The following is a 72,089-nucleotide window of genomic DNA, read 5'->3' as shown; positions in this document are numbered from 1 at the left end:
TTTGCAGGGTACTACAATAGAGTCTGTATCTGAATATAAATATCTTGGTTTCATACTTGATGAATTTTCATTATCTTTTAAGTCTCATGTAAATCAGTTAGGGACAAAACTCAAGGTAGAGCTGGTACGATTCATCGACGTAATCGACGTCATCGATTACAGAAATACGTCTGTGGCAGCGGGGGCGTGGTCAAGCATCTCTCCGGAGAGAGAAAGCGGTAAGGGCGCTTACACCTGAGCTAAATTATGTCTAACACCTGTCTCTAATTTCAGTGAGCACGGGGAGAACGGCATAAATAGAGCGACACAACACTCAGTCGGGAGAGAGACTGGATACGACAGAGCCGAACCAGAGCAAGGATTTTCTAGTAGTGAAAGTTTACTTATGAAAGCAGTGTGTGTTAGTGTCAGTTTAGTGTGCAAAGGTAAACTGTAAAGTGGTGTCGCCAAGAGGGGAAAATAAAGCCTCACCTTAAGAAGGAAAAACTGCTCCTCGCCTCATCTTTTACACTGGTGCCGAAACCCGGGATTGAAGTTTGGGTCGAAGATGGATGGAGGTCATCCCGTAGAGTCCTCCCAGTTGGCGGAGATCCTCCAAGCCCTCGCCAGCCTACATCAGAACCACCAACAAACGCTGCTTGAGCTCCGACAAGATCAAGACCGCCGGTTTGTCGAGCTCATGCATGCTCAAGCCAAGGACCGGCAGGCGATCCGGAGCCTCCTCGGCCAGGGGGCATCCTCAGCCGCGACCCCGGACACACCCACGCCGTTACCCCCGCCAGCATTACAGAAAATGGGGGCGGCGGACGACCCCGAGGCCTTCCTGGATTTGTTTGATTGATCCCACTATTGTCCAGGGAAGCCCAGCTCGCGGCTCAACAACTGCCAGCGTCGAGCCTCCTGGCCTACAGAGATCTAAAAAGAGCCATCTTGCAACGGGTTGGTCGCACTCCGGAGGAAAGTCGTCAACTCTTCCGGAGCTTGAAGTTGGAAAGCTCCGACCGCCCGTTTGCCTTTGCCCAGCGGCTCCGTGACGCCTGCCGAAGATGGCTGCTAGCGGGGGATCGCGACGTCCAGGGAATTATCGACCAGGTGGTACTGGAACAGTTTATAGTTCGACTGCCAAAAGGGACGGCGGAGTGGGTCCAGTGCTACCGCCCAGCGTTGTTGGAGGAAGCCATCCGACTTGCGGAGGACCACATGGCGGCGATCCCGAGGGTGGAAGATCCCTCCTACGTTTTCTCTCCTCCCTCTGTTTCTTCCCCCTCCCCTCTCTCTTTCTCGTCTGCTCTCTCTCCAGGTCCCGTTCCTGCCCCACGCAGACGAGGAGGAACTCAGCCCCTGAGACCAGTTCCCCGGGTGTGGGAGGCGACACCTTCCCCTACTCCAATGCCCCACCGCTCTTCCCCTCAGGCGGGGCGCCCGCCGACGCAAGTGCGGGCGTAGCGCCTGGGCCGGCCTGCTGGAGGTGCGGAGACCCGAGCCACTTCCGAGATCAGTGCCCTCTAATGGAGCTGGGGATGGTGGTGCGGGTCTCTGACCTCCCACAGGCTGCCCCCGACCGGGCCGGAGCATACCGGATACCGGTAAGTGTCAAGGGGGGTACTCACCATGCGTTGGTGGATACCAGGTGTAATCAAACCACTATCCACCAACGCCTGGTTCAACCCGAGGCATTGGTCACATCCAAAACGGTGAAGGTGAAGTGTGTACAAGGGGATATTCACAAGTATCCGGTGGTGACCCTGACAATTACATTTCGGGGGAAAAGCATAGAGTGGAGGCTGCGGTTAGTTCCCACCTCACCCATCCGCTGATTTTGGGGACTGATTGGCCTGATTTTAGAGTTTTATTAAAGGGAATTTGTCCGGATGGGTCCTGTGTGAAAATAGGGAGATGTGTGATGTGCGATGCTCTGGCAGGGGAGGTGGAGCCGGGGCCGTCCTCGACAGCTCCACGTCATGATGACGAGAGAGGGGGAGAGGCTGCAGCCCCTCCCCTTCTCAGGGAATTCCCTGACAGGGATTTCCCTTTGGAGCAGTCGCGAGACAAAACCCTCAAACACGCCTTTGACCAAGTGAGAGTCATCGATGGTCAACGACTCCAGCCTGACATCGCACTTTCATACCCCTATTTTGCAATTATAAATGAGCGGTTGTATCGAGTGACACAGGACACTCAGACCAAAGAGGATACAACCCAACTTTTGATTCCAAGGAGCCGTCGGGAAATGGTATTCCAGGCGGCTCATTATAATCCCATGGCAGGTCATCTAGGAGAAAGGAAAACACTGAACCGTCTAATAGCCCGTTTCTATTGGCCGGGCATTGGCGGCGATGTCCGCAGGTGGTGTGCGGCATGCCGCGAATGCCAGCTGGTTAACCCACCGGCCACCCCAAAAGCGCCATTGCGCCCTCTCCCTCTGATCGAGGTCCCCTTTGAGAGAATTGGAATGGACCTCGTCGGGCCATTAGAACGGTCAGCACGTGGACATCACTTTGTATTGGTCCTAGTGGACTATGCAACACGATATCCAGAAGCAGTACCTCTTCGCAACATCTCAGCACACAGTGTTGCGGAGGCACTCTTCAAAATAATCTCCCGGATGGGGATTCCGAAAGAAATCCTCACCGATCAAGGCACAACATTTATGTCACGAACACTACGCGAACTGTACGAGTTATAAAATATTAAATCGATTCGCAGCAGTGTATATCATCCTCAAACGGATGGCCTGTTGGAACGATTTAATAAAACCCTCAAAAACATGATTCGTAAGTTCGTGCACGATGATTCTAGAAATTGGGATAAATGGCTCGACCCCCTGTTATTTGCAGTACGAGAGGTCCCGCAAGCCTCCACTGGCTTCTCCCCATTCAAGCTGCTGTATGGGCGACGCCCACGCGGCGTGCTTGATGTAATGCGAGAGGCCTGGGAGGAAGGACCTTCAAACAGTAAAAATGAAATTCAATACGTTCTTGATCTTAGAGCAAAACTCCACACCTTGGGGCAACTAACACAGGAGAATTTGCTCCAAGCTCAAGAACGACAGCGCCGACTGTATGACAGGGGAACTCAGCTAAGGGAATTTGCACCGGGAGATAAAGTGCTTGTATTGCTTCCCACATCGAGCTCTAAATTACTCGCCAAGTGGCAAGGACCCTTTGAGGTCACACGACGAGTGGGAGATCTCGATTATGAGGTTAAACGAACTGATAGAGGGGACGCACGTCAAATATACCACCTCAATCTCCTGAAATTGTGGAGGGAGGTGGTTCCCGTGACGTTGGCTACGGTGGTTCCCGAGAAGGCGGGGCTCGGACCGGAGGTGAGTTCAAAACATAAACAGTTCACCCCGGTCACTTGCGGAGACCACCTCTCACCGAGCCAACTCGCGGAGGTTGCTAAGTTGCAACAGGAGTTTGCAGATGTGTTCTCCCCTCTACTGGGACGTACAAACCTCATCCATCACCACATCGAGACCGAGCCAGGGGTGGTGGTACATAGCCGCCCCTATCGACTACCCGAACACAAAAAGAGAATTGTTCGGGAAGAATTGGATGTGATGCTTGATATGGGGGTAATAGAAGAATCCCGCAGCGATTGGTCCAGTCCAGTTGTTCTAGTGCCTAAGAGCGATGGGTCTGTGCGATTCTGTGTGGATTACAGGAAAGTCAACGCGGTGTCTAAATTTGATGCATATCCAATGCCTCGCGTTGATAAGTTGCTCGATCGGTTGGGCACTGCTCGTTTTTATTCGACATTGGATTTGACGAAGGGTTATTGGCAGATCCCCTTGACACCAATTTCCCGTGAGAAAACCGCCTTCTCCACACCGTTTGGATTACACCAATTTGTGACACTTCCATTCGGTTTGTTTGGAGCCCCAGCTACGTTTCAGCGTCTTATGGACCGAATCCTCAGGCCGCATTCAGCTTACGCCGCTGCTTATTTAGATGACATCATCATTTATAGCAATGATTGGCAGCGGCATATGCAACATCTGAGGGCGGTTCTGAGATCGCTGCGCCGAGCGGGACTCACAGCGAACCCGAAGAAGTGCGCGATTGGACGGGTGGAGGTACGGTATCTGGGGTTCCACTTGGGCCACGGGCAGGTGCGTCCCCAAATTGACAAGACAGCGGCGATTGCGACCTGCCCAAGACAAAAAATTCCCAAAAAATTCCCATGCTGTCGTCCAGGTCGAGATCCGTGGGAAGCAGAATGTATGACATGTAAAGCTGGCACTTATGTATCAGTTGCTAATAAAGGTGCAAGTGATTTAGAAGCACACAGTAGCTCTGGGAAGCATAAAGGGTCAGCAACAGGTGAAAGTTCATCAGGTAAATTAACGGACTACTTTTTGCGACCAGGTAAAATTGTTATCACATTGCTTCATTTTCCATGGCCATTCAAAATAATAGTAATAGTAAATGAAGGTACACTCATGGCATCAAATATTTTATTTTAGTACATGGACATTCAAAAGAATGTTGGAAATGTTTATATATATATATATATATATATATATATATATATATATATATATATATATATATATATATATATGTTATGCTAATGAGTGTCTTTTTCACTGTATTAAAGTTTGAATTCATAGTAACACTGTTTTTTGTTGCAGAATAATGCCCTGCAGTGCACACTTTGTTTCTTGTACATTTGTTTGTGTTTAAGAGAAGATGATTTAATAAAATATTGAAATATTAATGAGACAAGTTTTTTATATTTATTTTGGGTTAATTAATTGTTATGTTAATCAAGTAATAATTATAAAAAATCGTTAGAATAATCGGCAAATTAGTCGTTAGATGAATCGACTAATCGGAAAAATAATCGTTAGATTAATCGATAAAAAAATTATCGTTAGGTGTAGCCCTAACTCAAGGTAAAGCTAGGTTTTTTTCTTCAGAAATAAGTCTTGTTTTTCATTTGATGCAAAAAAGAAACTAGTCTCAGCTACTTTTCTGCCTGTGCTTGATTATGGAGATGTTTTGTATAAATCTGCACCATCCTCTCTTCTACGTTCATTAGACACTATTTATCACGGTGCACTTAGATTTATAACAAATTGTAACTTTACTACTCATCATTGTGAGTTGTATAATAGGCTCACTTGGCACTCATTGTCCACACGTAGACTAAAGCATTGGTATCTGTTCATTTATAAATACATTTTGGGCTTATTGCCATCATATCTCTGTTCTCTTACCCAGCAGAAAATTGCTGTGAAGTATTCCTTATGTTCTCAGAATTTCTATACCCTTTTGGTTCCATTTGTTCTAACAGAATTAGGGAAACAAGCTTTTCAGTATGCTGTCCCCTGTGATTGGAACACTCTACAAAATGATTTAAAGATAAAAAGGCTGGTGTCAATGTATACTTTTTAAATATCTTATTCGAGAATTTGAGAAAGACATATCAATTTGCAAATGTTTTTAAATATTCTTTTCTCTTTTATTTTCTTTGAGAATGTATTTTTTATTTGTATTTGTAACATTATATCTTATTTAAGACTGTAAACATCTGCAGCTGCCTGTCTTGGCCAGGACACTTCTATCTCAGTGAGTTTTATTTCCTGGTTAAATAAAGGAGAAATAAATAAAATAAATAAAATGCCACAGTCCAAATCACTGAGATAATTATTTTCCCCATTCTGATGGTTGATGTGAACATTAACTGAAGCTCCTGACCTGTATCTGCATGATTTTATGCACTGCACTGCTGCCACACAATTGGCTGATTAGATAAACGCATGGATGATTGTTGGTGCCAGATGGGCTGGTTTGAGTATTTCTGTAACTGCTGATCTCCTAGGATATTCACACAAAACAGTCTCTAGAATTTACTCAGAATGGTGCCAAAATACAAAAACATCCAGTGAGCGGCAGTTCTGTGGACAGAAATGCCTTGTTGATGAGAGAGGTCAACAGAGAATGGCCAGACAGTTTAGAACTGACAAAGTCTACGGTAATTCAGATAACCGCTATGTACAATTGTGGTGAGAAGAACAGCATTTCAGAATGCTTGGGTTGGCGCTGTTTTGGCGGCACAAGGGGGGCCTACACAATATTTGGCAGGTGGTTTTAATGTTGTGGCTGATCGGTGTATATGCTGCTTCCACTCAGTAAGCAGCATAAATGAGTACACCCCCCTGTGAAACCTAACAAATTCAGCTCTTTCTCTTTACAAATAAGAGTCAAATCACAGTATCAAAAGTGGCACAGAAATACAAAAAGAATGGACTTGTGGCAAGATTTCTTAAATGTTCAGACCATCGCTGTAAGCTTTCACCTCATGATGAGCGATTTTTGATAACAATTGCCAAGCACATGCCTCAGAGCTGGCAAAAGCTGTGGGAAGCCAAACTGGAGTGACTGTTTCATCTCACACAGTAGGACACACTCTGCAATGAAGTGGAATGCATGTCATCCACGCATGAAGGCACTGCTGAACCCAAAGCATAAAAAAGCTTGTTTAGGCCCATACTGATAAAGGTGCAGACCTTTGAGAATCTATAAGCTGGTCTCATGAGCACAAAGTCCTTTTTATTTTATTTTTTTTTTTATCTGATGGCATCATGAATTCACATATGTTATGCAAAATCTTAAAAGAGAAGATGCCACCCTCTCTCCCCACCCTGGAATGTCAGGCATTTTTTAACCATGACAATGACCCTAAATATTATTCCAAAGCTACTGCTGCATTCCTATGGATAAACAATGTCACCCAACCTCAACCCTATTTGAGCACCTGTGGGGTGCAAATCGAACATCACTCCCCCTTAAACATCAGAGTACTCAAGGAGGTCATCGTCCAGGAGTGGAAGAAGATAGACGTGACAATATGTCATGAACTTGTATTCTTGGTGTCAAGAAGGGTCAGAGCAGTTTTTAAAAGTTATGGAGGACTTTCTAAGTTCTACAATATTGCACACAATTTGAATTTATTCAAGTGTGCACACATTTTTGCAACCCTTTACTTAAGCAAAGCTGCTTAATTTTATTATTTTACAGATATTGATAACATATCTTTTGATTTTGTTATTAAGTATATTTTTCATACATTTAAACTTTGAATTGTAATTGTAATCATTTAGAAATAGAAATATATCTTTATGTTCAGAGGGGGTGTACTCATTTATGCTGCATACTAAATATATATGTATGTATACACTGGTGGCCAAATGTTTGGAATAATATACAGATTTTGCTGTTTCGGAAGGAAATTAGTACTTTAATTCACCAAAGTGGCATTCAGCTGATCACAAAGTATAGTCAGGACATTACTGATGTAAAAAAACAGCACCATCACTATTTTAAAAAAATCATTTTTGATCAAATCTAGACAGGCCCCATTTCCAACAGCCATCACTCAAACACCTTATCCTTGAGTAATCATGCTAAATTGCTAATTTGGTACTAGAAAATCACTTGCCATTATATCAAACACAGCTGAAAGCTATTTGATTCGTTAAATTAAGCTTAACATTGTCTTTGTGTTTGTTTTTGAGTTGCCACAGTATGCAGTAGACTGGCATATCTTAAGGTCAATATTAGATAAAAATGGCAAAAAAAACTCATCAGTCAATCATTGTTTTGAGGGCTATACAGTACTTGAAATTGCCAAAAAAAATGAAGATTTCATACAAAGGTGTACACTACAGTCTTCAAAGACAAAGGACAACAGGCTCTAACAAGGACAGAAAGAGATGTGGAAGGCCAGATGTACAACTAAACATGAGGATATGTACATCAGAGTCTCTAGTTTGAGAAATAGACACCTCATATGTCCTCAGCTGACAGCTTCATTGAATTCTACCTGCTCAACACCAGTTTCATGTACAACAGTAAAGAGAAGACTCGGGGGTGCAGGCCTTATGGGAAGAATTGCAAAGAAAAAAGCCACTTTTGAAACAGAAAAACAAAAAGAAAAGGTTAGAGCGGGCAAAGAAACACAGACATTGGATAACAGATAATTGGAAAAGAGTGTTATGGATCTTAAACCCATTGAGCTTTTGTGGGATCAGCTAGACTGTAAGGTGTTGAGAAGTGCCCAATAAGACAGCCACATCTATGGCAAGTGCTACAGGAAGTGTGGGGTGAAATGTCACCTGAGTATCTTGACAAACTGACAGCTAGAATGCCAAGGATCTGCAAAGCTGTCACTGCTGCACGTGGAGGATTTTTTTATGAGAACTCTTTGAAGTACTTTAAGAAATTCTGAAAAATACATTTCAAATTGTAATAGTAATTTTTCGCATTATTAATGTCCTGACTATACATTGTGATCAGCTGAATGCCACTTTGGTGAATAAAAGTACAGATTTCTTTTCATAAGAGCAAAATCTGTACATTATTTGAAACTTTTGGCCACCAGTGTATATGTAATATATATACAGTTTAAATAATTAATTATAATAATTTAAATAATAAAAGAATGCCTTATATAGTGTAAGAATTTGGACAACACTTCAAAAGTGGTGGTGGCATAGTGGGCTAAAGCACATAACTGGTAATTAGAAGGTTGCTGGTTCGATCCCCATAGCCACCACCATTGTGTCCTTGAGCAAGGCACTTAACTCCAGGTTGCTCTGGGTGTATTGTCCCTGTAATAATACACTGTAAGTCACTTTGGATAAAAGTGTCTGCCAAATGTAAAATGGCTCACAAAATTTGTGCACTTTATAGGCAATAGGGGGTGATTTCAAATACAGCTAGTGTTTTCTGAGTCATAATCCCAAATTATTATTGTTATGGCAACCACAGGAGTTCAATATTTTTCATCAAAATCACATTAAGCTTACAAGATTATTTTAAAGACAACAGATGCTAACAATATACTACAGAAACTCCAAAAGAAGGCAAACAGCAGAAGGGTGCAGAGTGAAGGGGAAGACTGTTGACATGTTGCTAACTCTCATCCATAATTTGCACAAATTCTACCATGTTTGAGGTGTTTGAGTGTGAGCATCAAACTGCATTATTATATAAATTAACAAACTGTCGTGTCAGATGTGTAAATGTTATGGTTTTGCAATATACTTTCAGACAGCTGGCACACAAGCCATCCAGATTCTGAGCTCCCTATTGACCTTAAATGGATGACTGGTGGAAAAAACTTCCATCTGATACCTACAACTGCAATTTTGTCAATTAGATTTGGCCTCTTTTTGGATTAAGTCAAGAAGTTTGAATACCTGTAAGACTACCATTTAAAACATTTTGACTACTCAGCTTTTTTATGGCATTGAAAACAAAAAGAAGTGATAGATGTCAAACCAGAAATCTATGCCGAGGGCTGTCATCTGTGATTTGATTGTCAGCCAAAGATCACACTCATGGGCACATGTACTACTATCCACAGGTACAGTATATAATGAGTAGGTATACTTTTCCAAATCTAAGACCACCAGAATGTTTTTATCATCTTGGGTAACTGAGATAATATTTTGTGATCCATAATGGTCAAGTGACTGGAAAAACCTTCTTTAACACACTGTTGTATGAAGTTCAAATGTATTGCTTTCTGTACATAATGAAAACTCCCATATTTAATGAGGCAGGAGAAAAAGAGACAAACAGAAAGGGAATGGGAAGAAAGAGTGAAACTGGAGACAGACAGACAGAATAAGCAAGAAAAGGAAGAGACAAACATGTGCATTGTGCAGCTGGAGTGTTGGGATGCAGACAAAGACAACAGGCTGTGCAAATATTTGAGGCACAGAATGCAAACAGCTGGCATTGCATGGGTTTCTGTTTGTGAGAGGGTCTGAGAGATTCAGAGGAACAGAGGGACAGAGAAAGAGAGTTAGACAGAAAGAGAGGATGAGATCATGGCCCTGTCTGTCACACGCTAACAGTAAGCATAGGAAAGCTGGCATTTTACACCTGCTGTAACTATCGGGACACTCTTTTAAAGCATCTAATTATAAAAAAAACTTTTAAAGAGCCTATAAACTATTCATATAAATATGAAGTGCAAGTACATTAATAATAGGCCTATGTTCCACTCTCAAATAACAGGTAAAATTTATTATTTTATTGAATAATTACTAATGATAGAATAACAGCTCTACATGAACATCCTTGACTTTAAAGCTGTGGTGTGTAATTTCTGCGCCACAAGTGACACAGAATGGAATTGAAAAAATAATGACTGTTTCTAAACAGGTTTTCCATTTTCCATTGTTCACACAAATGAATAGTCAAGTTCACTGGATGAGCCAGAAGTTCACATGTCATACTAATCATGTCAGAGCAATGTTCTGGAAGCAAGAGTCACAGTCAGTGGCGGATTTAGGCATGGGCGACATGGGCAGCCACCTATGGCGGCACGAGGCGCCCACACAGACTTGGGGCCGTGCTGAAGCGGGTTTCGCCCAGGGCACCATACAAGCTATAACCATTACTGGTCACAGTGCAAACAATTTTCATGGAAATAAACCAATAAATGGTCTACTTAACCCTTGTGTTGTGTTCATTTTGTGCTAACACATTTTGTTTTCCTGGTCAAAAATGACCAGCCCACTAAGATTATTTATAAATCTCTCAAATTGCATATATTATCACAAGTTATTGCATTAGATCTTTTTATAAACTTTTTTTTTTTTGTAATTATGACAGGTTTTGTTCTCCTTTTTTGAACATATTTTTTTAAATATATTTGTATTGATAGAAGGATTAATTGAACTGAGCTTATAGGAAAACAAAAAAAATAAATAATAATAACATAATAAATTAATAACCACTTGCTTGATCTGAACAAAATAGGTGGCATTTTAAAGCTTAGAATCTGGACTTTACAATGTATATACAGTAGCTGACCCTACCAATTCTTAAATAATGCTTTTTAATTTGCTGACAAATAAGAACTGTTTCGTTCTCATAATTTGCAATTTTGTTATCTCAACAATTATATTCAGAGTTGGTAAAACCATAAAAATGCCATGTGTTATGTATCGTTGGAAAGGTCTCATTAGTAGAATGCCAAGAGCAAATTTGTTCCACTCAGAAGCCAAACTACAGTGAGTATTAGTGTATGAAATTCCCACTGACACACATAAATATAATAAACAGGAATGGCTTTTTGTCTGTTTTTCCTTATTACTTCCTGGAAAATTGCATATAACATAGATAATGACATATCGTTACTTATAGCAGACTATCCCGATTCAAACAAGCCCAAACACAGCATCTTATGATAAGAAAATCTTGAAAAATTCTTCAAAGATGCACAAAAGGGTGCTTAACACACATTTTGTGTCTCTGTGTGTGTGTGTGTGTGTGTGTGTGTGTGTGTGGTAGGTTTAAGTGGTTTACGAGGACTTTTTTTAGGTTACAAACTGGTAATTACAAGGGTATTATGCTATAAATGTGGCTTATGAGGACATTTCTAGTGTCCCCATAATTCAAATCGCTTAAAAAAAACATACTAAACGATGTTTTATTGAAAATGTAAAAATACAGAAAATGTTTTGTGAGGGTTAGGTTTAGGGGTAGGGTTAGGGTTAGGGGATAGAATCTATAGTTTGTACAGTATAAAAATCATTATGTCTTAAGGATAGCTGCACCAACATGTGTGTGTGTGTGTGTGTGTGTGTGTGTGTGTGACATTTCCAAGGACTTTGTGTGTGCCAACACACATCCACATATGTGGTCATCTAAAGGACTGGGATGCTGCTGAACACTTAATATTTCTGTGTTTTGCAGTCTAATCCATTCATTTCCAATGGCCGGGAACACAACAAGTGTAACAAAGTGAAATAAAACCAAAAATGTTTTAAAGAAAATGGTCAAAACAAATTTTGTGTTTTCAGATACCATATTTGAACAAAGTCAGGGAATTTTATTGCAACTGGATTTAGTATATTAATAATTTGTAAGAAAAAAAGTCGTCCAGGTCAAAATGACCAGAACACAACAGAAGGGTTAAAGTTGTCTCTGCACATGCAGCTGGGACAACAACAAAAATACACACACACACACACAAAAAATTTACATCACCCCATTATAATCAACGAAGCTGTCTACACTGCAAGTTAGCTACCACTGATTTTAACAGGTGTGTTTTGCCATGTTGCTTTCTTGCAGGATAGACAATGTTACAGCATATCAACTGTAACTGAATATTATGTCATAATGTCATCTCTTGCCAAGTTCACAGTACTCCAGATATCAGTGTCTAATTTGACCAATGTCCCACAAATTGGATAACTCATTCTCCAAAGTGCATTCTGTGATGCTTTGATTTGTTTTAATCGAACATTCTGACATGATGTTCTGCTACAGTACTGTGATGCAATAAGCGTGACACAACTGCGTATGTAAGTGTGAGACCTAGATGTTCTTATGGATGGATATGGCTTGTGCTTCCTATTCCAATAATTCCAATATCGTCATATTTGTAATAGATGTTGGGTGAACAAGTGAACTCGTTAAAACCAAACTAGCAGTGTTATCCAGGGCGTGCTGAGTGACTCCAGTCAGGCTTCCTATGCAACCAATTGGCCCGGTTGCTAGGGTGGGTAGAGTCACATTGGGTTAACCTCCTCGTGGTCGCTATAATGTGGTTCTCACTCTCGGTAGGGTGCGTGGTGGGTTGTGTGCGGATGCCTCCACACGCGCTACGTCTCCGCAGTAATGCGCTCAACAAGCCACATGATAAAATGCACGGACTGACGGTCTCAGACGCAGAGGCAACTGTGATTCGTCCTCCGCCACCCGGAGTCACTACGCCACCATGAGGACTTAGAGCGCAGTGGGAATTGGGCATTCCAAACTGGGGAGAAAAAAAACCTAGCATACATTCAGGCAAGGGTTAATTATATAATGAAGGTTGATCTTAAAGGTGCAAAAGGTCATTTTTCGAATTAGTCGTCTTGAACTTACTTTGACACCTAGGGGCATGGATGCAGCTTTATTCAAACACAATAATTTTCAGTTACTGATGCCATCGCAGAATTTACTCTTCACACAGTGGCGAATTCTCAGGGCCAGCAAAGCCTTCTCTGCTGGCCTAACATGCCAAATAAATAAATATTTTTCATCCTTTCATTCTCAGTCATCTTTTTGCCTATGTATTTTTAATCGCTTTCCACTCTTAATTAATCTACAAACAAATAGAGAAAAACGAAAAGATCATCCAGTCAGAATATATTCCTTGATGCTTACAAGAGAAGTGTGACAACTGTTTCACAAATCACATGCCCAAAGCAGCGCATGAGTCTGAGCTCCACCCCCTCAGGCCTTCAGAATTTCTACAGAATCCCTCAACAGTGCAAATGAATGAGCAACCAAGTCAGATTCATCAGCCAATCAGATTGATTTATTTGTCCTTGATGGGTGTGATCTTTAGGATATGTCCCGGTCGACGCCTTCTAGCTGGCCTTGAGTGACAAATCACACTTTAAGTGACGTAATTTGAAAGCGAGCGCAAGATCTTGCTGACCAATCGGCTGTCATCACTGCCGCTATCACCGTTGAGAAAGAGATCCTTATGGATTTAAAAACACGCGATGTTCTGCATGAGCGTGTGATTGCTTAATTTAAATTTAAACAGGAAAGGAGGACTGATTTTCACTTCAAGCAAATTGGTAAGTGCTTTTTGCATTGTTATAGCAACATCAGGAGTTTTTTAAGTGTAAATTAGGCTGCTTGAGTATTCAGTGTTGGATCAACTTTTGAAAAGTAGTGCTGCTTTCCATTCAAATCGGAAAGTCGGATTTTACAACTTCCTACTAGGAAAAGTGCAATGGAATGCAAGTCAGAATTACAACCTGTGGGCTCGTGCAGAAATTCTCAACTCCAATTTTGCCGAGATGCAGGTGCATGATGTCACACAAATATGTCGACACTCAGGGAGATATACAAAGTAAGTGATAAACATTCACTTTATTAAGTAATATTGATAAATGAGTTCGTTTCCACATTACATGATATTAAAGCTTGTTTAACGAACACCTGCAGAAACAGGTGTATAAAACATTATAATCTCTTTTGATAATCATACACCTGAAGCACAAATGCTAGCACTGCAGCACTGTTTATCAGTTGCTAGGAGACATCTCTAATGAGAGTCAAACCCCTGCTAAGCTAACGGGAGCATTGCAGTTCCGAATATCAGGGAATGGAATGTATTTATGGTCGGAGATATCAAGTAGAAATATCCCACATCCAACTTGAACGGAACGCAGCATAACGGTGTACCCTGATGAAACAAAATTTATTGCAAGCAACATTTAAATCGCAAATATTATTAGACAGATTTTTCGAGGTATTATAGACCTTGGTAGATTCATATGAAAAATTTTGATTTTTGAATGTCTGTTCGGGAGACTGTTCACAAAACAGTCATGCTGTGGTTAAAATTAGGCTTGCTTGAGCATTAAGTGTTGTTTCAAGTTCTGGCTTTCGTGCGTGGATGTGTTTTTAAAATGTCAATTGGTATTATTAGTTAGCTGCGACATAATGTATGATGCCCAAATGCATAGGGTGTCTTATTCATTGTGAAACTGTGTTTTCTTAATGGCATGAATCACATTGAAGGCCTAGACTTTTAATGCACAGCCCGCCATTGTATTCACAGTTAGCTATGATTAATTTAATCCATGAGACAGTGTTCAATAACAAAGTAATAGACCATATTATCAACAGCATCATCTCTGATTTTTTATGGGAATGCCAACAAGGCTGTGTGGGGTAAATGTTCAGTCAATTCAATGGGTTGTACAGTTGTTTAAAGTGATGAAACATCGAAAAAATATCTTTCCAAGAATATTCAATTGACAAAAAACTCTAGACAAAATATGTTGTGGAAAATCAGATGGGATCTAGAAGCTTTTTGATAGCTTTATACACTGGATGCCATCACTCACAGCCTTGTTTTCATTCCCATTAAAAAATCAAAGATGGCGCTATGGTGAATAAGGTCTGAGATTAAGCGAGTAGTATTCGGCTGGTCATGTGATCCTAACATGACAGCCCCCATAATGGGACCCTCTCCATGTACAACAAAACAGCTTTTGTAAGTTTACTGAAATGACTGAAGCCTTCATCTCATGTGAGTGGTTATGATTTTATACATCTTTCAAAATTACTATTCATTTCTTTAAGAGCTAAACTTTTTTCAATGAGGAAATAATTTACTGAGTGCGTCTTTAAACCAAAAGGTTGAAAAGTGTTCACAGGACAAGGGCATTTTTCCTGTCATGTCGGGGCAAGTCATGTGTTTTGAATGTTAGAAATGTATGTCATTGGTTTTATATTTTTCTGTTCCCTTGTACATTTTTGCTGTGTCATGAAATATTTTGTTTCATAATTGTTTTACTGTTTAAATTTTGTTGAAATGCCTAAAATAGACTGTTTAATGACATGTTCCCATCATGAGAACTTATTAAGGTTTGCGCCAATACAGAAAATGACTTCAATATTCACAGGAGTAAAAAGTGTGACAATGATCCCTGGTCTCCTCTATAAGGGGCCGTTTTCTCCTTGTTTTGCTCCTGTCTTTGCAAACACTTTTTCCTCCACTGTTCCCTTTCCTGTCTCCTTTCCTTATCTATCACCACCAAAGGCCCCTCTTATCTATCTCCACCTTTCCCTCCCTAACCTTCCCTCTCTCCACCACCCTGTGCTCCAACCAACCATCCATTCATCCTTTGGCTGATACCAAATCAGCTCTCCAATTTAATTCCCCATCTGTGAAATGCTTGAGACATTAGTCCAGAGATGAGATCCGTGACCCTGAATACAGGGGTAGAAGATTCAGTGAGGGGGGCAAGGCTGCTGGGGTCTCCATCCCAGGCTTAAGTCACGTCTCTGGGCTTGGCAAAGATGCTGCTCCCTCCCTACCTGCCCAGATCCCCTCCTAAAGTGCCTGAGCTAAATATTTGCCCTCCGCTTTCTTCGTTGCCTGGACATGTCCTCTTTTGCTAAGTGACCAGTGTCATCACCTTCCCCCTCCCAGAGCCAACACCATCTCCCTCTGTCTCTGCATCAAACCGCGAGAGTTAGCACAGTGACAGAGACATCCTGCCAGAATGGAAAGTGGGAAAAGTTTCAGCTAAAGAGAGAGCAAAAAAGTTCACTGACCCAGAAAGAGACGGCTCTGGAAATCTCTCTGTATCGCTCACTTGAGCTAAACCACCCCCTCTGTCCCTTCCCCATCACACAAATTCACACGTTTGTTCATAGAGCATGTATTAGAAAAAAAGACAACCTGTCAAGCAGCCTTTGTGTTTGTATGGTGCTGAAGAGGAAGAGAGGAGACAGAGACGCAGAGAGATATCTGAGCTGAGAGACAGTTCTCTCTGGACTAGAAGCATGTGCCACTATTTGAATATTCATAAAATTAATTACCCACTCTTCTTTTCTCTCTTGTCCCTTATTTATATGGCATTTTCTTTGCCTTAATTCCATTTACGCATTTCAGAGGGGGTGGATGGGATTGGAAGGTTTGGGGAGGTGCAAGCAAGCACACAACTACAGGGAAGGATGAGTGTGTACTTACTAGGGCTGGGTATCACCAGCCATCTCACGATACAATACGTATTGCGACACACGTCATGATTCGATATATTGCAATACATCACGATATCATGGTTTGATTTTCCTTTAAATTCAATTAATTTGAAATTAGTTATATAATTCAGTTATAATGTCCATTTTGCTTGCATACAGTATGAAAGAAATTATCTTTCAGCTAATGCTGTTATTCATTAAACAGGGGACCTTCTAACTTATAGTACGGACATATAGTATCAATTTTACAAATTTTATTTTATCATTCGTTTTTCATCATTTTGGTGACATTTTAGCTTTTTTTTAAACGTAAGTCCATGTATTACATCAATAAACATGGTGTATTGAAATTGCATATGTTATATTGCATATATACAGTATATTATTACATGTTTGTTGTTTATATGCCTAATTTGTAATATTTACAAGTATTTACTTAAATATGTAGAACAAGTGCTAAAATGGTACTGTCTCTTTAAGACCTGTGGCAGGGACTTTAACAGTAGTGTTTGTTTGGTTGAATGGCTTATTTACAGCATCGACAAGGTTGGAGAATAACAAAATACATGTTCCGTATTTAAAATACAAAATATTAGTAACTGTATTCCACTACAGTTACAATCATTGGTAATTATAATACAGTTACATTCAAAAGTATTTTAATTACTGAAGAGATTACTTTGCATTTTTTTGTAATTTTTTTTATTTAATATTTAGTCCTTTCAGATGGAAAACATTTATACATATAAATGATCCGATCCAAAGAGCATTTGAACAGCAGTGAAAAACTTTCTTATGATGTGTTACATTCATACAAGCAGACAGAGAAGTTAGTTTGAAGTAAGTTTGGAGCAGAAGAAATAGAAATAAATCTTGTGTAAATTGTCAGCTTTACGCTAAGCTAAAATGCTATTTCTAGCCATTTTACATGCACATGTTACCAGGCACGATCATATTTTTTATTAAGAAAATTCACGTTGGATCATAATTTCTTTTTTTCTAGTAAGACCTTTGATATTAGGGCAAAAATCATATTCTTGATAATAATTTTTGTATTTGATTTAACTTGTTTTAGAAACAACACTGCATAAGATATTTAGGTTTTTCAGAGAATGTATTTTTAACATGTGTATTTTGTTTTACTGTACTGGCAGATTTTTTATAGTCAAAACAAGTGAAAAAATCTACCAGTGCTGAAGAAGTAATCCAAAGTATTTAGAATACGTTACTGACCTTACAAATTACAAATTACATTTTACAGCATGTATTCTGTAATCTGTAGTGGAATACATTTCAAAAGTAACCCTCCCAACCCTGAGCATCGATGCTATCTGTGATTAGAATTAAATATTTCTTTTGTTGTTTTTGATAAATAACTGACTGTAGATAACAGAAAGGATAAAAAACACATTATTAAACAACAAATGGTTTGCTTGGATCTAGTATTTGGACTCACATTACACAGAAAGAGTCCAAGCTTTTAAGCATGGAGTGAAAAGATATCAGTGCTGAACTTTTATGCCACCACATCACTCAAACACTGGTGAGTGAAATCTAAAAAATTAACAGCCAGTGGCTATTCACAGACATTTTTTGTATCAAATGGGAAGTATTTTCACACATCTGATTGTTAGGGATTAGGAATATAGGGATATAGAAAGAAAGAGCAATCTTGCAGGGTTCCCATGTGTCCTGGAAAACTTGGAATTTTGCACTGCAGTTTTCCAGGCATGGAAAAGTCATGAAAAATTAGAAAAATGTCTGTAAAATAATATTTTTTTCTGGAAAATATTTTAAAACAGTTTGACTGTGTTGCAAGAAAGGTTTTCGTAACATGTACAAAAACATGGTAACAATTGGGACTCAGAATAGGAGTAATATTCACAAATTAGTATCATTTTGTCACTGCCAGCGGCTGCGCATTGTTAAACAACGTCAACGGTTAATGGTGCTTACACCCTCATGATTGATTACAGCAGCAGCCAATCGTGTGCTTGGCAATCACAGTCCAACCGAGGCAGATTGCTTGATTGTTTACAGTTACAGCCAATCGCGTGATTGGCACGTGCACAGTGAGAAGTGGCACTTGTGAACTTCTCACTCATAAACCAACTGAATGACCTGGTACATGTACCGACCGACTGAATGAGAGGGGCATGTTGTTCATTTACTTCAGCAAGAGTACTAATATTTTTTTACTTAAGTAAAAGTACTGCTACTGAAGAAATAATTCACTTGAGTACAAGCAGAAGTACTGAGAAATATTATGACTCAAGTAAGAGAAAATAAGTAGTTTGCCAAAAAAAACTACAAGTAATTACATTATGAAAATTATAAGTTACTTTATGAAAATAATTGTATATATACAGTAGTATATACGCTTCCATTTTTAGAACACAAAGACATTTTCATTCTTGAAAGAAATTGATGCTTCCTTTCACCAAGGATACATTAAATTGATAAAAAAATATCGCCAAAATCATTCATTGCAAATTATTACTACGATTTGAAATAATTGTTTTAAGTGGTATTTATTCCATTTTTTATTTACCCATGATGGTAAACATATACTGTGTCACCTATTCCTTACAAAAGCATTCTAAAGTGCTAATTTGGTACTCAAGAAAATGTTCTTATTATTAGAACAATTGAAAATGGTTGTGCTATCGTGTGGAAATCACAATACAGTGGGATTTTTCCCCATATGCTGAGGTATTGAGTTCTTACAAGTTGCTTTACACTTGCAAGTCAAATTTTGGTTTTAAAAATGGGCAAAAAGAAACACATTTCTCCTGAAATTCTATTTTCTCCTATTGTTTTAGAGAGATGAAGGCTATTCCATGCATTACTGTTTTGAAAAAATAATTTCTAACCAGGATAGAGAGGGAAGTGTACGGTCCAGATGCACAACTCTCAAGTGTTCTCTAGTTTGAGAAACAGACTCCTCACAGGTTCATAAACTAGCAGCTTCTAAATGCCAAAGACCTGCATTGCTGCAAGAGGATTCTTGGACAAACAGAAAATTTTAAGAATACAACATTTATTTAAATAGAAATAGCCATTTGTAACATTCTAAATGTCTCTAAATCGTCTCCAAACTACATAATGTGCATTGAGATAAACACATTCCTATTTCAGGTTCAGGATATTGCAGCGAAAAGCAAACTGTTATCAATGCCTACATGCCAACTGAATAAAATAAGGAAAAAATAAACATTTCACACAGTGTTTAGTGAGAGATATGATTGATTCAAAGAATAAAAGTGGTTGTTCTGTATATGTATTATTGTATTACAATTGTAATAATAAAGTCTTAATTAACATTATGGTTATTTAACGTATTGAGATATTATTATTATGTAAATTGTAGCATTTGTTTCATTATGTTTTGAGATTTCTCATACCTTCTTTATATTACATCCATCCCTTGCACACTTTTGGCCTCTAGCGGGTGACACAGGGCAGGTAAGTACAGTAACGCACCGTGAGCGAGAGTGTTTCCGCTAGAACAGTTTATTTTGAACAAGAGAGGCGAACGGTTAAGGAATTTAAAGCGGGAGTACAATACCGAACTGATGCGGATTGATAGCCTGTCTGCGCGCGTTGGTGCGAGGAACCAGACAGCGAGAAAAAAAATAATGTTCGGTGAAAAGTCAAAAGAAGATCGCAATGTATGTAGCCTAATTGTAAATATATTAGATATTATTAATAAAACACTGAAACTTGTTGCGTTGCCATTTTTTACCTCCATATTTTGAAATTCAGGATATTTTTGTCAATTTCTGTGGCAATTTTGCCCCATTAATTAAAATCCCCATTAATTTCTGACACTATTGGCATTGTATCTTTCTAAGGTATTTAAAAGTTTGTTTTAGACATATTGTAACAAGAAAACAAGATATCCCCACATATATGTCAAACTACATTGTGTTAATGTTTGACACAGTTAAAACATTGCCAACCTTAAAAACATGTGAAGTTTGATCAGTTGTTAAACATGTTCAGACGGTTCCCTCGTACCTGAATGAATGGCTCCTTTCCAGAATAAAATGAAATATGCAGAAAATCACCGTAACTGTACACCGTACAGTTCTTGTATAGTGACAGGGCAGAAAGTCTTGAAGAAGCTAGAGAAGAGAGGACACCAGCGGCAGTTTATGTAAGCTGCTGTGCTCATGATGCTGTGCCCTTCGGGCTTCCATCGTGCTGCGCATAACGTGTTAGTTCATAAACAGATTTAGCGCTTATAACTTTCTTCTTTCCAAAAATTCAGAAATATTATGCATTTTTTTGTACTTTGTAATTGTGGTGAAAAATAACTGTAGCAAAGTTGAATACTTCATTTTTAATCAACTCAAGTAAAAGTACTATTATTTATTTATACAAAAAAAAAAGTAGAAAAATGTGAAAAATGTACTCAAGTACTGTAATGAGAGTAGTTGAAATTTGTTACTTTCCACCTCTGATCCAGAGACCCCAGTTACTGAACTACAGTAATTATATTTACCAAAAAAAAAAAAAAAACTGCTAAGACCTTAACATAAATGAGTCCTCTTTATAATTTCTGCAATCAAAGCAATTGCTGTTTTTTTCTCTTCCAAATAAATGTTTTCAATGTTTATTGTGCACATAATTTCTTGCATGGCAAGCTCCTAAATTCGCCTCTCCTTGACGCTTACTGCAATGCTTGTCATGTGGAGGGCAAAGCGCCACTTCACGCTGGCGTTGAACGGAGCATTGACACCTCGACTCAACTGTGCTTTATAATGACCAAAGGACATTACTGAAACTCAAAATTATTATTGTTATTAGGCTATTATTGTCTTTTCTGATAAAAGTCACGCAGTTTAAATGCTGTAGGAAAATGGTACAGTAGATCTGTTTGTTCTTATAATGCTTAAACATTCTACTGAATTCAGTAGATTTGACATGCAAATTTTAATAAAGGTGAAGGTAAAGATGTAATTGATACTCCTTAATATTATTAGACTATAGTTGTTGTCTTCTTGGATGAAAAGTCATGCTCGGCAGTTCACAAACTGAAGGAAAATTATAGTTCTGCTTTGTTCTTATAATGCTTAAATACTATAAAGTCTCTTGGCAGATTTCGGTCATGAACATCTCAGAATGATTCAATGACTCACTCACAGCACATAAGATGCTCATTTGTCACCACCTAGTGGCATCTCCAGAAGTAGTCACTAAACTAGTCAAAAATTAAACTGAACAAATTTGTGAAACAGAAGCAAGCCACAACAAAGTACCCTTTATTTTTGCAGCTAATTCTGCACAATTGTGCTTATAATTTGCTATATTTGAATAATTAAAATAGCTTAAGTTGGTGCTTTTAGCTCATTCTTAAAAAAATAAATAATAATAATTTTAAAAAACCTGGAAAACATGTTCGAGGATCGGTGATTGTCTCACCTTTTTCGCCCCTCATGAGTTTGCATCCATGTGAGACAGTCGGACCACTGATATTTTTATTTTTTTTAAATGAATTCACATTGGGTTGGTAGCATGGTGATTTGACATAAATACCTCGGGATGTGAATTAATTTTCAATAATTCAACGATTCAACAGTCAACTTATACCACAGTTACCACATGTAGTATGCGGAAAACACAGAATCTAGTTATAAAAATGGAATTAGCAATAAAACGCAGAATGTCGTGGAATATGACATATTTGGACAAAAATGAATGTTTGAATGTACAATTAATCAAATTAAAATTGTAATATGTCCTAGTGTGATAATTAAACTATAAAAGTCTCTGATTTAATTGAATAAATAAATAATCTGCAAGTGATGTGCTTCAAAATGAATGTGTAGAGACGGCCGCTCATACACTGAAAACACCTCATCGTGTGAGATGACAGAAACAGATAGAACTATACAGACTATGAATTTATTAAATTGAATCACAGCTTTATGGGGATTAATAATCACACTGGGCCATGGAGCAAACTGCTTATCTGGAGGTGAAAAACTACCGTCAAAAACAGAAACGGCAAAATAAAAGCTCGATTTAAATGGACGCATGTGTTTTTGCTTAAATATTACACTTGTTGGGAGCATAAAATGTCCTGGAAATGTCCTGTAAAATTGTGCATTGAAAAGAGTGGGAACCCTGTCTTGGCATTTAAAGAATCGACATTGGGATCGTACAAATGAAGATAAGTAGAAAATCCATATTTTTGCCTGACCCTAGATCCAAACGCTAAGAGAGGTCCAGCATGTCCATGAGAGAAACCATGAATCCTGCAGGATCAGTTTGTCTCTTTCGGGCCTCATAGAAGCATCTCAGACTGCACTGAAAATATAACAGTATATTACGATACAGGGATCTACGTAAGTATCGATACAATATTGTGAGAAAAAGTATTGCGATATATCGATATTTGATTGTATCGACACAGCCCTAGTACTTACACACACAAACACATCCAGATTAATAACACAGTGCCACAATCGCAGGAAGTCAAAGTCGTGCTGAACTTTATTTCCCCTCTGAGGGCCGGTTGAGATTTGCCTGCCACATACTCTAGCTAAATCTCACAGCCACTTGACCCCAGCAATCATCTCTGTATGCGAGTATGTGTATCTCTCACGGGCACTTCTGTCATCACCGTTTCAGTAATCTAAGCTAATTAGATCCTCATTACTTCCAACATCCTTCTCTCTATCTCTTTCTTCCTCTGTCCAAACCTTTTTGCTTCTTTCACAGGCAACTATGTCTACACTGCATGTGACGCTGAAAAACTAGAGCACTCAACAAAGCTGTCTACACTACAAGCATGCAAAGTGACAGCTTTGTTGATTATAACAAGGGTATTCTAGGTTGTTGTGCTACCCATCTGTGTAGATGGGGGATGTGTCCCAATTTGCATACTTAGTATAGTGTTCTAGAATATGCACTGAATGTATTTCCTTTGCTGGTGATGGAATAGCTCTTTTTGATTGTATTTTTAGGCCTTTTAACCTTTATTTTATATGACAGTTTAGGGAAAGGGGAAGATGAAGGAGAAAGGGGGGTTGGATCAGGACATGACCCCAGCCAGACTCAAACGTGGGTCTCTGTGAGCCAATGGTTTATATGGCATGAGCACTACCCACTGTGCCACAGCTCTGATGGAAAAGCTCTTTTGAGTTTGCAGTAAGACAGTATGCCAATGTTGGGCAAACTACCATGTACTAAAACTGTCCTCTTGTTCAGTGCTCTTTTCATTTGCATGTGCGTTAGCACCTAGCTAAATTAATTATCTCAAAATTCATTGTTAATTACAGTTTAGGTTTTTTACATTTAAAAGCTGCTGTGGCAGCTTTTGCATCACATTCCTCGTCACTTTTCTACAACTGAAAGAAATTAAAAGAGAACTACCACTAACTCTTCAGCTGAGTCCAAATTTGTGTAATGTCAGATTATGTACTGTATTTGATGTAAAACGTACTTCTGCGCCTTTAATAAAGTACATTCTTTATGCAGGTGAGCAATTTGGACATATTCCATGATATACAGTATTTCATACGTGAACATGGGCTTTTAACGGTGACCCCAATATACGATGTAACAACAACTGCAAAAATTATTTACTCTGCTTTTTTTAAAAACAAGTACAATTTAACCACAAGGAACACCTTAATTGGTATAGCACTTACAGTTGAAAAGAGCCACCCAACTCGCAGTTCTCAGCCGGTTTTTTTTTTTTTTTATTAAGCGTTTTGAATGAGATATCTCCTCAGATCTCGTTGCATTATGGAATAGTAAAGTGTCCAGATGCGCACTTCAGAATTTCACCGGATGTCATCCGGGTATTTCCCTGAGGATTTGGATATACTACTCAATTGACAAACTGCTTTTGGCATACTATATAATAGGGAAGTAAACATATTCGGACATGGGGCTCCTCTTCCATATCAAAAGAGACTGTGGGCAATATTACTCAAAAAAGCATTGACAAATGCATACAGACTTTGAAAACCCACCAAATATAGTATATAATTTTTGGAACCTTTGACATACTATTTTAAAAGTGCAATAATTTGGGACATACTAGTTCTAATCTTGAATTATATTCACAATGGACAATATGCAATTTGAGATGTAGCCCTGTTTTCATTTCTTTCTTTTACTACATTACTTCTTCCACAGATGGTTAGTGAATTGGGACACAGAGTTGCACTCTCCAACACCTTTCCTGAATTGCACAATCCATCCTCTCTCTCCTTCCTTTATTGTTTATGTGCTCTTCTTTCCTGAGAGTAAGGCTGAGGCTCCATTACACGGGATCCTCTTGCTGTCAGTGTGTCTCAGTTTGCTGTTTTGCCTAGACCAACTGACAAGCAAAAACACATACTGAAAACAGCCAGAGGAGGGGACGCCGCGAAGATAAGACAAGATGGCCAAACAATGAGAGCTGCTTGCCTTGCTGGAGAGACTGAGGGAAGACAGCTCTGGAGAAAGAGTGTAACTAAAGATAAGACACATGCATCTGAAGAGGAGAAAGATAGTGCAGGCCAGAGCTGTCACACTGAGAAAGACAGAGGAAGAGAAGTGATAACCTATGGACTACCGTCCACTCCATATGCCAAGAAAATGGCTACAGATGTGACCATCCACATCTCTATTCAACTCCTGACTGTCCTTTATATTCAGAACTTGCAATAGCACAGCTAATATACAGACAAATGCATTCAAACACTGAAAAACAAACAAACAAACAAACAAACATGGTCTTAATCAGTATTTTTGTTTTGTTTTCCAATAAATGCCTAAACATCCTTAAAACAGAGATTTCCTTGAGTAATAAAATTTGCATGAGATATTAGAGAATATATCTAGAATTAAGCTTGTTTATGGATACCCCATTGGCAAATAGCTTAGTCTTGTTTCAAGCATAATTCTAACAATATTTTGTGAGGTTTATAAGACAAGAAAAAACTATTGGCAAATTGGTTAAAAAAATTAGGTTAAGAAAAAAACTTCTTTCATAGACACTCTCTGAAATCAAGATGATGTATCGAACACAATTTTGCTTCGAAAGCAAATTCATTGTGTTTTAAGGATGTTTAGATATTCTTTTTCTGGAAAACATGAGAAAATGCAGATTATAAGCAAGGGCTTATAATGGGGGTTACCTCCCCCCATCCCCCCTGGAATCTACGCCCCTGATTATAAGCATGATATTTTTATTTATTTCTTTGGCAGTGAACACACATGCATGATTACTCACAGTAAAAGGTATAATTCTAAAAATGTTAGAGACTAAATATTATTTTAATTTGAGTAATGGTTCTGTTGGTGGTGGAAACTAAGGCTAAGTTCCTACACTGAAACACAACGACAAGTCAAGAACACAAGAACATACACTTGCCTGAGCACGCTGTGGGCTGGAGGTTTGTGTCACATGCAGATGTGAGTAGCGGGGTTACTGACAGAGAGGACACAGTATTGGTCCCCGAGGGGCTTCAGTGATGGGTGGTGGGAGATACAGATCTTTAAAAAAGAGACAGAGGGGGGGAGAGCAAGAGTGTTTGCCTTTGGACTCGAGCATGTACATGCCCACCCGCACGCTCTGCCGCAGCCCATGGCTCTTGTCGCTTTGTATCAATCTACTTCCCCTTGATCAAAATAGTGCTTAAAATAGTGGCCCACAGCAACACGCAACACGACCCTGGACCCTTATGCCTCGGAATGGCCTTACACAAGCAGTCTCTTTTTTCCGTTATTACATATCATCTTTCCACTTTCACATTTTCCCTGTATGGGTCTCATAATCTAAAATCTGTTAAGCTCAAACTGTCTGACAACCTCAAAATTTGTCTCTTCCTTCAAGAAACATCAGTTTTTACAACTCACAGAGATTGCGAGGGAAAGCATAGCATAAGCAGGAAACAACACATCAGCACTACTAAAGCTTGTCAAAAACAGAGGCTATGTTCTTTATGGTGTGTCTTTATGTGTTCATCCTATTTGTTTGTTTGTTTGCATTAGATGCAGGGGGATTTACTTTAAAAGCTTGTAATTTTTCTCTCTGCTTACACCACCAGCAGTTGTTTAGCAGAGTAAGCATTGACACAAGGGACTTGTAAACAGCAAAGGCCCTTTCACACACAGTCTCCTAGAAATGTATGCAGAAGTGACACTCTTATACATACAAAGATCATTGGGCCTTACTCATGAAACATGAGTAGAACGAATTTCTGCGTAAGCCTAAATCATCATTAAAACATTTAGAGTAAATTGTCGCATTCAATTCAAAGTGACAGTTTACATAAGATTAGATTTATGAACGATTTACACAAATATTCAAGTTTAATGAATAGGGCCAATTGAACACATACACACAATACAACCTATTATTGTACAATGTATATTGTCTGGACCTGTTCTGATATGATGCTTGAGTTTTTAGACCTCTGTTTTGAGCCTTATAATGATTTCTAAGTAAAAAGACACAACTATTATGACTTCAAAAACAAAATGTAGTTTGTACGCTATAACTGTGTTTCTTGCTATCCGTTAATGCAACTAAACAACAACAACACGTTTACACAAAAACCACAATACCTATAAGCCTATTCAGTTTTGGTATTCCGCAGTTCTTTTGCTGTTGTTGTTTTTGAACATAAGCAAAGAAATAATACAATAACAGGCAACAATTATAAGTAGGCCTTTATCCAAAGTTTATCCAACAGTTCTCACCTGACATTGTACATGCCACCTGCAGCATCAAACTGTAGTAAAGCAAAAACTTAGTTGCTAGTGCTCTCTAGTGGTGAGCTTCAGCTCTACAAATAAACTAAATTATCATCATGCTGTTAAACAAGACGTGTCCAGTAACTAAAGCATGTTTAAACGATAACACTCTTAGATTATATTTATTAGCTATGGTTATTAAAAGGAATATTCCGGGTTCAATACAAGCTAAGCTCAATCGATTTGTGGCATAATACTGATTACCACAAAAATTCATTTCGACTCGTCCATCCTTTTCTTTATAAAAAAACAAAACAAAAAAAAAAAAAAAATCTTGGTTCCAGTGAGGCATTCATAATGGAAGTGATTGAGGGCTAACTGATCGTTAAAATACTCACTGTTTCAGTATAGCCACAAGACAAAAACAATATGTGTGTAAACATGTAAATTTTACAGTTTGGTTGCCATGAAGATGTAATCCTAAACCTTAAAATGACTGTAAAAAATTACAATTTAAACAACTCTACAGCTCAAATCATATATGAGTTTTAACAGAAGAATTAATGTAAGTGCTTTTATAAAATTTTAAGCTTCAAATTTCTGCTTTAACCCCCCCAAAAGAAAAAACAAAATGGCCACATTTCCTTTTGTTATCATTGCCTTGTAACTCGATATAGTTTTAATTTATTTTTTTAAAAAAAGGAGGGGCGAGTCGAAATTATTTTTGTGGCAATCAATATTATGCCACAAATGCTGTCGATTGAGCTCAACTTTTACTGAACCCAGAACATTCCTTTAAACAAGTTCACATTCATTTGGTTACTTACAAATGATAACCACGTTAATTCCAGTATAGGTCAATATAAGTTAGATGAAGGAAATATTAAAAGTTAATCGAGAAATAATCAAGTTCACACCTTATATTGTACTGAAAAGTATTTTTCGTTTGAATATTTGTGTGCCGCATTTCTGTCCGGCATTCTACGCGAACATTCCGCCTCACTATCAGGACCTCAGCCAAGCAAGATGGCTGCGTCCAACCGAATCGCCGGGGAGTTTGAAAATTGGCTGAACGATCGGCTAGACTCGCTGGAAGTTGACCGAGAAGTTTATGGATTTTACATACTCGGAGTGCTTCAGGAAGAGGAGAACGATGAAGAGAAATGGGATGCTCTACAGGGCATTCTCTCCGCTTTTCTGGTCAGTGCATGCCGCATCACTCACGCTTCACTCGGCTCAGTTGTCACTTGAGTAGCGTCGTTGTGAAAACTGAACGTTTGGCATTTCTGTGTTCAACTGATCACATAGTCAGAATAAGTTTGCATATGATCAGCTGACTTCTATTACCAGTTTTCTTCCCATACATTTGAGGTGGGGGAAAAAATCTGAAACTTTATATAAGCCTGTTGCCCCACCTCGTTAATAGTTCGTTTTTATTATTATTTACTTAAATTACTGAGTGCCTTATATAAATTATGTTGAAAACAACATTTGGGCAAACCCCATCGATACTATTTGTCGAATAATGTTAATTACCACTAAACATTTATTTTGACTCGTCCATACTTCAAAAATGCAAACATTTTGGTTAGGAGGAACTTACAATGGAAGTGAATGGGGCCAATGTTTGGAGGGTTTAAAAGCAGAAATGTGCAGCTTATAGTTTTATAAAAGCACTTACATTAATACTTCTGTTAAAACGTGTGTATTATTTGAGCTGGTAAATTGTTTAAATCATCGTTTACTGGCATTACAGGGTTTACGGTGTTACGTCGCCATGGCAACAAAGTTGAAAAACTGGATAAAACTTTACACAGAAAAGGCTAACAAGCGATTTTAACACACTGAAATCATGTTAACATGCATATTTTTAAGTCTTGTGGCTACACTTTTGAAACCGTGAGTATTTTAACTTTACAGATTGGCACAATCACTTCCATTGTAACCCAGTTTTTATTTTTTATTTTTAAGAAAAGGAGGGACAAGTCGATATTAATTAACTGAACCAGGGCAGATGCATGCAAAAACACATTTGGTGTGAATGGCTCCTAACACTGGTAAAGTAGGCAAGTCTTTGTAACTAAATACAGTATTTTGTGGGACCGTTTTTGAAATGTGTTGGTAAATTGGAGATCACTTTTTTCTCATAGGAGGAAGACACGCTTGAGGAGGTTTGTCAGCAGATCTTAAAACAGTGGACTGAGTGCTGCAGCAGATCTAAAGCAAAGGGGAATCAGGCAGATGGTAAGTAGGAGTGCTGCAATTGGAAAAAGGTTAACCATAGGATCCCCACATACCTGTCAAATACCTGTAGTGTAATATTTGTGTTTTCATGGAGTATTTATAAATGTAATTTTCAGACTCATTTGTCAAAGTATACTTAGTGGCATAACACTTTCGTAACCTAAAATTTAAGATTCAAGTGCACTTAAAGCAAAGGTCAAATACTTTTTTAGCCTCTATACTTTTGAAAAACAATGTGACGTTAAATGTCTTAAAGCACTTTGGATATGGGAAATTGGGATATGGAATTTTTATGTAAATACAGAAATGTTTTTCATGGAATGTGATATGGAAAATAGAGTTGTTTGTCAGTTTGCATTATCTTTTTTCATTGTGTTCCTCTCTTTGCAGATGAGGTTCAGGCCATTGCCAGTATGATAGAGAAGCAGGCACAGATTGTAGTCAAACAGAAGGAGGTGTCAGAGGAGGCCAGGAAAAGAAAAGAGGCTTTGCTAGCCCAGTATGCTAATGTCACGGATGTGGAGGAATATCCTAATAATACATAGTTTTTTTTATTTTGTAGTTAACAAAAGGTGAGATATTTCTGTGACACTCCATTAAGAACAACGCGTCATTGTATCTCTCTTAAGTTCTCAGACCTTTGACCCCCTGTGAAGCAGTTTCTTTAACATTTATACTGAAGATGAGGAGGAGGAGCAAACTGCTGTGGCAATACCCAGCGAGAAATGTATCCTTTTCACACCATTGCTCCTTTTTGTTTTACACTCAATATTTTAGGGAAAATATTTTGAGTCTTAAGACAGTACCTAATTTGCATTGATTACGCTTCAAATAGATGTTTAGTGTTCAAAATGAAGTTGTTTCCTTTACTGCCAGCTCCAGCCCTTTTCAAAAACACCAACGTAGAGGATGTTCTGAACCGTTGCAAGCATCAGCGTGAGCAGGCCAAAGAGGACGCACAAAAGAAGAAGGAACAAGACAAGATGCAACGTGAGAAAGACAAACTGGCCAAGCAGGACCGCAAGGACAAAGAGAAGAAACGCACACAGAAGGGAGAGCGCAAGAGATAGAGAGGAAATGCATCCAAGAAAACTATACAATAAGGTTCTTTACAAAAGAGGTTGGGAGAAAATATAATGCAACCTCATCTGACGATGTATGCACCCATATCTCGGTCCAATATTGTTTACTGAATGATAAAAGAAGGTCTAATGTGAATTTTGTTGGCTTGTACAAAACCAATTACAAACCAGCAACTGGGTGAAAACTGTATCAATTCAACCCATTCATTTATTAGGGGTGATGACTGCTGTGCTAAATGTTTTAACATTAACCAGCAGGTAACCATACATACTTGTTTCTAAAATCAGCATAAAACTGCTTTTTGCCTTGACAGACTTTCAGATGTCCTGTGAACATGTTTATTTTTTTATGAGATATTTTCTGCAGACTGCTTTTCAGTAGCACTCCAATGATTTTTAATACACAGTAACCCACGACACGGGAAGCATGCAGAAAAAATATTTATTTAGCTCAAAAGCATTTTCAAAGCAGCGTGAAACTATTGGAAGCCTTCTTGTCATGTTGCAATATATGGAGAGGGCTCAGAGACAACCCAAAGACAGAGAAACAATTTTGTGGGGGAATATATCGACATGTTTTTTGTACAGTTAAATGTCCCACAAACAGCTCGTGGTGGATGTTTGTGTCTCAGTTCTGTGGTTTATTTTTATGATGTTAGCTTTGCAGGACAGTAAACGTGTCTGATGTCCTATTAGGCAAGTGAGAAGGGTGTGTGTGTGTGCATGTACATTTTATATATATATATATATATATATATATATATATATATATATATATATATATATATATATATATATATACAATTGACAACTGTTCATTTGAAGCTGCTACATATTGTGCCAATAACTTTTGCATTCTCATGTACTGTTGGGCTGCACTGTAAGCAAACTTATCTTTATATCTATAGTGGCTAATAACTCATAACATCAGATGATTCAAGCCCTCTTTTATTAGAGCTACAGTATTTTAAAATTTAGTATGCTAAAGCATCCCAAAATTGGGACAATAAATTAGAGTTGTGTAAATGAACATTTGTGTTCACTGTTGACTGATGTGACCAGATAAAGACAGTCAAAAAAGTTAGATTTGTAATCATCTACTCAGCCGCATGTTCTTTCAAATCTATATGCCTTTCTTTCTTACATGGAACAAATATGGCATAAATGTTAGGCATAATGACAGCCTCGTCACCATTCACTTTCACTGCATATTTTTTTTTTTCATACAAGTGAATGGTGACTGAGGCAAATATTCTGTCTAACTGTCATTTGGTGTTCCTCGGATGAATGAAAGGCATATAGATTTTAAATAAAGTGGATGAGTAAGTGATTACAATTACATTTTTTTAAATAATAGAATTTCATTTTTGGGTGAACTATGCCTTTAACATGAGTCACGGAGAACGTAGTTTTGTTTTTAAACACTTTAAGGAACTTTAAAAGAGCAGTTTTTACATGATGTGTTATACAGCAAATGCAAATAAAAACCGCAGCTAAAACTTTTTGAGTTGGTAAATTATCCGGTCCTGCCAGCCTATCCCACATTTTACATCTGACCTGTAGAACTAGAAACCGCAGAAACTACACTATGCTTGTCAAATTTTCAGTGTCCCTCCTGATTGCTTGAAAGCTGTTAATCATTTTGATTAGAAGATCTTTTATACATGCAATAAGAGCTTGAAATGGAGCTCTGACTCTAGAATACTGGAGCAATTGTTCAACATTTTAATTCCATCTTTCCAAACAATGCATACATATATCTCACCCTATTAAATGTTGTAAGGTTAAATCTGACTATCTACCATGTCCAGGGGTGAAACAGGAGTAACTTCCAAATTATTTTAATGCGTAAAAAATCTGATAGTTAGATAACCTCTGCAATAATGTTTAAAGGGTTAGTTTGCCCAAAAATGAAAATTCTCTCATCATTTACTCAACCTTGTGCCACCCCAGATGTGTTTGACTTTCTTCTGCTGAACATAATCAAATATTTTTTTTAAAGTATATCTCAGCTCTTTAGGTCCATACAATGCAAGTGAATGGGTGCCAAAATTTTGAGCTCCAAAATCCACATAATGGCAAAATAAAAGTACTGCAGATGACTCTTGTGGTTAAATCCATATATTCTGAAGCGATATGATAGGTGATAAACAGATCAATATTTAAGTCCTTTTTTCCCTTCCCAGTCAATTTCCACTTTCACTTTCTCATTCTTCTTCTGTTTTTGGTGATTCACATCCTTCTTGCATATCACCCCCTGATGGGCAGGGAGGAGCATGTATGACAAAAAAATGACTTAAATGTTGATCTGTTTCTCACCCACACATATCATGTCTGAACACATGGATTTAACCACTGTCATTTGAATTACTTTTATGCTCCCTTTATGTGGATTTTGGAGTTTCAAAAATTTGGCACCGATTCACTTGCATTGTATGGATAGAAAATCTTCATTTTTGTTCTGCAGAAGAAAAAGTCATACACATCTGGGATTGCATGAGGGTGAGTATATCATGAGAGAATGTTCATTTTTGGGTGACCTATCCCTTTATTGTACTGTAAGGTCTGAGCCTTGACCGATTGACTAGATATTAGTGGGCTTTCAAGGGAAAATGAAAGTTACTAGATAAATGCTTAGGATGGAATGAGAGTGAGAAAAATGTTTACAAATGGCTTTAAAAAAATCAGCCAATTATTTTTTTTAGGAAAGTTGATGACACAACTCTGTTATAAACTACAATATTCCCAGTAAACAGTTTAATATTCAAATGAGCTACATATTTACTGCAGCTCTACTGAATGATGTTTTTGCAAACGATTCATTTTATACAGACCAGGGTCTGCTTTTTTAATTAATGTGCATTTATTAACAGTGTATTTTGAATCAATATTTAAGTAAATAAACAGTAGTTTTACACACCAGTCTGAGTTTTCTGACTTTACTGTAATGATAATTTAATAGTTTAACTTGAACAAAAGCAATGAAACAATAAAACAATAAGAGTACAAGTCATATGAACAATGACAGTCTGTAACATTCACAGATAACATGTTGTTCACTTCATTTATTTCAGTCCATGAATAATGCCAGTCTAAGCTCTATTAAGGAGGATTAATGCCCAATATATCTTCAAATGAGTTAAATGGCAGACACAGATTAATCACATACATACACTGAAAAATAGTGATTGAAATCTTGAGTTGCATTCTGACTTGAGATCAGCAAATTGTAAATAAATAAAGGCACGTTCAGATTTACTGAGAAAAAAAAGATTTAGAAGAGATTTGCAATTATTATTGTTTATCTAGTGAGACCAGTAAAAACTAAATGCTGATTCAAAGAAAATCACGCTCAAATAAATAAGTAAAAAAATAACAGGACAACTGGAACATTTCCCGTTAGTTATAAATACGGTCTTTGCTTTTGTGAATGAGTACTTCAGTGGACCTAAAATTAGCTGAGGACTTTGGTTACTTTGAAGCAGACACTAATTAAACTGACAAAAAACTTAAACAAATAATCGTTTTTTGTTCAATGCAGAACACATACTCAAAATTACATTTCCAATTTAACAACTATTTATAAAATGTCAGGGTCAATTGGGGACCAAAATCCCACTATCCTCCAAAGTCCCAGATCTTACTCTTGCTGCACTTTTTTTTTCATTATCACCATTTGCCAGTTAAAAGGTCCCTCTTCTGATTTCATCCCTCTTCATTTGTCTCTTACTGTCACTAACTAGATCACTCCCACTCACTGGTGTCACTGGCAGTCCTGGAGTCCTTGGACAAATACTTCAATACTGATCTCACTGCCATAATTCTATAAACCATTTTATTTGGAGAATCTGATTGAATTGTGATTGGTGGTTTTCACAGAAGACTGATAAATACTAATGAACTAAGAATTCCATCTGCCCAGAACTGAGCCTAATGTATCACTAAAGTGGAATAACTTAAATAACTCATTCATTCCTCTTAAAATCCTATCATCACTTCTTGTGCCTTTGTAGACAGGTTAAATTGATGTTACTCTATGTGTTTCAAAGCAAAACACACTCACACACAAACTGTATACCTGACAGACAGTGATCACAGGGCAGCCAGTGCTCTCTCTAAGTTGAACTGTTCAGGACTGTCTTGCTCTAAAGGCGAGCAGGTACCTTTCTCTTGCCTCTCTTCTGGAAAGCTGCTTGTTTTGGGCAAAGTCATTTGCAATGCACACCAAAGGGCAGATCGGGCCTTCCTGGTGCTGCTGCACAGGTCCTTCACAGCAGATGCCAATAGAAGGATCTCTGTGTGAGATTTCAGAAGAAGAAAACAACAACAACAACATAAGAAAGAGTCTGTATAACATTTGAGAACTACAGTATAAGTTACTTCTTTAATATGAGACATGCTAAATGATAAGCCTTTGCTCAATGCAGAATAGTTTTCAGGTAGCTGTAAGTCAGAAGTGCGCTGTTTTTGATGGCATGCTCTACTCTGACTTAAAAATACTATAATCACCAGAATATATATATATATATATATATATATATATATATATCAGACCATGTGAGCGAAGCGGAGCGGTGTGACACTCCGCTCAATAACCCGCTCCATGCGTGTGTGCTCCGCTCACTGCCTACGCGGACGCTCCGCTCAAGTACCGCTCACGCGCACCGGTAAAAAAGCGTTCGCTCAAATCCCGCTCTGACATTAAATTTCTCGGTTCCAAACACGTACACGGGGTGGCCTACATGGCTCCTTTGCCTACATGGGCTGAGGTGCCCCTCTGGGTAAAATATAGACTATAGGCCGACATTTATTAAATTATCAAATGATTAGTAATGTACACATCTGAAATTATGTGGTTGTGTTGTTGTATATAAAATCTCGCTGTTTATTTTGGACTGGTTTACAACTGCTGTTAGATAATTGGGTCTACCAGACCTTCCTTATCATTTGTAATCAGTCAAATATTTCTCTGTTAGCACATATGTCATCAACAAATAATGCCTTAAAAAATTTCAGTTCTAAATTACCTTTATTTAAGTCATCAAACATGCCTCTACAAGTAATAAAACATTTGTGCGTTGGCACGGAAACTCGCATACACGCAAATTTGCGATTTCAGTTTAAACTGGACCCGAGTAATGCAACCGACCCAGAAAACGTCATGGTTACTTGTGTAACCTCCGTTCCCTGATAGAGGGAACGAGACGTTGTGTCGATGTAGTGACACTAGGAGTCACTCTTGGGAGCCCAAGACATCTCTGGTCTTTGATAAAAGGCCAATGAAAATTGGCGAGTGGTATTTGCATGCCACTCCCCCGGTCATACGGGTATAAAAGGAGCTGGTATGCAACCACTCATTCAGGTTTTATGCTGAGGAGCCGATATAAGGTCCGGCCATTTCAGCAGGTAGTTCAGCGTTGTGGCAGGAGGGACACCTCCATCAGGGAACGGAGGTTACACAAGTAACCATGACGTTCCCTATCTGTCACTCACTCGACGTTGTGTCGATGTAGTGACACTAGGGGTCCCTATACGAAACGCCACAATTGGCTGAACTGTGTTACGTGAACTGGCGGTGTGTGGTGGGCAGACTACTGTGTGCCTCATAGCCAGCACACCAGGTCGACATGTAACCTCCCCCAACATATTTATGAGTGTCGAACAGCCCTTTCTGGGGACAAGTCGACTACCCAAAAGATAGAAACAGGCTTAACCCAGTCGTGGACTCTTTTCCCCTTCTTTTTTTCCACTCCCTATAAAAGAAGGGGGATTATCCGACTGGGCCGCCAGGTCTAGTCGGAGGGTGTCCCTCCCAAGGGGAAGACACCGCAGAGACCACACCTTGCCCAAAGAGAGAGGGGATATTTAAGTGGAAGAATACATCACATGGTCTTTCCAACCATGTGGAGAGCCTTCAAGGTAGATCCTGCCCAATGGGGGAGGAGTTACTACAAACATGGAGACTGGGGCAGAGGGGTTCTGCCAAAGGAAGACGCAGTTTGCCAGCAGGGAAATGAACTAGCGGAAGATATATATCGCATGGGGTTAGCCTTACAGGGAACTGCCACATGCAGAGCACCTACCCCAGAACAGGGCTTTTAGTTAGCGTGTGTACTGGGCCGGCAGCGAGTCTCTCCGAAAACTCGACTGCCACAGGGCTCGGAGGAAGTCAACCAGGGAACAAAGTTTGTGAACACTACTGGGAATTAATGGCGCACATCTTCAGCTCCAAGGGAGGTGGAAGGTGCTATGTGCAAGCGATACACCCGGCCAGCTATCCTGGGCTTATCCGCTTGTGTTGCGTGCCACTACCTGGGATGAAACCGGTTCCACCCGGAGGTTGTAGAACCTTGCACAGGTGTTGGGTGTTGCCCAGCCCGCTGCTCTGCAAATGTCTGTTAGAGAGGCACCCCTGGCCAGGGCCCAGGGAGCCGCTACACCCCTGGTAGAATGGGCTTGTAGCCCTACCGGGGGCGGCATGTCCTAGGCGACATATGCCATAGTTATTGCGTCACTGAGCCAGTGGGCAATCCTCTGCTTGGAGACAGCGCTTCCTTTCCGCTGTGCACCAAAGCAGACAAAGAGCTGCTCAGAGATTCTAAAGCTCTGCGTGCGGTCAGGGCGTACCAGATCGGGCAGTGGGGAGGATTCTTGGGAGGTGAACAGGTGCACCTGTGCCTGTCAAATTGACTCCAAATCAGCTGGACCACCTGAGGATGGAGTCTCCACTCTCCCCTGAGGGTAACCTGTCATGACAGCGCGTCCGCTGTAGTGTTGAGGTTGCCCGGGATGTGAGTGGCTTGCAGCGACTTGAAGTGCTGCTGACTCCAGAGGAGGAGGCGGTGGGCGAGTTGTGACATACAACAAGAGCGCAGTCCGCCTTGGCGGTTGACATATGCTACCATTGTCGTGTTGTCTGTCTGAACTAACACGTGCTTGCCCTGGATCAACGGCCGAAACCTCCGCAGGGCGAGCAGAATTGCCAACAACTCGAGGCAGTTGAAGTGCCAATGCAGTCGCGGACCCGTCCAGAGGCCGGCGGCTGTGTGCCCGTTGCAAACAGCACCCCAGCCCGTTTTGGAGGCGTCTGTCGTGACCACGACACGCCTGGAGACCAGTTCTAGAGGAACACCTGCCCATAGAAATGAGAGGTCGGTCCAAGGGCTGAAAAGACGGTGACAGACCAGTGTGATGACCACGCGACGTGTTCCGTGGCGCCATGCCCATCTCGGGACTTGAGTCTGGAGCCAATGCTGAAGCGGCCTCATATGCATCAACCCGAGCAGAGTGGCCACCACCGAGGATGCCATATGCCCCAGGAGCCTCTGAAAAAGTTTCAGTGGAACCGCTGTTTTCTGTTTGAACGCCTTCAAACAGGCCAGCACCGACTGGGCGCGCTCGTTCGTAAGGCGTGCCGTCAAGGAGACTGAGTCCAACTCCAAACCAAGAAAAGAGATGCTCTGAACCGGGAGGAGCTTGCTCTTTTCCTAGTTGACCCGAAGCCCTAGTCGGCTGAGGTGTGAGAGCACCAGGTCCCTGTGTGTGCACAACATGTCTCAAGAATGAGCTAGGATTAGCCAGTCGTCAAGATAGTTGAGAACGCGAATGCCCACCTCCCTTAACGGGGCAAGGGCAGCCTCTGCGACCTTCGTAAAGATGCGAGGAGACAGGGACAGGCCGAAAGGGAGGACTCTGTACTGATACGCCTGACTCTCGGACGCAAACCGCAGGAAGGGTCTGTGTCGAGGAAGGATCGAGACGTTGAAGTACGCATCCTTCAGATCTACATCTGCAAACCAATCTTGATGCCAGACGCTCGCCAGAATGCGTTTTTGCGTCAACATCTTGAACGGGAGTCTGTGTGAAGCCTAGTTCAGAACTCACAGGTCCAAGATTGGCCGCAACCCACCGCCTTTTTTCGGTACGATGAAGTAGGGGTTGAAAAACCCCTTCTTCATCTCGGCTGGAGGGACAGGTTCTATCGCACCCTTCCGTAGGAGGGTAGCGATCTCCGCACAAGGTAGCAGCGTTTTCGTCCTTCACCAAGGTGAAGTGGACACTGCTGAACCTGGGCGGACGCCCGGCAAAGTGAATCGCGCAGCCGAGTTGGACGGTCCGGACCAGCCCTCACGACGGATTGGAAAGCGCAAGGCATGCGTCCATGTTCCACGCAAGGGGGACCAAAAGGACAACGTCATCGGATGTACCGGCAGGTGGGGCGGAGCTCGAGGTGCCACACCATGTCATTGCCGTGCTGAGTCTAAGGACATCGAAGCACTTATCTGGCTCCTTGTGACCACCCCCGGAACAGCCTGGGACGGGGGAGGAAGAGGCCTGTCCTCGTGACCCGTGGAGACTGTCACATCGGGGGCGGATTTGTGCCACAGCTGGGCGCTCAGGGGCGGGAGACTGCCGCTGGAGCACCAAACCTGCCAAATAGAGTGGTGGACGGTGGTCGTGATGACGGCCGTGCACACCGGATACGTGACCCAGGGAACAAGGAAACCGCTGAGCTCTTGAGTACTGCAGCCACTTGGGCATGCAGCGTAATTAAATGCAAAAGGTAACAAAAAGATGGAGATCTGCTTACCAGCTCCAGAGCAGCGGGTTTCGTTGTCCCTGGGTCGCCCATCTCAAGGGCGCTTTGAAGCCTGGCGTCTGCTTCCTGCGGTGGGCTCCACGCCGGGGCCGGGCCGAAGGGGCGGGCTGCGGCGGAGCCGGTGCAGTCACCGCAGGGGGATGCCCTTGGCGATGAGTAGACGGGGTGCGGGATCTTGAGCCGCGCCGGGGCAGGATATGCCAGCTAGCATCCATCTACTGCTCTACCATCGAAAACTGCTGGGCAAAGTCCTCGACGGTGTTGCCGAATAGGTCCGCCTGTGAAATGGGGGCAGCAAGGAATTGTGTCTTGTTGGCCTTGTCCATCTCGACCAGGTTGAGCCAAAGGTGGCGCTCCTGAACCACTAGTGTGGCCATCGTCCGCCCAAGAGACCGCTCGCTCTCCAATGGTCGGTCGCCGAGCGCAGTTCCTGCATCAATCCCGGGGCGTAACTACCCATGTGCAGTTCCTTTAGCGCCTTGGCGGACTTGCAGGAAAGCCATGGTGTGCAGGGCGGAGGCGGCTTGTCCAGCGGCACCGTAGGCCTTGGCTGTCAGAGATGACGTAAACCTACAGGCCTTGGACGGGGGCTTTGGGCACCCGCGCCTGGTGGCGGCACTCTGCGGGCATAGGTGCACCGCGAGCGCCTTTATCCACCGGGGGATTGCCGAATAGCTCTTGGCCACCCCACCATCGAGGGTAGTGAGGGCGGGGAAGCTGAAAAGATCGGGACCGGGCAGTAAAAAGTGCCTCCCGTGACCTTGTCAGCTCATGCACTTCCGGGAAGAAAGGAACGGGGGCGGGGCATGGCTTTGAGCGGCACCGGGAGCCCAGGAACCAATCACCGAGCCACGAGGGTTCAGGGAAGAGCAGTGAGTTTCACTCTAGCCGACGCTCGCGGCTGCCCGGGAAAGCATGTCGTCATCTCCGCGTCAGCCTGTGACTGGGCAATCGACCCCGAAGGGAGGAGCCCAGCTGAGGCTTCCGACTGGACGAGCCCGCTCTCCGATGCTGCGCTCGAGAGCTCATCACTTTCGCGGGCTCCGAATAAGAGGTCAAACTCGCCGTGAGACGAGCCGGCGGACTCATCCGGAAGCCCGATCGGGGCAGACGAGCGTGCTGGGGAATGGGAGGTCCGCGGGGGAATACCCGGAGGAGGCGGTCCCATTGGGGTCCCCAAATCGCTAGCAGCGCTGGCCTCATGCCCGTGGGTAAAAGGACCGAGGCGGGGAGCCTCTGTCAGAAGGCGAGAGATAACGAGTGCAACCAGGAATAACACACAATCGGAAAAGCATCTTTAAAAAGACGCGTCTTTAAAAAGACGTTCCGTGTGTGCCGCTCTTTTAGAGAAATATACTCTTTTAGAGAAATATACTCTTTTATTTCTGCCTAAGCGCCCAGGGGCATTCTCTGCAGTGCACCAATGCAGAGGGGGGAGAAGCCACTGAAATGCGCCATCAGATCCAGCAGAGGTGAATGAACAGTAGTATTCAGCTTCAGTGAGCATGACCATTCGGCTCCGAAGAGAAAATCTGAATGAGTGGTTGCATACCAGCTCCTTTTATACCCGTATGTCAGGGGGAGTGGCATGCAAATACCACTCGCCAATTTTCATTGGCCTTTTATCAAAGACCAGAGGTGTCTCGGGCTCCCAAGAGTGACCCCTAGTGTCACTACATTGACAGAACGTCGAGTGAGTGACAGATAGGGAACCACAATCTTTTAACTTTAAAGTTTGTTCGAGTCCTTTATGGCAATAATGAAAACATGGACTGACACCAGGAAAAATATTGCAGGTAAAAGTGAAATTCATAATTGTTCTTCAGTTGTCTCCACGGAATGATTATACCATAGATTTGATACATTAATATGTTTCTGATTTAATGCTATCAGACTTTGGGTCTGTAAATTAAAATGAGCAATTTCTCATCCTAATTTTGTGTTTGTGTTTGGGTTTATTAAGTTATCCAGAAAACAGTAATGAATGTTTTTCTCTTTTTCAGTGTTGTTGCTTTATTAATATTCCTTACAATTTTATATGTACGAATCATATGCAATATAAAGGACTGTGGTTATTTACTGTATATAATAATTATTATATTAGTAGATACCATGTGCCCCCTTGTCAGGTGTATTCTGTTGATTCATGTCTTTTATTTTGAAATTCTAGTTCCTGTTTCATGTCATGTGTTCCTGTTTCCCTAGTCATGTGATTTCTGTTTTCCCTCCATGTTCATGTGTCACGTTTTCATTGGTTTATTGTTTAATTATCTTGTTATCAGTTCTGTTTGTTCATTGGTTTATGTTCTCCCATGTCTTGTATTTAAGCCCTCATGTTTGCATTGTCTATTTTTCGAGTATTGTATGTGATGGTATGTGTTTGTCAAGTCAAGTCAAGTCAAGTCAAGTCAAGTCAAGTCTAGTCCATGTTCATGTTTTGTTTTGTAGTCAGGGTTATTGGAGTTCACGTTCTGTAAATAAACTGCACTTGGGTTCTTCATCTTCACGTCCTCGTCATCATCATCATTGTCAGCATTTCCAGCATACGTTACACCCCTTTGTTTTTCCTTGATATTTTTAAAGCAGCATAAATTGAATCTGGACTTTACAGCATATGCATCAAAGGATCATATCTTGTGCATGCGCTCTTTATATGTACAGCAAGGTTTAACCATGGATTTAACAAATAAAAAATATTTGTCCTGCATAAAGTGAAATTTTGTCCAATATATATATTAGATGAAATCATGTTTAATGATCCTAAAACAAATAAAAATTATTTAATTCACAAATTACACTGCCTTCGTTTAAGAAAAGTTTTTTTTTTCTAATGTACAATCATTTACATATTCAATGCTTACAAATTCAATTGTGGGTGCTCTAATGATCACAACCCTGCAGAACTGGGCCTGCATCTAGATGACAGCTGCACTGACATGACTGCAAAACTACAAGATACATTACTTATCTATTAATTTATTATCGAATAGTTGTGTAGCCTACTAGCTCACCTTTTGCTGCGCTACCATGTTCGCGAAGCACATCCTCGTGCTTTCGGCATTGTGACACGTACGACTCCAAAAGGAATAATTGCTAATTCTCACGGTCTCTCCACTCTCCCTTTCGATTTCCTCGTTCTTAACTTTGATTTATACTTTGCATTTATTTGGGCTATAAGGTTTGCAACTTCACTAAAACAATATTAGAGCTCCATAACCTCAGGCCTATTGCTTATTTCGCAGATTCCCAAACCAGCATATCACAAACCGCATTCTGGGTTGAGCGAGCGGCACTGAGCGGCCTGAGCGAGTGGAGCGGAATCTTCAAAAAGGTGCTCTCCGCTCAGGTGGAATTATCACCGCTCCGCTCTCGCTCACATGCTCTGATATATATATAGTACTGTGCAAAAGTTTTAGGCACTTGTGAAAAATGTTGCATAGTGAGGATGTCTTCAAAAATAATGACATAACTAGTTTTCATTTATCACTTAATGTCATACAAAGTCCAGTAAACATAAAAAAGCTAAATCAATATTTGCTATGACCACCTTTGCCTTCAAAACAGCACCAATTCTCCTAGTTACTCCTGGACACAGTTTTTCTTGGTTGTTGGCAGACAGGATGTTTCAAGCTTCTTGGAGAATTCACCACAGTTCTTCTATCTATTTAGGCTGTCTCAGTTGCTTCTATCTCTTCATTTAATCCCAGACTGACTCTATGTTCAGTAGGGGGTCTGTGGGGGCCATGACACCTGTTGCAGGGCTCCCTGTTCTCCTATTCTAATCTTTTCTATTTGCAAAAGTAATGTTTGGGAGTCTAGTTTATATGTCCTATTGACACACTAAAACTGAAGATATAATTAACCATCTTAAGACAAATGCTTTTGTGAAACATCTTATGTGCCTAAGACATCTGCACAGTACTGTATATATATGTAGATAGATAGATATACTGTATATATCCTTATTTACTGCATAAGAAATGTGTGGGATTCTGGGTTGTGGCTTTGCATTTGATCACAAGATGAGACCCTTCTGCTTTTGTTATATTGCTTGACTCACTGACCTCTGTCCTCTCTAAAGAAGGCCACGGGCTGCCTCTGTCTGTTGCTAGCATTGATGAACTCGTCCTTCCGGCGTGCCTGAGTGATGTAAATGACCTCAAGATGTCTGTCCAATGCTGAGCAGATATTAGCATGAAGGGGGAAACTCCGCAACTGTTCCATCTTCCCCAACAAACCTGCCACCTGTAACACAATGCAATACCACATAGTAATATATGGAATATTAATTGAACTCATGTAATCAAATTGCACTGCCTTGCATAGACAAAACTGAGTAAAACTGTGTCTGTTAGACTATGTCTGTTAAGTGACAGATGGGTTTAGCTCAGCTATGCCCCAAAAAAAAACTTTTAAACCATTTTATCATATTACTAACAATTTAATTCTAAAATATAAAATCACATTAAATCACAGTGGACTATATTTTTAGGGAAAACACTGGTAAGAAAGCTGACCTTGGCCTGTTCCCGCAGCTGGTCTACAATGAGTCGGTCCACTCTGGAAGGGTTTGGAGGCATTTTGGGTAAAACATTGGTCACCACAGACACACGTTTCCCTGGGTAGCTCTTTATGAGAACAGCTTCTGCCTGTCAGATAAAGAGTCAGAGAAAAAAGTTACACATTATATCTGTTTCACATCATATCATGCTTTTGACATGACAACATGAAATGAGATTCCTGTGTAAGCAAATAAATGTGGATACAACATAATTCACTTTTGGATTTAATAAAATTTCAGAGCTGAAATAAAATTTCCATAAATTACTTTCCTTAGTTTTGACTACAATGCATAAAAACTGGACATTTTCTGAAAAATAAATCAATGACTATGTGAATATATTTATGGCTCATGCTTAAATGAATAGTTCCCCCAAAAAGGAAAATGTTGTCATTATTTACTCACCCCAATGTCGCTCCAAATCCATATGGCAGTGGAACACAAAAGGAGATGTTAGGCAGAATGTTAGCCTCACACACTGTTCACATTCCATACAATGAAAGTGAATGGTGTCTGACGCTGTCATTCTGCCTAACATGTCAATTTTTGCACCATGGAAGAATGAAAGTTATACGGGTTTGGTAGTGGTAAATTCTCAGGGCCAGCAAAGCCTTCCCTGCTGGCCTAATATGCCTCATAAATTAATATTTTTTTATCATTCACCTTTTTGCTTATGTATTTTAATCACATTCCACTCGTTCATCTACAAACAAATAGCAAAAAACGTAAAAAAAAAGTTAATCGAATCAGAATTTATTCCTTGATGCTTACAAGCAAAACATGGCGGCTGTTTCACAAATCGCACGCCAAAGCAGCGTTTGAGTCTGAGCTCCACCCTGTCAGGCCTTCTACAGAATCCCTCAAGATTCATCAGCCAATCAGATTGATTTATTTGTTCTTGGTGGGTGTGGTCTTTAGGATATGTCCCAGTTGAGGCCTTCTAGCTGGACTTGAGTGACGCAATCACACTTTAAGTGACGTACGTAATTTGAAAGCGAAAAGCGCGAGATCAAGCTGACGAGTCGGCTGTCATCACTGCCTTTATCACCATTAAGAAAGAGATCGTTATGGATTTAAAACCCTAGATGTAAACAGGAAAGTAAGGCTGATTTTCACTTCAAGTAAATTGGTAAGTGCTGTTTGCATTGTCATAGAAATATCAGGAGTTTTCTATGTGTAAATTAGGCTGGCTGGAGCATTCAGTGTCTGTTCAAATTTTGAAAAGTAACCATGTACCCTTATGAAACAAAATTTATTACAAGCAACATTTAAATCGCAAATATTATTAGTTTTTACCTGGCATTATAGACTTCTTGGTTTTGCCTTTGTGCGTGGACTAGAGGTCGACTGGTATATCGATATATCACCGATAACAGATTTCTGGAACTGTCGTTATACAGTATGACAGTGGCACTTTTCACTGATGCCTTGTGGTGTTTGTTTTGACACATGAGACTACACTCTGCATGGAGCAGAACACTTCAGATGCGGATTTAAAACATCAACAACGAAAAAGTATGTAAACAGTACACTAAAGTACACGTTGTCATATCATTATCAAGTAATTACATGTTTTTAAACTATTCTTTTCAAAAATATGTGTATGCTTATCCAGTAAAATAATGTTTGCCATAGTATAAATTTACTAGATGTATTAGACATTACATTTGGCATTATAAGGAGAATATCAGGACCCTTAGCATTATTATACATTATCATTATATACACAGTTTAATAGAGTACAATCTAGAGGTCGACCGATATATTGGTTTTGCAGATTAATTGGCACTGATAACAGATTACTGGAACTATTAGTTATCGGCAAAAATCCACACTGATAGCTTTCCCAGTTGCGTCCGGTGCTGCAGCAGCTGGGAAGGGTCTGCTGTCATTATACAGTATGAGAGCAGCCTCTAGAGGCAAAATAAAAACTATTACTTCACTGATGCCTTGTGGTGTTTGTTTTGACACATGAGACTACACTCTGCATGTAGCGGAACACTTCAGATGTGGATTTAAAACATCAACAATGAAAAGGTATGTATACAGTACACGTTATCATATCATTAAAAAGTTATTCATTTGTTGACTAGATGCTGCATTAGTAGGGAACAGTAGTATGTAAAAATCAGCTGACATTCAAATTTGAATATTAGTTCATATATATTAATATTTATATATTTATTTCATTTAAAAAGTACAATACATTTTCATGATTCAGTTAGTACTGTTTATTTTTGTAATGAAGTTCAGCACTATTTTACTTTGAGTGTTAATTTTTCATTCAGTATCAATTTTAAAAACTATTGGTTGATTATCGGCTACTGCCCAATTTAGTTATCGGTACCGGTAAAATCCAATATCGGTTGACCTCTAGCGTGGACATGTTTTTAAAATGTAGATTGGTATTATTAGTTGACTGCAACGTAATGTATGATGTCCATAGGCATAGGGTGTCTTATTAATTGTGAAACAGTGTTTTCTTAATGGCATGAATCGCACTGAAGGCCTAGACTTAAAATGCACGCGAATGTGCATTTAGATTAGCAAATGCCACTGTGGTTTGGAACAACATGAGGGTGACTAAATGATAACAGAATTTACATTTTTGGATGAACTACCTCTTTAAGATCTTTACACTTACTTTCTTCCTCTCTCTTTCCAGCATCCTCCACTGCTCGTAACACTCCTCCAGGTAATAGTGTAGCTGACTGTTGGGGCTTCCTAGTCCCTGAGATAAACTCATGGCAGACAGAAACCCAGAGAAAGCCCCATCCCCTGATGCTTGGTTTGGTCCAATACACTCTTGCAGGTAAGGGCTGAGGGCTGAACGGTTTCCATTTGACAGAAGTTCATTCGTGTCAATGTGGGGCACAGAGCTGTATGGCAGGTGGGGTTGAGACTGGATCGTGTGGCATGCGTTTTTTCTGGGATCACCCATTTGATACAGGAATGGGAAAAGTTGGAATGGTGTGGGTTTGGCTGAGTTTGAAGCAGCTCCATTGTGTCTGACTTGTCCCCCATACATACTGCCCAGCTCTTGATATGGATTCTGCAGAAGCCCTTGTTTCTTGTCCAGCTGTTTAGGGAAACCAATTGGAAGTTTGGGTTTCGTGCTAAATCGTTGAGTAAAGCGCCCATCGATCATGAGGCCAGCCGACAGCCTGTTGTTCTCTTGCTGGAGGTCAAAATCTCCAATGTCCACATTTCCTGCTCCATTTCTCAACCCCTCCAGACTAACCTGGCCTGTCCTACCCTGTAGATTAACTCCATTTCCTTGACTGAAATCAGTTGGGACTCTTGCTGCAGCCCGTAACAATTGCTGAGAAGGAAGTAAGGGAACAACCCCAGGCAAAGTCATAAGCTTTGCTAACCCCTGAGATTCAATGTTGCCGTTGGTCTTAGCTGCGATCTTAGTTTGGCTCTGATAGTGATTTGACTGGGTATGCTGAAACTGATTTACACTGGTTTGTGCTGCATTTCTTCCAATTTGGCTGCCTTCTTTGCTTGGGTGCAGGGTTGGAGGGATGAAGCTGTTCGAAAAGGGTTTAAGTGGCTGTTGTCCGAAACCCAAAAAATCATTTGTAGGGTAACCACTCTGTAAAAGAGTCTTTTTGACACCTACTTCCGCTCCTCTTTGCTCCACATGGCTGCGGGTCATCTCTGTCTTGAAATCTGGTATCTGAGTAATGAGCTCTGACATTCTTTGAAAGGGATGACTTTTCTGTTCCATCATGTTTTCCTCCTGATTCCTCTGGACCAGAAGATTGTTCTGAGCAGATTCTCTGCAGAAGCCACTATCCTGCTCTGCCAAAAGAAAGGCCAGTTTACTGACATCCTGCACAGAAAAAGATTGAGCTGTTCTCAGTTTGTCTTTGCTCATAGGTGAAAAGTCATGGGATGAATCGAAATAGGAGTCATCCATTTTGTTTGGAGGACAGCAGAAGTTGTTGACTGTGCTAAAGTATTCCTCATCCTTCTCAGGTGTAAAATACTCAGGTTTACGTGCCTGGTTCTGTGAAAGGTAAGAGCTTAATGCTGGGGGTGTGTTCAGGCCTGGGGGACGAATTATGTTTTGAGGAGGGGAAGAATAGGTGTCAGCCTCTCCGTTACAGGATGAGAAATGACAGGGTGGTGCAGAAGCATCAAAACCATTAAAATTCTGAAGTTCGGCCCACTGATGAGATTCTCTGCCTGCAAGCTGAGCACCGACATTGGTGATTGGTTTAGGGCAAATCTGGTTTGATGGAAAGCCAGGGATGGGCGGCATCTGCACCTCATTAGTGAAGTACTGCAAGCTGTCCTCTCTTATTAACTTTGGAGACCACACACCTTTCATACTAGATGATGTCCTGCTAAAATAGTGTAAAACAAGAAAAATATATGTAAAAAAAATTTATTCAAAAAAATAACTATGATGCATCAAGTCTAAAGAAATCTGGTCATTGCTTGGATTAAATTATGAAATTACATTAAACAATGAGCACATTTACAGTACATGCACAATCTTACACCGATTATGCTTAATAAACCAACAATGTGTCTGGTCATGTAAACACCTTAAATGGTTTTGTAAGCACACCTGTTTATGTTTTGACGTCAAAAGCAAAGATTAATCTGATGATTTTAAGTCTTAAAAGATTTTAAACACGATTTTGGTAAACACGCATGGAAAGAAACGTGCACCTAATTCTATTCAAATTACACATACACGGTACATATTCTGTCGGAGAAATAGAGAGGAAGGCGGAGCAATTTAATGTGAGACTGAAAGTATTGTTGCACGCTCACAGTGCTATCTTTGGAGCATGCAAGTGTGCACGATTTCAGCAGGCTTCCCATTTGTACTCCAGAGACAGGTGATATTCTCACGATATTGCGGCACAAACCGAGTTTTTTTTTATTTATTTTTTACCTTCAAGCACTATGGAAGAAGTCAAACATCTCAAACAGCTACACGTCCTGACATTTTGACCACCACTGACAAGGGAAACAGCTAAAACAATGCATCAACAATTGTGTGTCATGCAGATTTTTTAAACTACACATCGTCACCCTAGGTAAAATTCCGTCTGAATGATGTTAGATATTCGGAAACAAACAGGCCAGGTTTGCCTATAGATATTCAATTATTCTCTACAGAGATTACTTAAATCATTAAGAGGCTAACAAAGTGTTTATTTTCAATGGATATTTTTTACTTGTGTATTATTTCCTTTGTTTTATTGCTTGGAGAAGATGTTGAGTTTCTTGAGGATAGTTTAAAATAATCATAATACTAGTCAATAACATCAGACTGAAATAGGGTTGGGCATTGACACAGACTTCCCGATTCGATCTGATTCTGATTCACAAGCACTTGATTTGATTCCGATTTCGATTCGATATCAATTCATAGGGGTATATTTCAGTTATAATGTCCCTTTTGCTTACATATGAAAGAAATTCTTATCTAGCTAATGCTGTTTATTATACAGGGTAGGGCTGGGCGATTAATCAAATTTTGTTTTCAATTACGATTTTGGCTTCCAACGATTATGAAAACAAGATAATCAAGATAGAACAAATATTGTGTCGCATTCTGTTTCAGAATGAAACACCCTGCCATTATATCTTTAAAGCATCCTTTATTAAAGTTATAAGATATAAAATTAAATAATAAGGAAGCAGGTTATGAAAATAAACTCCAAAATTGCCATTTCTCTGTGTTGTCAGCACAGCATCTATGAGTTGCGTGAAGTGACAGGGAAAGAGACTGAATCTTCTCCCGGCTGATGCACACTCTGGCGCAGGGATGCTCATCACTCACGCGCGTCAGCTGCAGCTAGATTATAATGTGATGGCTTGCTACGTAGTGAATCATAATATATGTGTCACGTTCACTGTGTGTATCTTATCATGAAGAAAATCGTCGATACGCAGTTCTATTAAGGAGAGAATGTTTGTTTTTAGTGAGTAAAAGATGGATCGAAGTGAACATAAAGGTGAGAGAGTGTAGTTGACTCTTAGCCCATTATACACTGAACAAAATACTTTTTTGATTAGTCTTTTTTGGCTTGTTTTCCAAAATAATATCTAAAACTCCTTTGAAACAACGTACATTTACTTTAGGAGCTATACTGCAGAAGAAAAAAAATGTATCGGAGAATGTTGACTACAACATTTAATCAGGGCTCAACATTAAAACTTGTCTGGGACAAGTGGATTTTTGAAGGGGCGATGGAGGCTTTCCTTTATTTGACTACAATACGTAACATAAAATAATTATTATATGTCAATAGCCTCCTCCTCTACCAAGTGCAGTTTACATTTCAAGTTCAAGGAAATCCACTGTTAAAAAGACAATTTTTTTTTTAAGTTAAATAAATGCATGATGTTTCCAAAGTCAATGAGTAATCATGTTAAATAGGGCTGCAACTAACGATTATTTTGTTAATCGACTAATCTAACGATTATTAGAACGAATATTTGACTATTCAGCTATTCGACTAACGATTAATAATTAGCTCTTAACCGATTATTCTGCTTGTGCCCCGACATAAAAGGTTGTATTAAATGTGCTTACTAATAATAAAGAGGACAAAATCATCTTTTAAAAATACCTTTAAATGACATTCACTGAATTAAAGGAAAAAACATTTTTTATGTTTCATTCTGTACAGAATTTCACTGCAAAAAAAATCCTATTGTTATCAAGTGTTTTTGTCTTGTTTTCCACTTGAAATTGTCTAAAAATCCTTAAAACAATATACATTTAATTGAGAAGCAACATAAGATATTTAGACTTGCTTTTTTTTCTCTTTTTTTTTTTTTTTTTTTACTTTCTCCCCTTTTTCTCCCCAATTTGGAATGCCCAATTCCCAATGCGCTCTAAGTCCTTGTGGTGGCGTAGTGGCTCTCCTCAATCTGGGTGGCGGAGGATGAATCTCAGTTGCCTCCGTGTCTGAGACCGTCAATCTGCGCATTTTATCACGTGACTTGTTGAGCGCGTTACCGCAGAGACATAGCGCGTGTGGAGGCTTCACGCTCATCTCACCACGCGCCCCACCAAGAGTGAACCACGTTATAGCGACCACGAGGAGGTTACCCCATGTGACTCTACCCTCCCTAGCAACCGGGCCAATTTGGTTGCTTAGGAGACCTGGCTGGAGTCACTCAGCACGCCCTGGATTCAAACTCCAGGGGTGGTAGTCAGCATCTTTACTCGCTGAGCTACCCAGGCCTCCCGACAATGACTTAATTTAAACACTCAAGACGCAGAGCAATTTCAGAATTGATTGCACCTGCTTAAACTAGATTGTGGGTAATTAGTAAATAAGACACAGGGGTTTGCCCTGAAATACCACTCGCAACAGTGGCGCAACTGTTTAGTGAATTCGCTCCTCAATATTTACTAAAAGAATCATCATCTGTCATATTGTAAACAAGCCTATCTAGCCAAATTAATAAGAACAAGCTTAATTGGTTAATTTCTGTTAAAGCTGAAGTGTGTAATTTCTCCACTACTAGTGTCATCAAATGTAATATCAAAAATAACTATTGTTTTCTGAGCACTTCCCCATCTCTACTGGTCACCCCAAGTTATGCCATCACTTAGGTATTTGTTGATATGGTCAGGATGCTCAAACTAACAAAACAATAAAGTATTTTAACATGAAAGAATTTTAACATTAAAAATTGCACACTTCATCTTTAACCAATAAGTCAAGAGGGACTTACTTCTCTGAGAAGCGTGAGGAGTAGAGATCCATTGTATCTGGTTCTTCCAAGATGTTTGACACTAACCCATAAAGATCAGCTTCACTTCCGCCATTATTGCTATCTACCTGACGTCTAGAAATGATAAACAATATTTTAGTACTTAGCTAATAATAAAACCCTTAACAACAAAACTTTTGGCTCATAATATTTATGTGTTAACATCTTAGCCCTAATTGCCACATTATTATCAATATGTCTAAAAATATAAAAAAATAACCTGATATTAGGTATTCCTTGAGACCAATCCATTGATTTACAATCTTCTTCCTGAGTTGGCCAAACTGTATAAGGCAGTGGCGCATGGTCTTGCAATGTGCTGTCCGATAACGAGTTGTAAGACTGAGACAGGCATCCACTGTCATTAAAACTATTCTGCACCTGAAGGTAAACACAATGAGATGAGAACTCTCTTTGCTGCTGCTACAATGAAAAAACTAAATATCTTAATTGCATGTTTAACAGCTGTTTTTTAACAGTTTGAAAAGCATTTGACGAGGTAAATCAATGAAGGATATACTGAATTAAAAGACACTTTCAAAAATGTATGTAAGTGTGGATACAAATGTTATACACTGCACTGCAATCATACAGTAAGTTTTGGCATCAGTGCCAAAAATAATTCTGTTATTTAACACAATGTGGTATTTTAATACAACCCCAATTCCAAAAAAGTTGGGACAGTAAGAAAAACGCTAATAAAAACAAAAAGTAGTGATTTGTAAATTATATTCACCCTTTTCTATATTGAAAGCACTACAAGTACACATTATATGATGTTTTACCTTGTGAATTTCATTTTATTTTTTTTATTTTTTTTTTTTATGTACAGTAATTTAAAATCAGATGATCAGATGCAACACACTCCATAAAAGTTGAGACAGGGGCAATTTAAGACTAATAACAATTTGGCAATGTGAAACAGGAGATGTTAAACAGGTGAGGCAATCGTGTCATAGTATATAAGGAGCCTCCAAAAACAGCCTAGTCCTTCAAGAGCAGGGATCATTCGAGACTTGTCCATTTGCCAACAGATGCTTCAGCAAATAATCCAGAACTTTGAGAACAACATTCCCCAGAGACAAATTGGAAGGATTTTGGGCATTTCACCCTCTACAGTGCACAATATAGTTAAAAGATTCAAGAAAACTGGTCAAATCTCGGTGCGTAAAGGGCAAGACGAAAACCACTTCTGAATGCCCGTAATCTCTGATCCCTCAGACATCACTGTCTTAAAAAACATTATTCATCTGTAATGGATATCATGAACATGGGCTTGGGATTACTTTAGTAAACCTTTGTTAGTCAACACCATTCGCCGCTGCATCCACAGATGCAAGTTAAGACTTTACTATGCAAAGCAGAAGCCCTACATCAACACTGTCCAGAAGCACTGCCGACTTCTCTGGGCTCGGTCTCATCTTAGATGGAAAGAAGAACAGTGGAACTGTGTTTTTTGGTCCGATGAGTCCACATTTCAAATATTTTTTGAAAAACACAGCTGTCGTGTTCTCCGGGCCAAATAGGAAAAGGACCATCCAAGCTGTTATCAGCATCAGGTCCAAAAGCCAGTGTCTGTATGGGCCAGGGGTGTGTCAGTCCCCATGGCATCGGTAACTCACACATATGTGAGGGTGCCATTAATGCAGACAGATATGTACAAATTTTGGAGCAGCATATACTGCCATCCAGCACTGTCTTTTCCAGGGATATCCCAGAATTTTCAGCAGAACAACTTCAAACCACATACTGGCCAAATAAGCAGAGAGTGCGGGTGCAAGATTGGCCTGCCTGCAGTCCATCTCCAATTGAGAATGTGTGGTGCATTACGAAGTGCACAATACAGCAACGAAGACCCCATACAATTGTGCAGCTGAAGACCTACATAATGGATGAATGGGGGAAAATTCCACTTTTTAAACTTAAACTTGTGTCTTCAGTGCCTAAATGCTTAATAAGTGTTATCAGAAGAAATGGTGATGTTTCACATTGGTAAACACTCAACTGTCCCAACTTTTTTGGAGTGTGTTGCAATCATCTGATTTGAAATTACTGTAAATAAAAAAAAAAAATAATAAATGAAATTCACAAGGTAAAGCATCATATAATGTGCAGTTGTAGTGTTTTCAAGATAGCAAAGGGTGAATATAATTTACAAATCACTCCTTTTTGTTTTTATTAGCATTTTTCATACTGTCCCAACTTTTTCGGAATTGGGGTTGTATGACATCTGACTTCTCTAAATAAGTTTCAATACTTGCAGGCATAAAAAGTTACATACTCTCCCTTGATGAAGAGGTACAATTAAAAAGTGGCAAATCAATATATTAAGAATATTACTGTTAAAACTTTAGGGGTCAGTTATACAATTTGTAAGTCAGTATGAAAAAGTGTTTCTCACCTGAATCTTGTATGGTGAAAAGTAGGAGTCTGGTTCTGAGTTATGAAATCGATCAAAGATTATTCTTGCTCCACTTGTCTCCACATGAATTTTAGTTTTCACAGCATTATTAACCTGAAACACAGGGGGAAAAAACATATCAGACATTATTATATTAATAACAAATACTTTGAGAAACAGAATTTAGAGTCATGACAATAATGTACAACTGTAAAAACTGGTTAGACAGCTCCAATACCTAAAGCTTAGTTTAGTCTCAAATTACTAACCATAATTATAACTAATTAATAACTAGGTACTAATTAGTAGGGGTGCGCAGCAAAGCCATTATCTATATTTATATCTGTATCTGTTCATATGACAAATATGACAAAAATTGTCTGTATCTGTCTCTGTATTCGGATAGAACCGGGTGTGGGTGGGCCTTAAACCAGAAGTGCGTCAAAACTACATGAAACGCCCATTTCTAAGTGTTACTCTTATTGTTTCTATTAATAAAATATACCTTGTATATGCCTTTTCATAATAATATGCAAATAATAATAAATTATGGGGGCCTGTTTAGCTCAGCGAGTACTGACGCTGTCTACCAACCCCTGGAGTCGCGAGTTCGAATCCAGGGTGTGCTGAGTGATTCCAGCCAGGTCTCCTAAGCAACCAAATTGGCCCAGTTGCAAGGGAGGGTAGTCACATGGGGTAACCTCCTTGTGGTTGCGATTAGGGGTTCTCGCTCTCAATGGAGAGTGTGGTAAATTGTGCGTGGATCGTGGAGAGTAGCATGAGCCTCCACATGCTGTGAGTCTCCACAGGGTCATGCACAACGAGCCACATGATAAAATGCGCGGATTGACGGTCTCAGAAGCGGAGGCAACTGAGACTTGTTCTCCGCCACCGGATTGAGGTGAGTAAAAAAAAAGACGGAGTTTCAGTTTCTTCATTTTACATAAGGAGCAATATTGCTAATAGATGAATAATCTATGGAGAATTTTAGCATTTTAACTTTTTTTCGGAATAAAGTCTTAACCAGATAATTTTCTTAATCGCTGATGTGAATATAAATGTGGTCAACTTCGACGTGAAATCACTTCAGGTCAGGAATTTTACATTGTGCTCAGGTTTAGGCTATAAATAAATACATGAGAATCAAGTGTGAATCGTGTGATACATTAACATAGACATTTCAAGAAGTGGAAAGTGTATATGATGTCGTATCTTTGTTAATATTACACTTGATAAGCTCCAGATGCGCAAAATTAACAGAGATCACAAACGGTCATCCGATCTGAAATCACAACGTGTGCATTCACATTCATAAGGTTTACACTTTAGAAATATTAACTGCACAAATTCATACACTCCTTGTATTTTTGTATATGTTTATTTAAAATGTCCCTTTATTCTTGTGCTTTCTGGATAATCAGTCATACAAATATTTTTTATATTATTCGGACTGAAGTCTTTATAAGTGCCTTAAGATATTCGGCTTCGGGCACATTCAGAGAGAGAGAGAGAGATTGAGAGAGAGAGAGCGATTGAGAGAGAGAGAGAGAGAGAGAGAGAGAGAGAGAGAGAGAGAGAGATTGCACAATAACCACTTGTTTGGACACATATACCTGTCTAATATAATGAGAAGTAAAGGTAAAGATTTTACCATATGCGTGAAAATCTTTGACTTAATGTTTGCCGAGTGACTTTTACATTACATCAAATAAGGCCTTGTGGTGAATCTTTACTGCTATCTGCTATCTGGCTTCGGAATTTCAAAATGGTCAAAATTCAAAACAATTAGTCGACATATGGCGAGTCATTGCCCTTTACTCCTTAATACTTTTATAAGGTAGCCACCGTTGTGAGTTCATAATTAAAATGACTGGTAACCGAATAAACTAAAATCTGACAGAAAAAAAAGTGAACTAGCCAGAACTTTGTCCTCAGAAAGCTCTTACCTCCATTGACAATGAATTTTGCCGGCAGCGGCCAATTGTCTCTTTAAATTACTTATTTTATAAATTAAAAATATATTTGTCCACGATTGCTCAAATTAATAATACAGCTGATTTACAGTGATAATAAATTAAAGACGTCAACCCCACCGACAGGCCAAAATCCTTCACAGAAATCGCTCAGAAGAGCTCGCGATCTCACCCGTCTACTTCACCCGCGAAGCTTTCGCAGTCTCGAGCCGACAGCTGTTTCCCTCATTTCTATTGGCTAAACTGGTTTCAATTAGCCAATCAAAATGCATCTCGTTCACGCTTAGCAACGCATTACTAATGGTCTATTCCGTTTTGTCCGTAGATATCTGTGGTTTTGTCCATCTATTTTTCACACGCTAAATGCTGAAATGTCGAAAATAATTTTTTTTTATTTTTAGAAACGCCAGAGACTTTTGTTTAATTTTTCATTGAAAATACATATACAAGAAAACAAAACAAAAAGTACCGAATAGTCTTGACGAAACATGGCCACAAGATGTCCCTGCGTTTTAAGAAATCTTAGCTGTACATACTGTATACAGTTGATACCTCTCCAGAAAAATGAAATAAAATAAAAATATATAGATGCCTCTCTGACCATTTCTGTTTAATTTATATTTATGCATATACTGTAACAGACATCTTATTATAGATAGATAGATAGACAGACAGACAGAAAGACAGACAAACGGACAGACAGACAGACAGACAGAAAGACAGACAGAAAGACAGACAAACAGACAGACAGAAAGACAGATAGATAGACAGACAGACAGACAGACAGAAAGACAGACAGAAAGACAGATAGATAGATAGACAGACAGACAGACACAGACAGACAGATAGACAGATAGATAGATAGATAGATAGACAGACAGACAGATAGATAGATAGATAGATAGACAGACAGACAGACAGAAAGACAGACAGACAGACAGGCAGATAGATAGATAGACAGACAGACAGACAGACAGACAGACAAATAGATAGATAGATAGATAGATAGATAGATAGATAGATAGACAGACAGACAGACAGACAGACAGACAGACAGACAGATAGATAGATAGATAGATAGATAGATAGATAGATAGATAGATAGATAGATAGATAGATAGATAGAATAACATTTATTTTTTTTGAGAAAAGAGTTCTGGAGATGTCTCAAATTCGCCCGTTCAATCATACTTGAACTATTCGGCTAAAACTTTTTTGCTTTACGTTTTTTGTAGACTACTGGCATATGGTGCTGCTATGGAGCTTCGACAATTCAATTGGTCAGAAGACCTTGTGATGTGATGGGGGTTTAGGGTAGAAATCTGTTTCAAGACCCCCAAAATCCCTCCTCCCTCTCACACTCCCTTCAAAGTCAGTAACAGGCAGCCCAGGGGGAACTTGAAACAGTCTAACGGACAAAGGGGGGAAAGTCATGCAGTCACTCCTGCGCGCAACAGATATTCACTGCAAAGTATGTGATTTATTGCAGTTCATGTGTTAACCGAGTTTTTGTGTTTAAGATTATCGAACAATATGCCACCGAAAGCACAGTTTGCGTAATATTTTATTCCGTGAACGTGAGGCGTTAGTTACAGACGGAACTTCCAAAGACAATGCAGACGAGCAGAAGTTTGCGTCTCTTTTTGGCACTGACGTTGCCGTGCTGTTTCGTGGCGTCTGGACAATATCACGGAGATAGTGGACTCGCCGTCCCTGATCATGGATTCTGTCAGCCGATAACCATCCCTCTGTGCACGGACATAGCTTATAATCAGACTATAATGCCGAACTTGGTGGGCCACTATAACCAAGAAGATGCGGGTTTGGAGGTCCATCAGTTTTACCCGCTGGTCAAGGTACAGTGCTCTCCCGAACTCAAGTTCTTCCTGTGCTCCATGTATGCACCCGTGTGTACAGTTCTGGAGAAAGCCATCCCCCCGTGTCGCTCCATTTGCGAGAGGGCAAAGCACGGCTGCGAGGCCCTCATGAACAAGTTCGGTTTCCAGTGGCCAGAGCGCTTGAGATGTGAAAATTTCCCCGTGTTGGGTGACGGACACATTTGCGTAGGTCAGAACGACTCCACGGCCACAGTGTCACCCGTTCACATGCCTGTTCCAGGAACACCCGGAGTTCATGTGTACTCGACGCCGGACAAACCATTCCGCTGTCCGTCAGTGCTCAAAGTCCCGTCCTACCTCAGCTACAAGTTCTTGGGTGAGTTGGACTGTGGTGCGCCATGTGAGTCCTCCAAAACGCACGGCGCCTATATGTTCTTCATGGACCAGGAGATTGAATTTGCCCGGATTTGGATCCTTATATGGTCCTCTCTTTGCTGTGCCTCCACATTATTTACTGTAACCACATATTTAGTGGACATGCAGCGTTTTAAATACCCTGAGCGCCCTATTATCTTTCTGTCTGGTTGCTATACCATGGTCTCCATTGCATATATTGCTGGCTATTTCCTTGGGGATAAAGTTTCGTGCAATGAGAGCTTTTCCCCCGATGGCTATAAAACCATTGTTCAGGGTACAAAAAAGGAAGGGTGTACCATTCTTTTCATGATGCTGTATTTCTTCAGTATGGCCTCATCTATTTGGTGGGTCATCCTGTCTCTTACCTGGTTCCTGGCTGCGGGTATGAAATGGGGCCATGAAGCTATTGAAGCCAATTCCCAGTACTTTCACCTGGCTGCCTGGGCCGTTCCAGCCGTAAAGACTATTAGTATCCTGGCCATGGGGCAGATTGATGGAGATGTTTTAAGTGGTGTCTGCTTTGTGGGCCTGAATAACCTGGATCCATTGAGGGGCTTCGTGCTGGCCCCCCTCTTCATCTACCTCTTCATCGGCACCTCCTTCCTCCTCGCTGGTTTTGTGTCGCTCTTTCGCATTCGCACCATAATGAAGCACGACGGCACCAAGACAGAGAAGCTGGAGCGCTTGATGGTTCGTATAGGCGTCTTCTCGGTTCTCTACACCGTCCCGGCTACTATCGTCATCGCCTGTTTTTTTTACGAGCAGGCCTTTAGACAGCACTGGGAAAGGAGTTGGATCAGTGCAAACTGTAAGAGCCTGGCCATTCCCTGCCCCATGCAACCAGCTCCACACATGACTCCTGACTTCACCGTATTTATGATCAAGTACCTCATGACTCTTATTGTGGGAATCACTTCAGGATTCTGGATCTGGTCTGGAAAGACGCTGCACTCTTGGAAGAAGTTTTACACACGTTTGACCAGCGGCGGGCAAGGGGAGACCACAGTGTAAAACAGCAGATTGTGAATTTTGTGCACATTCTTAAGCAATAACTGACTTAATTTCAGAAATACAAACAGTTAAAATCTCAAAAAATAAAGTGCCTTCATTTGTCAGTATTTGAAAGGAATTATGCCTATAGCCTTGTTTCTATAAGTACCAAATGTCAGACATTATGAGACTTTTTAGTGAGTTTTTGGACTCTCAAGTGGAAAGAGAAGTGGCACGTAAGCCACTTGGTTTCTCCAAACAAACATGGTCAATTTGATACCAAGTGCAGAAATGTTTTCCACCCCATTCTGTTGCCCCCCTGTTTTTTCTCATAAGCTGCTGGCCATAAAAACCTTTTTGGAAAGTGAGATACCAGCTGGGAATTCAACAAACGACAAAGCAAACAGAGCTGTGGGGGAGGAAAGCTTGAAAGGGGATGACATGTCATCTAATAAGTCAGGCAGTTGTGTTAAGTGTAATTAAAACATTGTAAATAATATTTGTAAAAAGCAGTATTTGAACATTATTATATATTTCTATTTAAGCAATTGTATTTTTTTTTGTGTGTTTTCAAGTTTGATACTTTCTTACAGTAGTATCAAGAATTTGATTTGGTGCTACTAGTCTCGCTCTCTCATATCAGATAGCGTTCTATACTCATGTTTGTCTCTCTGTTTCGCATTAAAGTTGCTGTAAATAATAAGCTCTCCTCTGCTATCTCTCCTAAACATTATGCAGTAAATCACTGAAAGAAAAACTCCTTCCAGTGTTGTCTATGTATGCATATAGACTTGGCATAGAAGTGACAGCTAACCCATGGGTGTCAAACTCAGTTCCTGGAGGGCCGCAGCCCTGCAGAGTTTAGTTCCAGCCCTGCTCTAAAATGCCTCCTTGTAATCTTCAAGAACTCCTGAAGACCTTGATTGGCTGCTTCAGGTGTGTTTAATTAAGGTTGGAGCTAAACTCTGCTGGACTGTGGCCCTCCAGGAACCAAGTTTGACACCCCTGAGCTAACCGTTATTCACATGTGTAACCCATCTGTATGTAATTGACTGTTATTCAGATTTCCATTAGATCCTAGACCCTGTGTATCAGAGGGTCACAGTTCAGGATGAGTTTGGAATGTGTGTGTGTGTCAGAGAGAGAGAGAGTAATGTTTAAACAGACCTTATTTTGTTTCAATGTGGTGTGGAGCAAGCAGTCATTGAAGAGCAAATGGTTCTCGCATGGTCCTGAGAGCTGAGGCATGTGAAGAAAAAAGCACATGATAATATGATTCTGTGTGTCTAGGTCAAAAACCTGCTTTATAAAACTTTTATTACACTCTTAAGTTTAATGTCAATGTCATGAAAACCATCTGCATCAATGTCTCATCAAGAGAGAAAATAGAAGTATTGAGTCCATGAGTCATACAGTAAATGAGCTGATTAACAGGCTTTGATTATAATTAAGAAAACCATTACATCATCTCTAATGGTTTTGTAAGAAAACCATTACATTATCAGGCTATTAACATTTTAGGTATACCTTGCTGAATTCCTGTTTGTGCTTGGAGAAAGGGTGAGTGCATACAGAAGATATTAGTCCAGATGTTATAAGCCTGTTATAGGGATCAAGCTTTGTCTTGAGTCCAGGTTTTTACTCCAGTAACTTTCCTTGTCTCCTTTTGAGACCACTTGGTTTTTGGGGGGCCTCTGGTTTGGCCTGTGAGTGTATGTTTGTGATCTCAGGTTTTGAATCTATTGCATGCCCCTGGGCAGCCAATTTCATGCTCAGCCCTTCATACAATGTTTGCCTTCTCCCTTTACACCAAATCTCATTCAGTTAACATATACCACTTTCCAGAACTCAAATGTTCATGAAATTTAATACTCTTCACAAATGTTTACCCCAAGCATTTTTTTATTTGTTTATTTTTTATGTCAAGGAGGTTTTTGAGGAACTTTTATAAGCCAGACATTTATATTAATGTTCTCAGCAGATCCTTTCTTACCATAGCGAATACAGAATAAAAAATCACATAAGCTGAGAAGACATTTTGAGCAAGGCCTTAAAATCCAAGAAACCCATCATATTTGGGGTGGCTGACAGCAGTGTTCTGCAGTGTGTCATACAATACTTAATCTAAAACAATTTTTCAACTAAATTATTGTATAATTGGTATTACCTCATATTAATTGAGAGATCATATGAAATCATATTTGTTCTTAAATACTGTAAAAAAAAAAAAAAAAAAAGTACACTAAAGGATTACGTGAACTGCAACCAAAAATTGTGGTGAAAAATGTAAAGTGGTGACCAGTTACAGCAACTAAAATATAAACTTTCTCTTTAGTCTGAGGTCCAACAGTATAAGACTTTTTTATTATTACTTTCCATTTATTCCTAGAATTAAAAAAAAAGTTTTTGAATTTTTGTTAAATTAAAAACAAAGAAAAGTTTTGTCCTATAACGAAAAAAAAATGCACTTATTAATTGTGTGCAAATTGCGACTCTGACTATATTAAATCAATCATAAAACATTTGTATAAAGTTTAACCTAAAATCTTGATATTGAGGAAAAGAAAAATTTGATGTTAGATTAGATATTATTTTTAGCAACTTCCCATTAGGCAACTAATGATCTTCCAGACTAATACATATAGTACATGTAAATATGTTACAGCCATTAAGCTACTGCACTGTACATACAGTTTTTGCAGATAAGTCCCCAGAGATGAATCAAGGCAACAGGCTCAGGGCATTTGTGGTAAAGTTTTAGAGGTCATTATTTTTTGTTACAAACGTGTTTCATTTGAGGTAATAGAGAATAGTGCCTTGAGGATGTATGTGTGTTCCACTAAATATTTACTGTACATCGATAAGTTTATAAACTCTTGCAGACAGCTCGAAATGTACTCTACACATGCACACACTCTCCATTACATGCATCTGTTAAATACACACTCATAATTCTGTCTCCACAGATGATGGAGGGCACAGATACCTGAAAAAGTATGGTGGCAAACTAGAAGACCCAGCGTCAACTGTGTTAATGGAAAATGTTGTGTGAAGATATGTGTGTTGCAGTAAAATGATATGCTCTCTCCCTCGCAGAGTAATCTTTCCAAACGTTTAGTCAAGCACAGACACACATATATATATATATACACACTCTCAATGCTGGAATCCCCCTTGAAGATATAGAACAGTAATTCAAATCCCCCTGGAGATGATGTCATGACACAGATGAAGGGGAGAAGAAAGTAGATCCACCCTAAATGCTAAACAAGTACAAAATTTGTGCCACAGACATTTATAAAATTACTGATCATCACCAAATTCACCTTTTCTCTGTCCACAGCAACAGGACAGAATCATGTTTTAGAAAGGGGCTACTGTCCTTATGTACATTTAATTTTAACCAGTCAGAGTTGTTTTTTGTTTTTTTATTGCTGACTTCTGTTGACAGCTCCACAGTACTTTGATACAGATCTTTGCAGAAGGTATTCATATCTGTCTGAAGATACTTGTGCAGAGTCTGTCATCACTTTCATTCTTCTTGTGGTAGATGACTTGATCCCTCAGGGGAGTCAGAAGAGATGTAGGTTACATAGAACAGATGTACCAGATTTGTTACTGGTAATATAGAGGTGTCTTATGACAAAAAATGAACTCTAAATGGTAAAGCTATGTACATGCTCTTGTTATGTGGTAAAGTCTGGATAGAAAGTTATGATTCCCCTTGTGTCATACTTATTATTTTATATTTATATGGCTTTCCTGACTCCCCTTAAATTGCAATGCTCTCCCAACACTCTCTCTCTCTCTCTCTCTCTCTCTCTCTTTGCTCAGATGAAAGCAGGGAATGCAGTGAGCCAGTGGCCAAGTATAGAGCATTGCACTCTATGAATTTGGCTAGCTCAGTGACAGCTTATATCCTGTGTGTTTGTGTGCGTGAGACAGCTGACTTGCCTAGGGGCTTGCTTTGTGAGCGTGGTTCAAGTAGATGACAATCCCTGTTTGACTTTGCTACTAATGAAAGCAGAGGAAGGGATATATGTGTAAAAAAAAAACAACAACCAGACAATGGAGTAATAAAAAGTTGGAGATGGATTTGGGAGAGGAGGTTAAAGTGTGCTTTCCATGATGGTTTCGTGAGATGTGAAAATTGTTTAGAGTAGGCTGATGTGGAAAATTCAGTAAAACTGTAAATTCTTTGTATATTTCTGTAGAACAGATTCACAACAGGCGGGAAGGAGAACACAGGGAAGCAGGTTTTTCCTGGCTCAGGTAGGACTTTTAATAGGCCACATCAGTGCTTTACAACTTCACAAACTCATCAGCTTCACAGGCACGTAATAACTTAAGCACATCAGCTTCACAGGCATGTAGTAACTTCAACTCATTAGCTTCACAAACATAACAGAATAAATGTAACAGCTTCAGGAGCACCATGGCCTTCTTTGTGCCAGATTCTCACTCTCTCTGCTGGTGGTGTGGCTGCTTATATGCCACTCTCCCCATGCTCACTGGAATTAGAGACAGGTGTTACACATAATCTAGCTCAGGTGCAAGCGTCATTACCGCTTTCTCTCTCTCCGGACGGACACTCAACCACGCCCCCGCTGCTACAATTTTTTTCATGTAGTCCAGGATAGACATGCACATAAATCTCAGGGAGAAGAAAAGGGGATTGTTGTAGGCTAAGTTGAGAAATTGTGTTGTTTCCAAATTGTCTGCTGAACAAAACATTGTGGCATTTTGACCCAGGGCCAATAATGAAAACAACTACCAATGCCTTTCATTTGTGCAACATTGACACACCAAGCACTTAACCAAACAGCACTAGAGTAGCTGACATGACATCCTTTTGAGAACGTGACCAGTCCTGCAGTGAAATGTTCAAGAAGCATTAGATTTGTGACAGTTGGCAGTAGATCCTGTAGTTCAGCTGGTATGGTGCTAGCATGGTGCTAACAATGCTGAGGCAGAGATCTTTTATACTGACATAGCAACCTCTGTGTTTTTACCATTGGAGAGAACGTAACGGTCAACTACCGTGTTACGACAGTAAGTAACCATTTGCGGATATTTTACAAGGTCATGGGTTTGGTTCCCAGGGTCAGGGAACACTCATAGCAATAAATTGTATATATTGAATGCACTGTAGCTCACTTTGGTGACCACCATTTGTGAAAAGAGATGGTATTTATAATTAAAGGAAAAGGGACATTCTTATTCTGGAGAGATTTTTATTCGACAAACATTTGTTTACAAATGAAAACAAATTTCATCAGTATCTTTGGTCCATTTTCCTGGAAGAGAAAATATTATGAATTGTAATTGTGTATTTCTGCTAAAAAGTTTAAGTCAACTTTTAGCAGTACACTAATATACAGATGGCTTTAAGCTAAAAAAAGTAAAAAATAAAAAATAAATAATGTCTACAAAAATCAATGATTTCATGGAGTTTTTAATTTTAAAATTGTATCGCTGTGACAATAGTCTTCTGATTTAGCTCTTCATGCTGTAGAAGTAGAGGCATATTGAGAGGATTGGCTTCATGCACTTGACAAAATCTTGATGGTTTACAGTGTAAGAGTTTCAGCTCTAGTGTCTGTACTAATCTCCACTCTTCCCAGACTTTCTTTACCTTCAGTCAAAGCTTATGTTAAAGAAACATGCAGATCAAAGCATTTTCACAGCACGTCTGATGTATGTCACTATATGTTGTTGCTGCTTTTTAATGTAGACATTTTTAAACATGTTAAGCTAAGTTGCACCATAAATGTACGATAGAGATAGAGCAGACATAGCAAAGGGGAAAACAAGACAAAATAACATTTATCAACTTATGTTATAGAAAAAAAGCAATGTTGGGTTTAGATCTTCTGATTTGATTATATTTTCCCTCTTTTTATGTTTGTTGAATTAAATAGCCTTTATCCTCCTTTAGGACATGAAGGTACAAGCTAAATAGTGGGCAGAGGGATGCTAAGCATTAGATTACACACACAGGCACATGTACAGATAGATGAGCACACAAAAAAATTGTCATCTGATTTTCCCTTGTGTGTTTTAAGGCATGTAGAGGTACAGTACTGTATCCAAAACATTGTCTGGCTGACTGCACTACACACCCTTTATCTGCATCCCTCAATCTTTCCATTTGCCTTTTTTACTTTATATACAAATAGAAAGTAGATTGTGTTCCTGTGTTCACTTTCATCTGCGAGAATTACTTCATGTGGGGAATTATTGAGGTGTGTGTGTGTGTGGGCGGGTTTGGGTGGTTTATGAGGACATTTGTTTTAGGTTACAAACTGGTAATTACCACGGTATTATACTATAAATGTGGTTTATGAGGACATTTCTAGTGTCCCCATAATTCAAATTGCTTAAAAAACATACTAAACGATGTTTTATTGAAAATGTAAAAATTCAGAAAGTTTTCTGTGAGGGTTAGGTTTAGGGGTAGGGTTAGGGTTAGGGGATAGAATCTATAGTTTGTACAGTATAAAAATCATTATGTCTATGGAGAGTCCACATAAGGATAGCTGCACCAACATGTATGTATGTGTGTGTGTGTGTGTGTGTGTGTGTGTGTGTGTGTGTGTGTGTGTGTGTGTGTGTAAAGAAAGAGTGTAATATGTTTTGTTTGTTTGTTTGTTTTTGATTATATTACATTCAACTTTATTGCTATTTTGTCAAGTAGAGGTACAGAGCCAGATCCTTTCTATCAGTGGTCAATATTACAGCTGTGTTCTTTGTGCATGTGCGTGCATGTATGCATGTGTAGTTATCTTAAAGTACACCTGAGTCTGCGGGTGGATTTGCCAAAGGGAAGTCTTGTGTGTGTGCATTTGTGTGGCAAGATCTTCTGCTACCAGCTGCTGTTGAGAAAAGTGATGACAGCTGTGTTATGACTCTGTGTCTGTGTGTAAAGGCTATTTACAGATCAGGACACCCAGTGAGGATAATGATGGCCTTCTGTGTGAGCGTGCAAGTCTGTGAGATGAAGATGGAGACTGACAACAGATTGAGATAGAACGAAACGGAGATCTGGAGATGATCAGCAGATTATAGTGAATTCACCAGGTGATTACAGTAAGTGCTGGATACCAACAGTGCAGAAATGACAGTCAGTTGCACAGACTTCTAACATTCTGCTACACCTCTTAATTAAGAAAGAGCATTATTGCAAGTGTGACATATCTTTTGAAATACAGCACTTTAAAAAAAAAAAGTAAATATTGAGTATTTTATTTTAAACACAATATGGCCAGGTCTTTTTATTGCTCCGCTAACGAAAATAGTTCCAAACGCAGCCAAAGCAGGATCAACCATTTTGTGTCAGGTGTGGGAGTAGAGAGGTGAGGACTCAAATGCAGATTAAACGATGGGCTTTTATTAGATCCAAAATTAAACAAAAGCACAACAGAAACCACCCTGTAGGGGAAAAACTACATTCCACAGACACAGGAACTTGGTGGCAGGACTGGAGAAGGGGAGCCTCGAGGTCCATGCTCAAAACAGGAATCTCCAGTGGCACAGACAGACAGTAAGACCAAACATCTATACAGGGAAAACATCCACAACGAACTGGCATGGGACAGAAAACACAGGGTGGTTAAATAGGGAAGGAAATGAGGAGGGTATCGGGAGGAAGGCAGGTGAGGAAACTAAACTGGTAACAAGGGGGGTGGGGTAGCACTCACGACTGAACTGACACAAGTGCACATGACAATGAGAAAACACAAAACCAAGTGCACTCACACAACAAATGACAAGACATAAGAACACATGGCAATGAAAACCAAACAAAGCCATGTGTTCACACAACATGACACAAAACATGAGTGTCAGAATTCCAACAGAAGTGGCTGAACCCTGACACACAGAGCAACACACAGACACAGCCTGTCTGGAATATAGAGAAGCAGAGTTATACAATGAAATGTCCCAGTACTGTTATAAGAAATATCAGAAATTTAGGAACATTGCTCGTCCAGTCAGATTAGAGGACCGGAACTAACTGTTGTTTAAAAATAATTATTAAGGTTTGCATTATTATATCCCATCTCAAACTCAAATGTAAATAATTAAACAGCGAGTTGACAATTTTGTTAATTATTGTGTAAATAAATTTGATCTTTTTTCGAAATATTACTTTAAGCATTGGCAGTGATATATATTATGTATATACAGTAATGTAAATTGTAAGACATTGTTTACGCAAAATGCATGCATTGAAAATCTATTTGCTGCTAATCTATTCAGTAGGACATATAGAATCTATTAATAATTTTGGACAAGACAAATATATATATATATATATAAAAGACTAACTTGGATACCTTTGTAAAATCTATTGATCCACCTATTGTTTCATTTCAATTATACTGAGTACTTAGTCTAATAGAATTTTTTTTTTTTTCTGATTAACAATTTTTATTGATTCACATAAATGTACCTCATAGAACAAAACATATATACATAGAATCAAACTTAACCCCAACTATTACTCCTCCCCCTCCCAATCCCACCCTAACCCCAACAACATAACAGTGGTCTTAAATGACATAGACACACATGCACACACATAAAAAAAAAAAAATACATAAAAAACACAAAAACAAAAAAACAACAACAATAATCACACATCCACAAATGACAAATACCCGCCCCATTTCTCCACGAAGACTTTATACCTCCCTGTTCCTCTGAATGTAACTTCCCATCTCCGAGCACCACTCCTGAAAAGAGGGTGCTCCAGCCAACCTCCAGCCCCTCAAAATGATCTGCCTGGTGATCATGACTCTGGTTAAGACCCAATTCTTTATGTGTCTACTTACAATGTCAATGACCGCCCCATCACCCAAGATACAGAGTCTGGGGCAGAATAATACCTGAATACCTAACACCTCGCATACCAGACTCTGCACCTTTAACCAAAACTTTTGAATGTCAACACCCCCCCAAAAGACATGGGTTAAATCTCCATACTCTGATTGGCATCTCCAGCAGGTGGGTGTGTCTTTAAGACCAAGCCTATACAATTTAGAGGGGGTCCTGTAGAACCGATGTAAAATCTTGAATTGTATAAGGCGCACCCTTGCATCTCTAGAAGCGGTTTTTATGTTTTTTAAAATCCTAGCCCATTCTCCCTCCTCCAATTCCAGGTCTAAATCCCTCTCCCATAATCTTTTGAGAGTGGTTGAGACTCCGTCCCCCAGACTCTGAATTAATAAGGAGTAATAAACTGATGCCTCATGACCTTTTCCAAAAGCAGAAATCACCTCTCCCAGAGTATCTGCCGCTTTAGGGGGGTGTATGCTATTCCCAAAAATAGTACAGAGCAAGTGTCGTAGCTGAAGATACCTAAAAAACGGAGATCTGGGGATCCCAAAATATTGAACCAATTTTCAAAGGATCTCATCACACCACTCTCATAAAGATCACCGAGTGTATTAACCCCCCTCGCAATCCACTCAGGCCAACAAAAAGGGGACTTATTAATGCATAGTTTGGGGTTTAGCCATAGGCTTGAGGCAACATTTAGATAAATATCTGAATTAAACACTCTGGACACATTTGTCCATACTGAGTGCAAATGTGAAATAACGGGGTGTGATTTAACTTCTCTGGTTAGTTTGATGGAAAGGCTTTGCAATGGCAAAATAGGGGCAAGAAGTTCTTGTTCAATGCAAAACCAGGGAGGGGCTCTTTCAGGTGGAAGCGACCAATGAGCCAAATGTCTGAGACCGAATGCATAATAATACAACAGAATCTTGGGTAGGCCTAGCCCACCTTTGTCCATCGGTCTATGTAACTTCAAATTTAACCTGGCAAGCTAACCATTCAAAATGAAGGACTTTGCTATGCTATCAAATTGCCTGAAATAAGAGAGGGGGACATCTATATGGAGAGATTGTAACAGGTAATTGAATTTTGGAATACAATTCATTTTAATTACATTAACCTTCCCAGTCATCGATAAGTGTAATGGAGTCCACCTGTCCACATCATTCGAAAACCTTTTTATTAAGGGATCAGAATGAACTCTGACTAAATCAGACAAATTTGCTGGGAATAAAATTCCCAAATACTTAATGCACTGTGTGGGCCACAGGATGGCGCCCAGCTGGAAGGCCGTTACTGGACAGTACGCTGTCAAAGCCAAAGCTTCGGATTTAGACCAATTGACTTTGTATCCTGAGAACTTGGAAAAGGATTTAATAATTCTGTGAAGGCAAGGCATAGATCTAGTGGGGTCGGAGACAAATAATAAAATATCATCTGTGTAAAGCGGCAGCTTATGCACCACACCTCCCGCAATCACCCCTGGAAAATCATCCTCCTTTCTTATCGCGGCTGCTAATGGTTCCAGGGCAAGACAGAACAATAATGGGGAAAGAGGGCAACCCTGCCGGGTGCCCCTATTCAGAGTAAAATAATCTGAAATTAGTCCATTTGTTAGTACCGCTGCTACAGGGTGTCTATAAAGTAACTTAATCCAACCAATAAAAGTACTCCCAAACCCATACATTTCCAAAATCTTAAAAAGATAATCCCATTCTACCATATCAAATGCCTTTTCGGCATCAAGTGAGATGGCAGCAACCGGAGTCTGATCATTCGCTACTGACCACATGATATTGATGAAACGCCTAATGTAATCAGATAGAGTTACGGCCCTGAATAAACCCCACCTGATTTATATGTATAAGTGATGTCATAACTTTACTTAATCGGTTAGCCAGAATTTTTGACAACATTTTTACATCTAACTGGATCAGGGAAATTGGATGGTAACTTTTACACTCGCTTGGATCTTTGTCCTATTTAAGAATCAGACTGATCTGGGCTTGTGTCACGGATGGCGGGATCTTTCCATTCTTTAATGATTCTGTATAAATTTCTAACAAAAGTGGAGCCAGTTCTGTAGCATAAGATTTGAAAAACTCAGCGGCAAAGATGTCAGGCCCCGGAGACTTGCCTGTAGGCAGGGCCTTAATTACCTCATCAAGCTCCTCCAAGGTTATCTCAGAATCAAGAGAATTTTTTTGCTCAGTCGTCAATTTAGGGAGTTCTAATGGTTCCACAAAGTTTCTAATATTTTCATCAGTAGACGAAGATGTGGAACTATAGAGATCAAGGTAGAATTCTTTAAAAGCATTATTAATATCAATGGCCGAGGTAAATATTTCACCACCAGCAGATTTCACCCAGTTGGTCTCCATATATACTGATTATATATATCCATATATTGATTTCAGTCTTTAACATTTGTTGGAAATCAGGATTTTGCAAAAGGGATACATTAAAGTGCCAACTATATGATTTCTTTTTCTCTAATGTGGCAACACCTCTAAACTCACCAGGGCATGATCTGAGACTAAGATGTTTCCAATTGAGCAATCAACAATAGATGAAATGAGGGACTTAGATATAAAAAAAAAAAATCTATTCTAGAATAAACCTTATGGACTGATGAAAAAAATGTATAGTCCCAACCAGATGGGTTCAGAAGTCTCCAAATATCTGTAAGACCAAGATTTTTACACATCCTGAGAAGCGTCATTGTTGCTCTAGGGGGCTTACACACTTTTGCTTCACTATGATCAAGGACTGAGTCCATCAACAGATTAAAGTCTCCTCCCAAAATTATATCATGAGGGGTGCCAGTGGCTTGCAACATCCCTTCAAGGTCTAAAAAAAAGCCCTGATCATCAGCATTAGGTGCGTAAATATTAGCCAAAATAAACCTTTGTCCCTGAATTTCAGCTAAAACAATAATTACTCTCCCTAATTTATCTTTAATCTGTTTGAGACATTTGAATTGTAGATGCTTATTTGTTATGCTTACTTATTTTTATATAATGACTCCCTTGCTCTTACTTGAGCCAGCACTAAAAAAAAACATGTCCACCCCATATCTTCCCAAATTGTTCAGCTTCCTGCGGGGAAAGATGCGTTTCTTGAAGAAACACTATATCATATTTCTTATGTTTAAGAAAAGTAATAACCTTCCTTCTTTTTATAGGGTGCCCCAACCCATTTATATTCCATGTGGAGAGAGACAATCCACTTATTTTAACAATTGACATTTTGATATAGTAGAAAAAATAAATTGTGTGTCAAAACTAAAATAATACAGACCACATTCCCCATTAGTGAAACAATCAAACCCCGAACTTCCCCCCAAACAAAACAAACAGAAAAAAGAAAAACGTGCGCATTAACCCCGCGCACGACAGCGCCAACCTGCAGCGATCCCTCTAAACTCAAAAGGTCCATGAACGCCCATGAGCCCCTACAACAACTTTGCCATCGGAATGAACAATTTTGCCTCACAAATTTACATAACAGAAAATACTTTGTACAATAAACCATAGCCAATAGGCAGAATGAACACAAAGAACATGTAGATTCATTCACAAAACTGTCTCAAAGGTGTGATCCTCCACAAAACAAATTCCAGCCGATATAAAATCATTCAGATTCCTCAGACAGACAAACAAATGATCAGTGCACCAGCTGTTATGAGTTCACCAGATGACGTAATCATTCCAGTGTCCCGTAAAAATACTCAACAAAACAAACTCCAGCCAGCAGGAGGCATAAGCACGAAGAACGAACAGATTAATCCCCAGCTGTTTCAAAGGAGTGTTATTCAACAGAACATACTCCAGCCGCTAGGCAGAACCAACGCAAAAAGAAACAAATCCGGCATCCCGGTTCCCCGGATGATCAAGTCAATTCACTCGGAGGCCACATAAAAGTATATACCATGACTTACTCAATCCGTAAACTTTATAAAAGACATCCTTTGTGTGAGCAGCATGTAGATATTTTGTGGTCATCCGTAGTGTCCACTCTCAAACTGGCCGGGAACTTCAATGTAAAAATGATCTTCCGTCAATGCAAAAGTTTCTTTAAGGAAAGGTGTTATTCACAAAACAAACTCCAGCCTGCGGAGCCAACGCAGAAAGAAACCAAAATGAC

The 72,089-nt window shown here is 39.7% G+C and overlaps 3 protein-coding genes across 3 annotated transcripts; 2 read left to right on the top strand and 1 right to left on the bottom strand.

Moving 5' to 3' along the window:
• Positions 1-28,128: 28,128 nt before the first annotated feature.
• On the top strand, positions 28,129-33,479 carry LOC127450807 (coiled-coil domain-containing protein 43-like). Its single transcript, XM_051715175.1, has 5 exons — positions 28,129-28,436; positions 29,387-29,480; positions 29,871-30,006; positions 30,158-30,207; positions 30,363-33,479. Exons 1-5 carry the CDS (start codon positions 28,263-28,265, stop codon positions 30,548-30,550), a joined length of 642 nt encoding a protein of 213 aa, XP_051571135.1. The 5' UTR covers positions 28,129-28,262; the 3' UTR covers positions 30,551-33,479.
• Positions 33,480-33,668: 189 nt separating this feature from the next.
• moto (minamoto) lies at positions 33,669-55,833 on the bottom strand. Its single transcript, XM_051715453.1, has 8 exons — positions 55,828-55,833; positions 53,882-53,995; positions 51,701-51,855; positions 51,442-51,555; positions 46,367-48,077; positions 43,679-43,810; positions 43,226-43,406; positions 33,669-34,857 (listed from the first exon to the last, which is right to left on the bottom strand). The coding sequence occupies exons 1-8, from the start codon at positions 55,831-55,833 to the stop codon at positions 34,655-34,657; spliced, it is 2,616 nt and encodes an 871-aa protein (XP_051571413.1). The 3' UTR covers positions 33,669-34,654.
• A 1,408-nt stretch (positions 55,834-57,241) lies between these two features.
• On the top strand, positions 57,242-60,419 carry LOC127450804 (frizzled-2-like). The gene has a single exon (XM_051715168.1). It carries the CDS (start codon positions 57,468-57,470, stop codon positions 59,118-59,120), a length of 1,653 nt encoding a protein of 550 aa, XP_051571128.1. The 5' UTR covers positions 57,242-57,467; the 3' UTR covers positions 59,121-60,419.
• The last annotated feature ends 11,670 nt before the right edge of the window (positions 60,420-72,089 follow it).

Source organism: Myxocyprinus asiaticus, chromosome 13, assembly GCF_019703515.2.
Source record: "Myxocyprinus asiaticus isolate MX2 ecotype Aquarium Trade chromosome 13, UBuf_Myxa_2, whole genome shotgun sequence".
In the NCBI taxonomy this organism is placed as follows: domain Eukaryota; kingdom Metazoa; phylum Chordata; class Actinopteri; order Cypriniformes; family Catostomidae; genus Myxocyprinus; species Myxocyprinus asiaticus.
This window is presented reverse-complemented; position numbering and strand designations above follow the sequence as displayed.

Coding starts and splice junctions, on each gene's coding strand:
- LOC127450807 (XM_051715175.1), top strand. CDS start 28,263: ATGGCTGCGTCCAACCGAATCGCCGGGGAGTTTGAAAATTGGCTGAAC. Junction 30,007..30,157: donor AATGTCACGGATGTGGAGGA/ATATCCTAATAA, acceptor TAACATTTATAC/TGAAGATGAGGAGGAGGAGC. Junction 30,208..30,362: donor GGCAATACCCAGCGAGAAAT/GTATCCTTTTCA, acceptor TGCCAGCTCCAG/CCCTTTTCAAAAACACCAAC.
- moto (XM_051715453.1), bottom strand. Junction 43,811..46,366: donor TGGAAAGAGAGAGGAAGAAA/GTAAGTGTAAAG, acceptor TTTATCTGACAG/GCAGAAGCTGTTCTCATAAA. Junction 43,407..43,678: donor AGCTGCGGGAACAGGCCAAG/GTCAGCTTTCTT, acceptor ATTGTGTTACAG/GTGGCAGGTTTGTTGGGGAA.
- LOC127450804 (XM_051715168.1), top strand. CDS start 57,468: ATGCAGACGAGCAGAAGTTTGCGTCTCTTTTTGGCACTGACGTTGCCG.